Genomic DNA, 70,098 nt, shown 5'->3' with positions numbered 1-70,098 from the left:
ATAAATCTACACTGAGTGTGTATGCAACAAGTGTCAATATTAAGCGTATGCTGTACGTCACCTTCACACGTGTGGTAGAGCAAACCCACAGAGCAAGAGCTTCTAGCCTGGGATTAGATTCTCGGAGCTCACCACAGCCCGTGAACTCCACTCTTGCACATGGAATATGGGAGTGTGCACCCTGGGAAGAACTCCATCTTTTGTCAAATCCTCAAAGATACTCATGACCCCAAATGAGAAGATTCACAAGTGAATATCAGAAGACAGCATTTATTGACTGCCTGCTGTATACCAGTACCGAGGATTGAGCTGGAACCAGACAGAATTGCCTCTGTCTACCTTGGGGGAGAGGGTAGAACACCTCCAGGCACCAGAGAGTTCTGGAAAGAGGATTCAGGGAGCTGTGGGCATTGGGTGTTTGGAGGCTGTGAACCAGGATAGGAAAGTTCCAGAAGCTGGAGTCATAGATTGATGGTGGAGATAGAGCTGTGATACCTAAGGAGGGCCACAGCTCCTTCTGGAGAAATCCCAGCAGGCTTCACAGAGGAGGTGGCATCTGATGTGGTCTTAAAGAGGAAGTGGAAATGCCCTGAGGGGTAAGGACATGACCTCAGAAGCAAGAAGGGATGAGATGTGTCTGGAGCCCCTAGGAAGGGACTCTTGTTAACTAGTGTTATCAGTCTAACTGTTTGCTGCTATCACAAAACACCCAAGGCTGCATCATGTGTAAAGAAAGGTTAGCCATTTCTCAGTCAACTGTTCTGCTGAAGGCCCTGTTGTAGAGGGTTCCATGGCAGGAGTGCATGTGACAGGGAAAGACAGGAAGGAGGACTGCGCTTGTTCTTGTCTAATCTCTCAGGAAAACTAACTAGTTTCCAGGGATAAGCCATATCTTCCTCCCTCCAAGTCAGGAGACAGGAGAGGCCATTTTGGCTCATCCACCAGGTCAGGGAAACCTGTGCCAGGGCCAGCAGGAGTGAGATTCTCGACCAAGAGAACCATCCCTGAGACTGGAGAGCATGCTTTCCCGTACCCGTGTGTGAGGGAGGGTAGTGATTAAGAGCAGTGGCTGCTTTTACCAACAGTTCAGGTTCTGCAGTGCTCACAAAGCAGCTCAAATTCTAACTCCTGTTCTGGGGATCCAGCGCCCTCTTCTGGCTTCCACTGGTACTACATGCAAGTGGTGCACAAACGTACACGCAGGCAAAAATAAACAAAAACAAACAAACAAACAAACAAAAAACACTCATACCTATAAAACAATAGCCATCCTTGAGGTCTGGGGATCTGTGGCTCCATTGTAGAGCATTTGCCTAGCATGTACAAGGCCCTGGGTTCAATCCTCAGCCCCGTAAATATAACAGAATCAGCTTTGGGATTGGAGAGATCCCAAGGATTGGCCTGCCTTTTTATCTATGTCTGTATGTCTATGTGTCTTTTAAGATTCATTTTTAGGTGCGTGCATGCATGCGTGCATGGGTATGTGCACATGGGTGCAGGTGCCCAAGGAGGCCAGAAGAGAGCATCAGTTCCCTGATGCAGGAGTTATAGTTAAGAGCGGTTTAGAGCACTTTGCTGCTTTTCCAAGCATTCAGGGGTTTGGTTCCCAGCATCCACATCAGGTGGCTTGACCATCTGTCCATCCAGCTCCAGGGAATGTGATGCCCTCTTCTGGCCTCCACGGGCACCTGTAGTCATGTGCACTTATCATATGCAGATATGTTCACCATATTCAGATACACATGATTAAAAATAATAAATATCTTCTGAAGAAGGAGAGAGAAGAAGGGGCTTTATAGAGTTCCAGTTCTGTCTCACAGCTCCTGAGAGGACGAGGGAGAAGTAAAAAAATAAATAAATACATGCCAAGAGTCTGGCACAGTGTCAGGCTCAGATAAAGGCTCGGCGAGTAACAGCTGCTGTTGCTATAATTCATCTTTGTCGCCCAGATCCTCAGCTCCCAAACATGGAGCGTCTATTGTGGGCAGAGCTCTGAGACGCTTGCCTGCCGGAGGAGCAGTGAGAGGAGAACCTGTGCCCAGCTCCCTCTCGGGCACTCCATTGTCATTGGTGGTTCTTGTTGGTTTTGTGGAGCCTCGGACTCCTATATGACTCCACTGATAGTTTGTATCATATAGCCAGCACAACGTGTGCGTGTACGTGTGCATGTGTGCATGCATATTGTGTGTGTGTGTGTTGGAGTATGTGGACACGAGTGCAGATGCCCATGGAGACCAGGAGAGGGCATCAGATTCCCTGGAGCTGGCATTACAGACGGTTGTGAGCCACCCAAAATGGCTGCTAGAAGCCAAACTCAGGTCCCCTGAAAGAGCTGTGTGCGCTCTTAACTGCCCCGTCGTCTCCCCAGCCCCATAAAGTTCTATTTTAAGGAGTATGTGTGTACATAAGGTATATGTATGTGTGTGTATATGAATTCAAGCATATATAGGCCATAGTGTATCGACAGAGGACAGTGAACAACCTTAGGTACTGGGCCTTGTTTTCTACACTGAGACAGTCTCTTGCTTTTCCTCTCTGCATGCTCCAAGCTAGCTGGCCCACAAGCTTCTGGGGAATTTCCTCTCTCTTCCTCCTGTCACCTCATAAGAGCTCTGGGGTTATAGGTGCTCATGTTGCTGGGCCCAACATAGGAATTAAACTCAGAACCTCACCCTTACACAGCAAGTGCTGTACCCTCTGAGTACCTCCTCGGCCCAGGTATAACGTTCTGAGACATCTACGCTCCGGGTGGATTTTTCAGGATACTCTCTTCATGTCATATTTGTTGCCGTAGTTTTAGACTTCGTAAAGAGCATGCATTCCTTTTTTAAAATAATGTGGCCCAGTTCTATCCTTAGTTTTTATTATTATGGTGCGCATATGGATGGCCGTGTTTTGAGTGTTGGCGTGCACGTGCACACGTGGGGAACTCAAAGGGCAAGCTTTGGGAGTCGGCTCTTTCCTTCCACCTCACTGAAGCAGGGTCTCTCATATTGTTTCTGCCATACTTTGTGCTTCAAGCTAGTGACCCACAAACTTCCGGGCTGTTCCCCTTTCTCTGCCTCCCGTCTCTCTGTAGGGAGAGTGCTGGGATTACAGATGTATGCCAACACATCTGGCTCTTTTTTTTTTACCTTTTAAAACAAGGTTTCCAAGCCCAAACTCTGGGTGCTAGGTTCAATGCAGCAAGCGCTTTTACCCACTGAGTCGTCTCCCCGACTTATGAAGTACTATCTTAATTTAAAGGAGCCAAGAACAGCGGTGGAGCACGCCTTTAATTACAGCGCTCAGGAGGCAGAGGCAGGCAGGTCTCTGGGTTCAAGGCCAGCCTGGTCTACAGAGAGAGTTCCAAGACTGCAGGGGTATATTGTCTTGAAAAAAAAAAGCTAATAATAATTATTATTATTATAATTATAATAATAATTATAATAATAATAATAATATCTTATTACTGAGGGTCTTCGGGCCTCTCTAAACCTATCCAAGGGATGCCAAAAGGCTCATAGACTTAGATTTACAATCCCTGACTGAAAGGGCTAGCTTAGCACATGTACACACAGACACACACACACACACACACACACACACACACACACACGCACAGCAGACCAACACAGCAGAACACAGCTAGTATAGTAGAGCCAGTTATGGCTACATGCTGAGCTATTTACTTTTTGTGGCTCTCTTCTAGTGCTCCACTCTGGATCCCTGGTATAAAAATCTGTGAACATGGATGCCCAATAAAGCTTTCTTTGTTGCACAAGCAGAAGGTCCTATACTGTGGGCTCCAAGTCCCAGATTCTTGGGATGTCTGAAGGAGAAGCTGAAAATAGTCAACAACTGGTTCTAGGCTCACACAGATGAGCTGGGTTAGTGGCCTAGGGGGCCTCAGGGACTCCTACTGCTCTGTCCTAAAACTACTGCTTCCTGTAGCACAGATTCCACAGCTGAATGAAAGTGGGGAGCTGAGGAGCCCAGAGGAAGGCCTGGGTGTGCCTTCACAGAAGTTCACTGGCTCATCATGGGTCAGAACAGGGACTTTGATGTCCAAACTGTCTTCTTCTCTCTCTGCATCCATACGCAGACATTGACAGCAGCTCAGGAATGAAGAGTGTCCTGGGTCTGGCTTCAGGCTGGTCACCCAGAATTCCAGGGATCCAGAAAGCCTTGAGGCTTGCCCTGTGAGGGATCCATCAGGGGTATAGGGTACTCAGAGGTAGTGAGTGAGGCACCCCTCTGGTCTCATGGACCTAGCTGCAGGGGCTCAGCCACTGAGAGGACTCTGGGCTGGCAGAAGAGTCTTGGGCTAGAGACAGAGAGGAGATGGGTCACTTCTGTAAGACTCTGAGACCATACTCTAAGGCCATCTCTCTCTCTCTCTCTCTCTCTCTCTCTCTCTCTCTCTCTCTCTCTCTCTCTCTCTCCCATTCTCATTTTTAAATCTATGTGTGTGGGGGCATGTGTGTGAGTGTGTGTTACCCTTGTTAATATGAGTATGCACCTATTCATGTAGATACATGTGTGCTTGTGATTGCTGTCAGGTTTCCTACCTTTACTTGGGGGAACAGGGTATCACTGAGCCCAAAGTCCATCAATTTGCCATTTAGCTGGCCATTCAGTTTGAGGGATGACCCACGTCCACCCACTTCCCCCAGACCCCAATGTTGGGATTACAGGATCATACTGTAATGAGCACCTGGCTTTAATGTGATAACCAGAGATTTGAACTCAGGTCCCTGTGCTTGAGTGAGAAGCTCTTCACTGACTAAGCCATCTTCCAAGTCCTTTTCTTTATGACTTCCTCTTTCTCGTCCTTGCACCTGGACTCTGTATCACAAGGCAGCAAACCTATCCAGCCTTTTATTCTGTGCCCATACCAAGAACAAACATCACTAATCAATCACAAGTCTTTTGCTGCTCTAGAAAGCTACTAGTGATCTCTGAGAGTTGGAACAATAGCTAGAACCTATTTGTCACTTTTTTGATCTCTGTTCCCCTTGCCTTTCTATTTGCTGCCTGTCAACTCTGTGAGACCTAGATGGGTCAGGTGACCTGAAGGGGGTTTCTTAGTTCCTATGGCAGCCATATAAGACCACCCTTCCCCATGGGGGGACTGCCCTGTTTTCATTTGTACACCTCTCGAGCCTGTCTTTGTAACCCAGGCTGGTCTTGTCCACCCCCCAGTGACCCCAGGCATGAAGATCTATATTGACCCTTTCACCTATGAAGATCCTAATGAGGCAGTGCGGGAGTTTGCCAAGGAAATCGACATCTCCTGTGTCAAGATTGAGCAGGTGATTGGAGCAGGTAGGTAGCAAACGCCTCAAGGTACCATGGCTTTGGTCCACACCCTAACCCTGGAGTTGAGGGTAAGTAGAAGATCAAGGGCTATAAAGGACCCTTCAAAAGGATCAAAATAACCAAGTAAAAAGGGCTCTACTAAAACCATCACATGTACAGAAGGGGAAACTGAGGCTGGAGTGAGGCACAACAAGATGGAGATTGAACTAAATCTGTCCTTTCCACTGTCCACCACAGTCCCATTCCCATCTCCCTAAATCTCCCATGTCCTCATCCCCAGATACCCCAGGGCAGCCATGAAGGACCCACTCTCCCAAAGATGGCTGGGCCTGCTCTGGGCTTCACATTCACAAAGGGATCCTGTGTCTGATAGAATGAGGTCATAAAGCACCCACAGTGGGAATGACGGGACAGGGAGGTAACACTTCCCATCTGACACATGACAAGATGTCTGTCTCAATGTGTCCATCCCAGGGGAATTTGGTGAGGTCTGCAGTGGCCACTTGAAGCTGCCAGGGAAGAGAGAGATCTTTGTAGCCATCAAGACCCTCAAGTCAGGATACACAGAGAAACAGCGCCGGGACTTCCTGAGTGAGGCATCCATCATGGGCCAGTTCGACCACCCCAATGTCATCCACCTGGAAGGGGTTGTCACCAAGAGCACACCTGTCATGATCATCACTGAATTCATGGAGAACGGTTCCCTGGACTCCTTCCTCCGGGTAGGAAGAGCTCCGGGGATATAAGCAGGGCAAGAGAAGGGCTGCTGGGCATAACTCCATTGGATCTTGAGAAAGCTCTAGGTCAAGAATGCCTTACTGGCCACCAACTTCCATTGTGTTACCTTGACAGGCATTGTTAATCAATCCCAGAGCTGCCTCCCACTCAGTTCAGAAGCAGTCTAAGAGTCCTTCTCATTGTGGTTCCCGGGGAAACCCAAGCATTTCCTCAGGGTTATGGCCACCTGAGGTGCACACCCATCATTGCTCAAAAGCATTCTCATTACACACAGAAGAACAGAGCTCAGAGGAAGCATTTGCCTAGAATCAGAGGGCCAGAGGGAGAACCCAGACCACAGCCAGAGTGTTGACACCACATCCAGGGTTTTTCTCCAGACTCTGTAGTTCTCCAAAGTTACACACAGGAGGAAAATCAAAGCACAAGGCCAACAGGTAAATCCCCTCAGCACAGCACAGTCAGCCATCAGGACAGAGACCACTGACCTAGGTGTGCCCCCGGGCCAGGTGTCTTTCAACAAATATCTATGATGTTGGTGCCATCACCTTACATGCTCCTTCCTGCTTGAGTCAGAGCATCCCTAAGAGACCCATGTAATTCTCCCCCATTTAACACTTGGGAGAGAGCAGCCAGGCTCAGAGAGATAGGGTCGGGTTGTATGTCCAAGCCTGCCCCTGCAGAGCTGGTATTCTCTCTACCATCTTCAAGTTGGCCGCTCCGAGGTTCCCAGATGTCCGAGCCCTTCTTACGGGGTGTACAAAGGTGACAGAGACCCGCCATTGAGAGCAGGTCCAGAGTTCTGACACTCACTCTCCCGCTGACTCTATTCTCCATCTTCCCCAAAGCAAAACGATGGGCAGTTCACGGTCATCCAACTGGTGGGCATGCTGAGGGGCATCGCAGCTGGCATGAAGTACCTGGCGGACATGAACTATGTGCACCGGGACCTTGCTGCACGCAACATCCTTGTCAATAGCAACCTGGTGTGCAAGGTGTCTGACTTCGGGCTCTCACGCTTCCTGGAGGACGACACATCTGACCCCACCTACACCAGCGCTCTGGTAAGGGGACAGCAAGGGTTCCTGGGCATAGTCATCTCTCCACCATGGGTATCTACTGACCCTGCCCAGGTGAAGCCTTCACTGAGCCCTGAAGACAGGAAGGGAAGCATAGAGAGCCTCCTGAACCGCTGGGGTGGGGAGATGACTGGCCGAAGGGAGTGAGGGCTGGGGGCCAGAGCTTGGCTTTGGAAGGCTGGAGAGACATGAGCATGCCATGCAATCTGAGACACCAGTAACTCTCTGGGAACCAGGGAAAGGCTTTTGGGGGACACAAGGATGAAAAAGTGGAATCCAGGTGGCAGTGCGGGGGAGACTTGGGGGAGGCACTTCCAGCAAAGGGAACAGCATATGCACATGGCTTGCGGTTGAAGCAACTGAGGAGTCTGGAAAACCATGAGGTTCTTCTGGGATCTGACGACAGAGCAGTCTAGGGAGTATCAGACATCCTGCCCATCAGCCTCTTCTCTCTGCCCGTCCCCCTCCAGGGTGGGAAGATCCCCATCCGTTGGACAGCACCGGAAGCCATCCAGTACCGGAAATTCACCTCAGCCAGTGATGTGTGGAGCTATGGCATTGTCATGTGGGAGGTGATGTCCTACGGGGAGCGACCCTACTGGGACATGACCAACCAAGACGTAAGTCTCCAGGATGTGGGCAGGTCCTTGCTGGCCAGCCAAGGTGTAAGGGGGTGAGATCAGAGATCCTGGCCTTCCCTATGGTTGAAGACCTAGTTCCCAAACTGATGAACCTTGGCCTCTCAAAGGGGAGGGAGTAGGGAGGTCCACCAATCAGCAAATCCTCAGCATGTGGGAGTGGCCAGGCTGGAAAAAGCCTTGATGTATGTATGTATGTATGTATGTATGTATGTATGTATGTATGTACATATGTATGTAAGTATGTATGTATGTATGTATGTATGTATGTATCTCTCTTCTCCTCTCTTCCTTCTTCCTTTCTTTGTGTGTGTGTGTGTGTGTGTGTGTGTGTGTGTGTGTGTATGTGTGTACACATGCCAAAGCATCATGGTACGTGTGTGAAAGAGAAAAACCTGTGGCAATCACTTCTCTCCTTCCCTAGAAGAACCATGTGGGTTCCGGGAAATCAAACTCAAGTCATGAACCTCGGTATCAAGTTTGTTTACCTGCTGAGCCATCACTTTGGCCCCGAGATGATTTTTCAGAGAACCAGATGCAAGCATCAGGAACTGTTATGGTCAGGCACTAAGTTAGTAGCAAGCCCTGTAGGTGTGGAGGCCAGAACAGTCAGGACAAGATCAACCAAGACCGATGCACAGAACCAGCTGCATCAGAAAGTGAGCGTGTGGTGTGTGCTTGTGCAAAGGTGCAGAGGTGAGACTGAGAGGCAGGGTTGGGAGCCGCACCACGAGTGGAAACTTGATCAGAACGTGTTGTAAGGCTCTCTGTTAGCTTTCTGTCATTATAACAGGATGCCTGTGTTAATCAACTTAAAAGGAGGAAAGGTTTGCTTGGGCTCAGTTTTGGCCCATTTCCTTGGGGACAGTTGATGACAGTGTAAAAGAAATTGTTCACTTCATAGCAGCCAGGAAGCAAGGAGAAGAGAGGAAAAGGGACCAGCATCCCAGTATCCCCTCCCAGGACGTACCTCAGTGGGCACCTTCTTCCCGATACGCCCTACCTCCTAAAGGGACTACCACCTTCCAATACTGCCCCAGGCTGGGCACCAAGCCTTCAGCCCATTGGTCTTCCAGTGACTTTTGAGATCCACACTGTAGCAGGCTTCCACTGAGGAGTTTGAAATCACCCCAGGGATTTTCATTCACACAAAAAACATGGGAAACATGAAGCCTCTTAAAGGGGAAGTCCGTTTAAGCTGTGGTCAAATGCCAGAAGGTGAATCTTATCTTCAAGGCGACAGAACAGACGGAAACCACGTTTGGCCTCCTTTTTCTGATGGAGGGACAGGTATTGGCTGTAAAGTCACCAAGGCAGCTCTGAGCCTTGGCCCAGCTGAGTAAACATGCCCTCTACCCAGATTTCTTCTTCTTCTTCTTCTTCTTTTTTTTTTTTTTTTTCGGAGCTGGGGACCAAACCCAGGGCCTTGTGCTTGCTAGGCAAGCGCTCTACCACTGAGCTAAATCCCCAACCCCTACCCAGATTTCTATAAGCACTCCAGTTGAGACTATGACTAACCTAGAATCAAACAGGGGCCAGCAGGGATGTCCACAGCCGTCAGAGCTAAGAGGAAGCTCACAGATCGGGAGAACTTTATGCTGGAGCAGCCCCACCCTGATAGGTCTTGGGGACAGACTACCCGAGGTTACTGGGTTTCCGAGGTTGGCAGAGAGAGGGGCCAGGATTTAGCATGAGACACAGCTAGGTGATGTCTACTTGTGGCAGCCACGGGAGGTAGAGGAGTCTCCGTGGGTCATGCCTGCCGTGCTCCAGGAATGAATGTGCTCGGCAGGGGCTTAAAGCCCTCACCCCAGCCACCCAGCCCCATGCTACCTCTGTGATGCCGCAGGTAATCAATGCCATCGAGCAGGACTACCGGCTACCTCCGCCCATGGACTGCCCCAGCGCGCTGCACCAGCTCATGCTGGATTGCTGGCAGAAGGACCGCAACCACCGGCCCAAGTTCGGCCAGATCGTCAACACGCTGGACAAGATGATCCGAAACCCCAACAGCCTCAAAGCTATGGCGCCCCTGTCCTCTGGGTATGGCCACCCTGGCCCCACCCCTGTCTCCAAGCACTCTCTCCTGGGTGTGAGTCACTCGAGCCCCCACCATCTCTTCTCTCTGAGTGCCGTCCTGGCCCCGCCCAATGGCAGTCTGGGGTGGTGGAGGAAGAGCCTTGTAAAACCTGGGCAGAGAGGACAGCATTTGAGAAGTGCTACCTTCGGGGGCTGGGGATTTAGCTCAGTGGTAGAGCGCTTGCCTAGCAAACGCAAGGCCCTGGGTTCGGTCCCCAGCTCCGAAAAAAAAAAAAATAAAAAAAAAATAAAAGGAGAAGCGCTACCTACACTCCAGAGTCTCTGACTGGAGGTCACGGCTCTGCTCAGCACAGTTCCCTCCCACCGTTCTTCCTCTCTCTCTTCACATTCCAACTGGGCCTCTTGGTGTCCATTTGTGTCCTCACTCACATGCACACTCATGTACACACACACACACACAAACTACACAGTCACAAATGTACACACTCCCCTATCAGAAAGACTACTCACCATAGCTATGTTGGAGAGGCCAGCTCAGTCCCAGAACAGGGCTCAGGGATCCTGGGGCTTCCTTTCTGAGATCCCAGGGCCTGCTCTATCAGGCTTGGCTCATTATTGCCTTCCAGAGGTGGCTGTCACCTGTTAGCTGCTGACCCTGTTCATTCTTACCAGTGACAGCTGTAACACAGGTTACATGGCTGTCACGGGTTACATAGGTTCTAACCCCCGTGTCTGTGCTCACCCAGAAGCACCTACACACACTTAACCTGTGTTCACACGGGGATAGCCACATAGGGAGCACACATTTCTATGCTCCGTCTGGCTATAGGTATATGCCCTGACCATCCCTGTCACCTGCCCCTCCTCCAGTATCAACCTGCCATGCCCTGACCATCCCTGTCACCTGCCCCTCCTCCAGTATCAACCTGCCACTACTGGACCGCACGATACCCGACTACACCAGCTTTAACACAGTGGATGAGTGGCTGGAGGCCATCAAGATGGGCCAGTACAAGGAGAGCTTTACCAACGCCGGCTTCACCTCTTTTGACGTCGTATCTCAGATGATGATGGAGTAAGTACTTAGTGGCCTCTACCCATCCCCACTGTCACCTGCTGACACCCACTGACACCCCACAGCCACGGCACCAACCAAACGGGGAGCTCTGAGGAGTCAGGTGAACGCAGTGACCCAGCAGGGATATCGGGGACCAAGGAGGAAGACACATCCAGATCTGTAGCCGGATCCACCTGGTGCCTCCTGGGAAGATTTTTTTTCATCTGTAAAGCAGGATTTAGTAAAGGAGAATCAAAAAAGCTGTTACATGATCAATATAAACCTCCCCCTGCTTCCTGATGGCAGAAATAAAAATGGCCTCCTGCATCCCCATTGGCTGTTGGCCCCCCAGAATCTCTCACTCTAGCTTTGACACCCTTTGAGCAATGTCCATCCCCACACCCCCTCCCCATCCCTCACTCAGGGTGTGGGGAAGTTCAGGCCGCTAGCCCACAGCCCACAACCCCCCTCAGCACATACGTTTTCCTAATTATGTCTGTCTCTTCCAAAGGGACATTCTCCGGGTTGGGGTCACTCTAGCTGGCCACCAGAAAAAAATCCTGAACAGTATCCAGGTGATGCGGGCCCAGATGAACCAGATCCAGTCGGTAGAGGTTTGATGGTCGCCTGCCTCGGCTCTCCTCGTCCTCCATGCGCCCCTAAGCCCCTTACGTCGGTCCCCCTGCTGCTCTGTCCACTGCAAGGTCAGCCACCTGCCAGCAGGCCACAGGCAACAGGAAGAACCAAGCAGCACTCCAGTCAAGCCGTCACCAAGAACCCATGCAAGTCAAAGGAAGGAAAAGGGAATGGGGGGGACACGCACCTAGATCTGGGAGGGGGCGGGACAGGCAAGAAACGTTTGTTCAAAGAGGATTCTCATAAGAAGAGTGATGGTTCTTAGGGGAGAAAAGCAAAAAGGCTTGGGAGACCCACATGGCCTGTCCCGGTGGAGGCCAAAAGCATTTTCTCTCCAACTCCTTCTGGGAAGGTTGAGCTGGTCAGAGCCAAGGGGGAAAAAAAAATGCTTCCAGGAACATTAACATGGAGGGAAGAGGTGGGCCACCCTCCTTGCCTGGCCTTGGCTGTTTCTTGGAGCATCACTAATGGCCCAGTCCCAGGCACAAGGGGCAGAGAGACAGGCAGTCGCCCCAAATAAGCTCTGGGGAAGTCCATTCCAGTCGCCACCGGCAGACAGAACAGTTCTGTCTTGGGAGCCGGTTTCAAAAACTCCGAGGGACTTTTCTTCTGCTAATGGTTCAGGAGGCGACACACAGAGGAGCTCCTGGCCTTCCGGATCACACTGAACAGGCCAGATCTTCCTGAGGACAGCCACCCAGGTCTGCAGCCCCACAAGGCCCTGCCCTGCACGGGTGCCCGCTCCTGCCCTGCTGCAGGTGACTGTCTTGAGCCTCGACTGCCACTGAGAAGCATTCTCTTGCATCTGGGTTTGTTTACAGCAATTCGTGGACTTGGGGGTATTTTGATCAGGGGTGGTTTTGGTCTGGGAGGGTTTGTTTGTTGGGTTTTTTTAAATGACAATGAAGAGACACTTTGACATTTCCTACCTTTTGAGGACTTGATCCTTCTCCAGGAAGAAGGTGCTTTCTGCTTACTGACTTAGGCAATACACCAAGGGCAAGATTTTATATGCACATTTCTGGATTTTTATACGCTTTTCATTGACACCCTTCCCTCCCCGCACCTGCTGCCAGGCCTCACCAAAGCCAACTGTCACAGGGCCACCTGGGCCATTCAGAGACCTCAGTGGGTCTGGGGGAATGGAGGGAGCCGCACCAACACCCCCCCCCCCCCGCATTGGACCCCAGACTGAGTGAGGCAGATGAGGGCTTCCTCTGCAGGAAGTCCTCTCTTCCTCCCTGCACATTCCCATGCTCTCTGCCCTGTTCTATCTGGTACTTCCCAGGCACAGAGGCCCCTTCAGGTTCCTGGGTGCTCTCCGATGGCCAAAACCCAATTTCACCTCTGGGAGCCTGGACCAGGCTACCCAGGAAGTCAGGACCCTGATCATTCACTGTGACACCCTAGCCCTCCAAGGGTACCCCGGGAGACCATGTGACTCTCTCTCCCACTCCTTCTCCCTACCCCCCACCCCCGCCTTTGCCCAGGTCTGAAGGTCTTGGCCAGAGGAATATCATCAGTCAGGGGTCTGGCCTCAGACTCTCCTGTGAGCAAAAGCAGGAGACCCGAGCAGAACAATCGGTTAGTGAATTGAACGGAAATAAATGCTTTAGTTATAAAATGACCCCTGTACTCTGTAAGTTCCAAGAAAAGATCCTGGCACCTTTGGGACCTGCCAAATGACTTTAATGCTCTTGCAAGGGACTCTTCCCCACCCCTGCCCCTCAGGATCCAGAAGGCCCAGGCTGAGAAAACTCATGGAGGCAAAAAAGCAAACAAACAAAGAAGCTGTGTAGCCTTCTTAGCCTAGGGTCACCTGAATGAGTGAATCACACAAGCAGCCACATTAGAAGCAGGGGTGGATGTGGGACTCTCAGCCTGCCCTCGCCAGAGGACAGGGACTGCAGGCACTCGATGAGGTGTGGCCAGGTGGTGGTGAAGTGGGGCCCGTGGACCCCCGCTCGTCCACAGATGCAATCCCCTCCCCTACACAATGCTGTGTCCTGTGCTAAGGGCTCGGACTTTGTCAGTAGTTCTTTGGTGTGGAGGAGGAAGAGGCAGGAAGTGTGTGCTGCAGATAAGTCTGTCAGGAGAGGAAAGGGGATCCCAGGGACATCCCATCGCAGGACCATTCCCGTTGTCTGCTGAGCATCTTTGAGAAGCCTGTCCAGTGGGGGAGATTGAGGCCACAGGCCACCAGGAAAAGACCCTGTAGTGGGCAAAACCATCATGGCCCAGCCTGTCATCTGTCGTTCACCTGTTCTCAGAGCCTGGGCACAGAGGGAAGGAAGGGATTAGAGAGGAAACTTGTCCCTGGGGTAGGGACAGCGGCCCTGGTCACAGGGAAAGTATTGGCAAGTTTCCCACATAGCGGCCAACATTGGCCCATTGGCCATCCCTTAATGGCCCAAAGACGCCCAGCACGGATGGCAGCTGTCCCAGCACACAAGGTCACCTTCTGGTGGGAGTTTCTCTGATGCTCTGCAGATTAACTGTCTCCCCAGCCCACCTCCCACCACTCCAGAGCCCCATGAGGCCTGGCAGTCAGTGTTTCCGTCAGATGGCTTCCTGCCTTAAGCCACTAGGCTGGTGTCTTCTAGCCAGCCTGTCTGCCCATCCACCCTCTAGAGCCCAAAGTATTTGTGTAGAGCCGCAGGCCTCTAATATCTACTTTCAGAATATGGGTGCTATCCAGACCCTCTGTCTCCTCTTCAGGGTATCAAACAGACATCACTGTGGCTGTCCTGAGCGTAGGCACTGCTCACTTCTCGACCATGAGACACTGCCCTCCCCCACTGCTCAGTGTCTGCTCAGCAGGGAGTGGTAGGCCCTGCTGCCAGGCGCCTTCCACTCAGGCTGCCCGCTCACATGGGTACACAGCTTGGAGCTAGCTGCTGCCTAGTTACTAATCCCTTCCTGGCTCCGCCTCCCCAAGCACCAGCTCCCACCTGCCCAGCATCAGGAGAAGCTTCCGGCTGTTAGGCACAGGGCTTGTTCTTGAGGAAAGAAAGCTGTCTTGTGAACCTGGGCCAGGGCACCATGGAAGTGGGGCCAGCTGCTCTGGGAGAGTGTGCCTGGCAGAGCCACGCAAGGCCAAGTTAAGTAAGACGGAGCTGTGCCACCCACCCCAGAAGCCTCACAACTAACTATCGGTGGTGATCAACAGGCTTGTTCCTGAGCCGGTATCGAAGGCGTCTTGCTGGTAGGTTGGTAGCGAGCTTGCCTGGCATGCACAAAGCACTAGGTTCTAGCCCCAGCACTGCGCAAACCAGATGTGGTACTATATCACTGTAAACTCAGTACTCAAGAAATGGAGGCAGGAGGGTCAGAAGTTCAATGGCATCCTCAGCTACTTAGTGAGTTCAAAGCCAGCCTAGGCCACATGAGACCTTATCTCTAGGAGAGAAGTTATGAATAATAGTGACACCCTTAATGCTGGAACAGCTTCTGAGCAGACACAGAGTAGCGGAGGACACTTAGACAATCTACTTAGCAGCTGCGCTCAAGCCCACCCTTTCCAGGACCCAGAGCACCCACCTTCTCTATGACTAAGAGTTTTAGGCTGCCCCCTTGTGGGCACTCAATAACATTGCATCCCACATAGATCAGGGGTTTATCCCCCCAAAACTGGGAGCTCCCACCTCTTGCTGAAGTACAGGAGGGACTCCCACCCTAGACCACCACCCACCCCAGGGCCACTCTCCAGATGCCTGTCATTTCCAGGGACGGTTCCCAAAGGAAGACCTTTGGCAGGGAGAGGTGCAAATGCACTCAAAAGACAGAATGTAACCTACTTCTGTCATGAACTAGGACCATGAGCCCCAGGGGAGACTGTTCCTCACTGGGCCATAGCTTCTCATCTATAAAACAGGAGCATCAGGCTGGCCACTCCAGACCTTTGTTCACCTCAGGCCTGTAAGGAGGACCTAAGTAAAACACTGAGGTTCAGAGCCATGGCTCCGGAAAGGGCCACAAGCCTTGGTTTCCCCACTCCAGGATCCACCTGAACATGGTCACTTAGGCACAGAGAGCAAAGGAACCCAGCTTTGGCAAGAGGAAACCAGATGGGATGGGCTATCAGGGTGGGCTTCCAGGGGAAGGCTATCTTGAAAATGACAGGCTGAGAGAAAGGTCACCCCAAAACGCAGCAACTTCAAGAGTGCAGCGCAAAAGCATCATGTGGTGTTGGGGTGGGGCATGAGTTGGCGTGAACGTAGGGCGTGGCATTGCAGTCCGGCCATAGAGGCTACCAAGCAGAGAGCACTGGGATAAGTATTAGATTACAGATTACAGAGCAGTGGTTCTCAACCTTCCTAACCCTGCAACCCTTTAACACAGTTCCACATGTTGTGGTGACTGGCAACCATTTGTTGTTTGGTTTGGTTTTTAAGACAGGGTCTCTCTGTGTAGCCCTGGCTGATCTGGAACTCACTCTGTAGACCAGGCTGGCCTCAAGCTCACAGATATGCCTCCCTCTGCCTTCTAGGCGCCGGGGTTAAAGGCATGCACCACCACCACCCAGCTCATAAAATTATAACTGTAATTTTGCTATTGTTATGAATCATAATGTAAATATCTGTGCTTTCCCGTGGACTTAGGGAACCCCTGAGAACAGGGTCATTCAACTCCCAAAGTAGTCACGACCCACACAGGTTGAGAACCAGTGTTCTAGAAGTGTCAGTTCGGCCATCAGATCGAAAGAGGAGCTCCCAGCCAACCCTGCTCTGAGAGAACGAGCCCCTGGAACAGCCCTCAGGACTCCAAGAGAGTTCAGACTCTGCCAATTACGTTCTGACACAGACGAACCAGACTCCCTCCAGCCGCCTGGAACAGTGGAGGTTGGGCTTTTGTGTTCTCTGATTCATCTTTTTATTTTGGAAGAGTCTCATGTATCCCAGACTGACCCCAAACCCACTGTGCAGTCGGGGATGACCGGGCTTAAACTTCTGATCCACCTTTCTCTACCTGCCAAGGGCTGGGATTACAGGTGTGCACCACCAGGTCTGGTTCTGCAGTGCTAGGGATGGAAGCTTTTGTGCTTGCAAGGCAAGCGCCCTACAACTGAGCTACACCGACAGCCCATCTGCTTCTGATTGTCGCTGTGTATGTCCACACATGGGCATACTCCACCAGCCAGCCTTGACTCAGATTCCCAGCCAGTGACTGCTATCACAAAACAGGCTGAAGAACGATCTGGAGAAACCAGTGTTGGGGTGTCGGTCACAGGAAAGGACTTTGGCTGAAGTGGGTTCAGGGCGTCCCACCCTGCAAGCTGGTCTCAGGAGGTTGAAGACTCAAGGACTAATATATGAACGTATTACCCTATGCCAAGTGCCAAAATATTCCTGCCCTCTCTTTGCTAGTGAGGAACGTGGCTCTCAAGGCGGGGGCTCCCTGGGGACCCCAACCAGTCCTTCTGCCCACTGACTGAATGTTCTCCTTTAGAATAAGCACCTTATCCACGACTGCATGTTGAACTTGAGGATATCAGGGCTCCACCATGGCCCCCTGAGTCAGAATTCCCCATCTGAACAGTGTGAGATTCCTGCGCGCCCCCCCCCCCGAGCTCCCCGCCCCCGCATCCCCCATCCCCGCCTCCCACCCACAACCCTGTAACAAACTGCACCAAGTGTACTGAGCAGCGCTAAGGGTGGAGCCTCCCATCAGATAAGATACCCAAAGCCCAGACACAAACTAAGACCCTGGCAGTGGAGAAGGCAGGACGAACCCTCAGGAATGTGCCCAGACTGGGCTAAGGTTTCAGAAAAATCAAAAAGACCCCCAAAGCCCCAGAGTCCAGCTGAGTCAAGTTCACAGCAGGACGACTGCCTCGGGAAAGCTGATCCGGGAAGAATCGGGAACCTAATACTTCAGAGGGGCCCTGCATCCCAGCCGGGACCACCCTGCGGAGACCCCAACGCCCCAACACCACAGTGCAGAGCTGCTCATTCAATACCTGGCCTAGTGGGCCCAACTAAAGCTGGGTGGGCCTTCTAGGTAAACCTGACCCTCAAGTCTCCTGAGCCTACCATCCCACCGTGACCCAGACTGAGGTGGGAGCGGGTGAGCAAAGGCACCTGGGGCTCCCTGTTCTTCGATGGCCTGGCTCCCCCTGCTGGAGAAACGGGGTATGGCATAGATAGGGAAAAGCGAGCAAGGAGGAAAAGGCCAGAAACCATCTTAAAGCTATATACACTCTGGGTAAAAGACGGCAAGATTCTATGGCCGGCCAAACTCAGTCTCCTAAGATGGCCCCAGAAAGGATTTGTGTTCATGAGACTCCATCACTAGGCGAATCTGTGCGAATTCTTGATGTCGCAAACCCCGTGGTTCAAGGCTACACAAACCCAGGAGCCCTAGCAGGGGGAAAAAAAAAGAAAGAAAGAAAAAGAAAAAAGCACAAAGAGAGAGGGAGAGAGCAAAGAGAGAGAGACAGTAACATACACTGAGGGAATCTGGTTACAGATGGACGCTGGGGAATACAGAGCTTCCCTTGGAGTGTGAAGCAGCATGGCCTCTGGGTAGAGAGAATGAGTGACCCTCACCAGGTCACCCAGCTGCCTCTTCAAAACCCTCTCACAGACTGCAGTACCCACTTACTGGGGTGGGGGGGCGTTGACAGTCCATTGCGGGGTGGGGGTGGGGATGGGGCTCCGCCTGGACAGAGAGGGCTGAAGGGAGATCATCCCATACCAGAGAGAAAGCAAGCAGATGGAGTGGTGCTACGCTGCCTTTCCTGTGAAGGTCCAGGAACACTTGGATGCAGTTTTCCTCACTGTCAACACGTGCTCCCTCCACAGAGCCATCTTGTTCCTTCCAGTTCTAGCCACTGCCTCCCAAAATGAGACCCTCCCCCAAGGAGGGCTGTGAATGACCCAGAGCTCTGTGATGGTCTCTCTGCCCTCCTTTCTATAGACAGAGACTCTGATGCCTCAGCCACTGACCCCACGGGGACTTGACAGGGACCCTCACCACAAGCAGTCTCTTTGGACTCCAGGGAAGAACGATGGCTGCTTGGTTTTAATCACAGCTGCTATTTCTTCAGTGCCAACCATGTACAGGGTTCCTCGTCTCTCCTAGACATGGCCCTGCAATTCCACGAGACCCGTGCAATAACGACAACCACACTGTGGGCTGGGAAGCCCAGAGACAGCATGCTGACTCCCCCAGGTCACACAGCCAGCAAGTGGTCTTGGACCCCAGCACAACACACTTTTCTTACCATACTCTGCTACCACTGATCCTCACACAGCTCACCATGGTCACATCCCAGGTCCCCAGGGTCACTGCTCTCTATGCATGGCCCCAGCCTAGCTGCTATCAGAGCCAGAGGGAGTGCCTGCCTAGACCCCACTCTAACAATCTCCTGCCCCCACCTCCACCGGCCTGAGCTGTCCGTGGCCATAGCTCTCAACCGGGGGTATCTGGCTGATTTCACCGGACTGCGCTTTCCTCTGGTCAATGTTGGGGGTCAGAAATGTTGGGGGTCAGAAAGGGATGGGGCCAGGGCCCCGCTAGCCCCCAGTGTTGTGACCAAGAAAATCTCACCAGCTGCATCCAGTGGCAACCTTGACCCTGTGGGTTACTCCGATGTCTTTGTAGGAGTATTTTTAGCTGAATCTTTTTTTTTTTCAAAATAAATGTGAATTGTAAAAATAAATTCGTGGACTCAATATCTTCTTTCCTCTAAAATTACCCAGGAAAGCAAATAAGAGTTCCCAGAAGCCCTGAGTGGGGTTCTGAAGTATGAGTAGGAGTTTGCCAGGGCTATGGATGGAGTCAGAGGTTGGGACTGGGGTAAGAATTTGGCTTGGGCTAAGGCAGTGTATTTCCCTGGCACAGTAACTTCCACCAACATTCATTCGAGTTGCAAGACTTGAACACTCCTACCAGGCAGTCCAGCTGTGTGTACAAACTCTCTCGCCTATGCACCTTGTGTCCTCGGAGAGGTGACATATGAGGTAAGCCTTGTGTCGGGTGCCTGTCTTATCCCAGTAGGCAGGGATACCTTTGAGGAAGAAGGATTTATTTTAGCTCATGGTTTCAGAGGGTTCAATTTATAGCCACTTGTCCCCCTTTGCTTGGGCAGAACAGAGCGTCATAGCAGTGGAAATGTGTGTCAGAGGTGCTTTCCAGCCTGGTTGCAGACAAGAGAGAATGCAGCCACACATGGTCGAACACCCGCAGGGTGCGGATCCTACTCCTCCCAGTTCCACCACCTCAGATAATCACGTTTTATTATATTTGCATACTTTTGTTGGAAGTGAAGTCAGAGGACAACATGCAAGAGTCAGTTCTCTCCCTCCGTTGTATGGTCCCAGGGATTGATCTTAGGTCATCCGGCTTGGTGGCAAGAACTTTACTCACAGAGATGGCTCCCTGGCCTTCTAGTCACATGCTAAATCTATCGATGGTTTAAATCATTCACTGGTCAGAGCCCTGTGATCTATCATATCTGGAAATACCCTTGAACACGTCATGAGCGCCTAGGCATGCTCAAAGCCATCAAGCTGAGGGTGGATGTTAGCCATCTTGGCCTCATTTCCATGTCTGTAAAATGGGCTGATAACTTCCAAGTCCTAGAGCATGGGTGGCAGTGAAGGAAATGTGCAGGATGAGGGCTTAGTGGGGAGGAGTGAGCTCTGTCGCATCACCTTCTGTGCTCAGCGCAGCTCAGGCTGACATCAGGCTAGTGTCCCTCACGTCAGGAAGGACCAGAGGAGGGATCCGTGTCCAAACTCGTCTGGCAGATTCAAGGCTAAGATGGTCAGGATAATGCAATACAACGAAGTCACACTGATGACTCTCGCTCACTCTCCCTGCCTGTTCTTATGGGTAGCTTCCCACTCCGCAGGGAGCATCTCCCGAGACCCCTGCAGAACCAACCAACACTTGGCTTCTGCTCTGGGGACTGAAGGAAGCTCTGGGGTGCTGTCCCAGCTAGTTTTGTGCCAGCTTGACACAAGGTATAGTTATCAGAGAGGTTGGAAAATGCCTTCTCCATACAGCCAGGCCTTACGCAAGTCTGCAGGCATTTTTTTAAGTTAGTGGTTGATGGGGGAGAGTCCAGCCCACTGTGGTGATGCTATCCCTGGGTTGATGGTTCTAGGTTCTATAAGAAAGCAGGTTGAGCAAGCCAGAGGGAGCAAGGCAGTAAGCAGCATCCCTCCATGGCCTCTGTGTTACCTCCTGCCTCCAAGTTCCTGTCCTGACTTCTTCCTTCAGGGATGGATTGTGATGTGGAAGGATGAGGCAAACTAACCCTTTTCTCCACAACGTGCTTTTGGTCACGGGGTTTCATTACACCAACAGTAACTCAGCCTAACCAAGACAAGTTGGTTCCAGGATAGTGGGGTATGGCTGTGTGTTTTTAGGGAGGATTGTGGAAGGACTTTGGAACTTTGGGCTAGAAAAGCCATTGAGGATGCATTAAGGGCGTAGAAAGCTGTTCTGTAGGAACTTGGAAGTGAAAAATGCAGAGTGTAGTGCGGACAATAGAGACCTGGCTTGTGACAGTTCAGGGGAAAACAGACTCTTACTGGGCCGTTTGTGTGAAGACGAGGTGGTGTCTGGTCGGCTGGAGCTTCAGCTGTGGTTAACAAGAGACCAGAATCTCTGTAGTAAAGCCTTTGTTTTGCTGGGACAATTGATTCTGCTCAGCTGGGAGGAAAGAACAGGCTGTGATTAAGAAGAGATTAGTGTCGCTGGGGTAAGATCTGGCAAGGGTTTCATCAGGGTCAGCACCCAGAAGCTGTGCTCCAGGCTGTAACTTTAGTTGGCAGCTGAACTCCGTGGTGTAAGAGTCACCAGGCGGTACTGGGTTTGAAGGCATAAAGGGGTCATGGAGAGCAGCCGAGGCTTAGCACCATGAAGAGAGCCCAGGAAAGGTTATTTGTAAAGTACCGTCCAGTTGCAGCAGAAAACCCCGGCATTTTGGAGATGCCAGTCCCATGGGATGACCAAGAACAGCATCGGCAGTGGAGTGGAGCCATTGGGAGCCTAGAAGCCAAGCCGCATGTCCTGCAGAAGGCAGAGCAGGAGAAGTGACCCCAAGCCCCTTGGAGGAGGCCAGAGTTTATGGACAAATCCCAGAAAATTGGATGTTGAGATATTTGAGGTTTGATTTTGTTTGATTGTGAGGATGCCCTGGTTTTTCCCTCTTGAAGTAAGAAAGTTGGGGTTTTTTGGGGTTTTTTTGTTTTTTTTTTTTTTGTGGTTTTTTTTTTTGGTTCTTTTTTTCGGAGCTGGGAACCGAACCCAGGGCCTTGCGCTTCCTAGGCAAGCGCTCTACCACTGAGCTAAACCCCCAACCCCATTTAAATAGGCTGAATTTTGTAAAGATTGTGGGGCTTTTTGTAAATTTACAAAAAAAATTTTTGTTTTGAAGTGTGATGCACACATTGATGTGTGGTTTGGGGGATGAACAAGAAAGGAGAGGTTTTGGTTTAATAGTGATGTATTTGTGTGTCAAGGTGACAAGGGTTCAGTTGTCCTGGCCAGTCTTTGAGGGGTTTGTTTGTTTTTGTTTTTATCAACTTTATACAAGATATAGTCACCAAAGATGAGGGAGTCTTACTTGAGAAAGCCCGCTTCTGTAAGATCAGGCTGTATACATGCCTGTAGGGCACTTTCTCAAGTAATGAATGATGAGGAGCAGAGACAGCCCATTGTGGGTGGGGCCACCCCTGGCCTTGGTGGCCCTGGGTTCTATAAGAAAGCTGGCTGAGCAAGCCATTGAGAACCAGCCAGTAAGCAGCACCCCTCCACGGCCTCTGCACCAGCTCCTGCCTCCAGATTCCTGCCTTGTCTGGGGTCCTGTCCTGACTTCCTTCATTGATGACTACCATGTGGAAGTGTAGAGCAAACAACCCTGCCCCTCAACTTGCTTGTGGTTATGGTGTTTCATCAGAGCAATAGGAACCCTGACTAAGACAGGGAGGGGTTGAAGCCAGGCCTGAAAAGCACAGTTTGATCTCTAGCTCTACACAGGAGCACACCCCCCCCACACACACACACATACACACACTCACATGCACATGGGCATGGACATACAAGTAGTTTTAAGGCAGAACAACCATACAAGAACCTGGGTTTTGTTCCCATTACTAAAAGGCAGGGATGAGGGAGAGGCTGATCAGAAAGATCTAGGCAGACGCACAGTAGGAGCAAAGGTCCTGAGGCTAAAAGACACCTGCATATTGAAGGGACATCAAAGAGTTCAGAGAGATGGAGGAGGGGGAGGGAGGGAGGAGAGGGAGGAGGGGGAGGAGGGTGAGGAGGAGAAGACCATGGGAGAGACTGGTTCAAAAAGCTGTGGTCCTTTGCCGGGACTCAAACTTTCTTCCACATGAGCCAGCCCCTAAAGTGTTTGAGAATGCAGGAACTGTGATCAAAACCCTTCTCAAAGGGCCCCTCCTTCTGACCTTGTCTCAGAATATCAGTGGGATGTATCGGCCAGGGCCTTCCAGCGAAAGGAACTGGCAAGGTATACATTGAGAGATTTAGTCTATTTCAAGAAACTGATTTAGCGTTTCCCCAGCACATCCCTAATCTGTAGGACAGACCAGCAGGCTGGAAGGGAGAGGTGTACGAGCAGGGGGGAAATGCCACTGACTGTGCTCTTGAGGCCCCCAACTTCATTTTCCTCTTCTAGCTATTCACTAGCTGAATGAGGTCCACCCAGATTACAGAGTCTACACTCCTTAATGTAAGTCAATGGACGAAACTATCGATCACAATCTGCAAAATACCCAGATTAATGTTGGGTAGCCAGAAACAGCAGCCTGCCTGCCGGGTAGACGCAGGAGATACACAATCCTATAGGAAAGGGAAACAGCAGGAAAACAGCAGCTCTGGAGAGGAAGATGGCGGTGGGGAGGGTAAGAATGCTGAGAGGCAGTCGGAGACAGTGGACAGGAGAGCCGTTGTGATCTGCTGACAGACCAGATGTGGAGACGAGAGATAGCCAGTGTGGAGGAGCGTCCGAGGGTTCCACCTAAGCCCCGAGCTTGGGCAAACTGCAGAAGTTCGCTCAGGGACTTGGGAGCAGGATGCGGGTCTGACGGGTTAGCCAAGTATTCCTTGCTTTTCTGTGGCTGTGAGAAAATGCCATGACCAACGGTGTCTCAAGGAAGGGAGGAAGGAAGGGCTTGTTTATTTAGGCTTATGAGTCCAGAGGGAGAGTCCATAAGGGCGAGTAAGTCAAAGCAGAAAGCTAGAGATGACATCTTCAACTACAACACAAAGCAGAGAGCGAGAACGGGATGCGGGGGTGAAGGGAGACTATAAACTCCACTGGCTTCTGCCAACAAGCCTCCATCTCCTAAAGGTTCCACAACCTCTCACACAGCAATAGCACCAACCAGAGACCACGTGTCCAAATACGTGAGCCCAGGAGGGACGTTTCTCATTCAAACCAGGACTCCAAGGGACACAAGAAGTCAAGACATTGGGATCTTTAAAAGGAGGACGACTGAGAGGTTGACCTTCTCAAGGCCAAAGCAATGACCAAGAGAAGGAAGATAGCCAAAGAGAGAGGAGGCCTTTTGTGGTTAACGATGTTCTTTACACAAATTTGTTTTCTCATCATTGGAGAGGCCATTCAACACAGCGTGCGTGTAGGGGTCAGAGATCAGAGAACAGTCAGTTCTCTCCTTCAGTCCTATGGATTCTGTGGTCAAACTCGGCCCATCAGCCTTGGCTGCAGGGGCCTTTTACCTACTGAGCAATTATCTCCTGGGTCCACTTGCTTGTTAATTTGTTGTTTGTTTGAGACAGGGTCTCATGCATTCCAGGCTGACCTCATATCTGGTGAATAACCGAGGACAACACTGAACTTTTAACAATTTTTTGTTGTTGTTATTTTTGTTGGTTTTGTTTTTGGTTTTTTGGGGGGTTTTTTTGTTTTGTTTTGTGGTTTGTTTGGTTTTTTTTTTTGTTTTTTTGTTTTGCTTTTTGTTTTGTTGTTGTTTTGGGTTTTTTTGTTTTGTTTTGTTTTGTTTTTAACATTTGATTCCCAGCACCCACATGGCAATTCACAGCCATCTGTAACTCCAGTTCCAGGGGACCTGTCCATTGCCGCCTTGTGGTTTCTTTGGGTACCAGAAATGCATGTTGGGCACATACATACATGCAGGCAAGGCATAAAATAAAAAAATGAAAGCAAAGGAATGAAGTAATAACAGCAGAGACATAAACACAAGCGGGGCTGAGGAGGTGGCTACAGTGCTCTCCCTGCGAGCATCAGGACCTACCTACCCTCTCACACCCAACACCATGGGATAGCAGGTGAGGCAGAGGAGGATCTTGGGAGTTGCAGGCCAGCCAATCTAGTTGCTCAGTGAGCTTCAGGCTCAGCTAGAGACTCTGTCTCAAAAGTAAGACAAAGGGTGGTAAATAAACACACACACACACAGAGCTCTTTAGTGTAGTCCCATATAAAGTCCCTTTCTGCCATGTAGCAACACACACTGGCTTTAGAATGTGTCTATTGGGATGGCCAGGTGCTGAGGTGGGTGGCGTTATTCCAGTGAATATTTTTATTTTGTTTTTGTTTTTGTTTCGATTTTTCAAGACAAGTTTTCTTTGTGTAGCCCTGGCTGTCCTGGAACTCACTCTGTACACGGAGTTGGTGTTGAACTCGGAGATCTGACTGCCCTTGCCTACCAAGTGCTGGGACTAAAGGCTTGTATGTGCCACCACCACCCAGCTTAACATCCGGTCTTGCAAAGGATCCTACCAGGATGGAAGGATGAGTTACAGACCAGAAGGCTCCTGAAACCATGTATCCAACAAAGGGTTAGCAATCCAAGTATAGCAAAAGCGAAAAAGATACACCTACAATGGGGAGGGGGAGAATGATACATGAACATTTCAGCATGGTTAGCTTTTAGGAAACTGTAAACTAAGCCGGGGGATGGTGCTGCACGCCTTTGATCCCAGCACACAGGAGGCAGAGGCAGGCAGATCTCTTGAGTTTGAGGCCAGCCTGGTCTACTGAGTAGGTTCCAGGACAGCCAGGACTACACAGAGAAACCCTGTCTCGAAAACAAACAACAACAGAAGGAAATTATAAAGTAAAACCACAGTGACAGCTACTAAAATGATTAAAGTGAGCAGGGCAGGTTAGCTCGTGCTTGGAATCCCAGCTCTTTCAAGAACTACAAGTTCAAGACCAGCCGGGGCCACAGTGAGACCTTGGGTTGTTTTTTTGTTTGTTTTTGTTTCGTTTTGTTTTTTTTTTCAAACGCTAGCCCACACAGTAGGAGACTCCTATCTCACTAGGCAAAGCCTGAAATGGTCCAGCCAGAAGCTTGGCAGTTGCCTCAAAACCTCAGAGTGTACTTCCATTAGCCCTTATTGGCCCCCAATCCTTTGAGCTTCTGGGCCATTTATCCCAGAGAAATAAAATCAAGTTCACACAAATGTGGGTAAACAGATGCTTGTAGCAACTTTATTCATAGGAACAGCAAGTTGGAGACAACCCAGACATCCTCCAATCAGCAAACGGCAGGACAAATGTTGTTCCATCCATCCATCCATCGAGTCACTACTGTGAGGCCAGAAGGAACAAGCTATACACACTTGCAGTCTCGTGGAATGACTGAGGGGAAAATTGCACTAAGTGCTGAGGGAGGATCCTCAAAGCTTACCTACTTTCCAACTCCGTTTAATACCTGAGATTCCCTTTTTTGAGAATTTATTTTATTTGAGCTGGGATGTGGTGGTGCACACTTGGGAGGCAGAGGCAGGTTATAGGCCAGCCTGGTCCCAGAGTGAATTCCAGGGCTACATAGAGAAACCTTGTCTCAAAACACACACACACACACACACACACACACACACAGAGAGAGAGAGAGAGAGAGAGAGAGAGAGAGAGAGAGAGAGAAATTTTTTAAAGATTTACTTTATTACTTTTATTTTATGTATGTGAGTTCACTGTCACTTTCTTCATGCACACCAGAAGAGGGCATCGGATCGGATCCCATTACAGATGGTTGTGAGCCACCGTGTGGTTGCTGGGAATTGAACTCAGGACCTCTGGAAGAGCAGTCAGTGCTCTTAACCACTGAGCCATCTCTTCAGGCCAAGTATTTCTTTTTATGTGTATGTGTGCCATGGGTGTGTGCACCCACAGAAGCTAAAAGCACACATCAGATCCTAGAACTGGAGTTGTAGACAGTCGTGAGCTGCTCAAGGTGGGTTCTGGGAGCCAAACTTCAGTAAGTGCTCTTGAGGGTAGAGCCATCTCTCCATCCCCCTCCCTTTTAAAATACTCCATTTATTTATGTGGTATGCTATGCACACATATGTATGCTTATGTATGTGTCCACACACAGGTGTCAGCTACACATGTGAAGGCCAGAGATCAGCTTTCCATCCCCTAGCATGTAATAGTGTTAAATGACAGACTTCTGGCATTACAGAGCCGACTGTGATTGCTGGGGCTTAAGGGAAGGGTAAGGCTTGGGGAGCAGGAATAGGTAACTATGAATCAGGAAGGTAGGCCTGCTGTGCTCAGAAGAACCTTTTGGTCCTGGCTGCATTAGATCAACCTCTTTACAACATTCTGCAAGAGGTTGCCGAGAGAAGAAACTGGGTAAAGGCCACACTAGTTATTTCTGATACGTGTGTGGGAGATTTACAGTTATCTCGAATGTAAAAGTCAAAACTTTTAGGAGACGCATGGGAGCTGAGCTTATTGCCGACTGGTAGAGCATCTGCCTAGAGCACATGAGGCCCTGGGTTCAATCTCAGGCACGTGTGCGCATGTGTGTAATACAAAAACGCAACCCCTAGCTTTACATTAGATTCAACGGGCATAAACTCATCAACATGTGAAAAGTCTGCTCTGCAAAGGACACCCTTAAGAAGATGGGCCAGTCAGAGTGGCCTATGACTGTGATCACAGCATCCCGGGAGGCCATGACAAGAAGATTTCAAATTCAAAGAGAATCTGCCCAACATAGTGAGATCCTATCTTTAAAGCTTTAATGCCCAGGGTTGGGGGAGCCAGAGAGGTGACTCAGTAGTGGAGAGTTCTTACTGCAGAGGACCTGAATGCAGTCCCTGGCAGCCACACCCACAGGCCCACAGCAGCAGAAACTGCAGCTCTGACACCTGCTTCTGGCCTCCTAGGGACCCTGTGCTCATGAGAACAAACCCAGCTACCACATACACATATAAGGCTTTTCTTTACTTAGGAAGAACAGGGGGTGGGGGGTATGGCTTCCATAGAATGGTTTGCCTAGCACACATGAAACCTTGACGGGTTGGGCCCAGTACTATGTAAACAAGGTATGGTGGTGCATGTCTGTAATCTCAACCCTCAGAGGTGAAGGTAGGAGGATCAGAAGTTCAAGGTCAACCCTGGGGTATATCAGTATATATACTGATATATACGAGGCGTGCACCTCAGAGTTGCAGGGCAGCTGGACCACAGGAGATTGTGTCTCAAAATACATACATAAATACTGACTTCCATAAAAAAAGGAAAGTGCAAAATCAATCCAAAGACTGGGGGGAACTGAATCCAGAGAGATGGTATGTGTGTGTGTGTGTGTGTGTATATATATATATATATGTATGTATGTATATATAATATATATAACATATATATCATATATATATATATCTTTTACAATTCAATAAATAGAATACAGTTAAAACCATAGTGCGATATGATTTCAGAACTACCCAGCATAGCTAAAATTAAAAAGACCGACAGTGCCAAGTGTCTCCCGATATATGGGCAACAGAACTGTCACCTATTTCCGTGTAGGGAAGGAACGTGGCACAAGGCTTTTGGAAAAGTGCCTGGCAGTCACATCTAGAAACTTACCCCCAAAGCAATGAAAGCCTGGGCACACAGGAGCCCGTGCACACAAGCCTCTTTCCTACAGCCCGTTCTGGCAACGACCCAAACGTCCATCAGCGGGTGAAAAGGCAAACTGTCCCGGCCATACCGTGGAATAAAATCAGTGATGAACTATGGACACACACAGACTCAGACCTCAAAACCAGCTCGCTGAGTCCGAGGGGATCGCCTCCCCTGTGTGATCCCATTCGCACCAACCCTGGAGGCGGTGAAACTAATCTAAACTGACAAGAGGCAGATCCGTGGTTGCCTGGGGCTTGGGGGAGGAGCAGAGGGAGGGGCGGGGCCACAAAGAAAGAGTACCGGGTGGATTAGGAGGGGAATCTCCTGTATCTTGATTGCGGGGATGGGTATAAATATTTGTCTAAATCGTCCAGCTCAGTCGGTAGAGCACTTAACCTAGCACATGGTGCTTTGAGTTCTATCTGCAGGCCTGCTAGATAAACACATAAACAAACCTGATGGTTCCTTTAATTTTAGGCAAATTAAAAACAAAAACAAGGGGTTGGGGGTTTAGCTAAGTAGTAGAGCATTTGCTAGCGCAAGGCCCTGGCAAGATCCTGGCATTTTGTCCTTGTTTCAATGGACACAAGCACTGCTCTGTATTATTGGGCCTGGACGCCTAAATGATTGCATGCTTACTGTAAATTCCTGTATAACTCTTCCTCTCAGGAGAAGAAGAGGAGTTTGAAACTAGCTGTGGTCCAAGAAGACCCCACTTTGCCAACTACTGAGTCCTCTGGTTGGCCTGCCTGCCAACCACGGGTAGGAAACTGGAGGAAAGGAAAGGCTGGAGCAGGATAGACACCCTGCAGGGGAGGCTGCAGGTATGAAGAGGCTGAAGTGGGGGTGAGGCTAAAGGCAGAAGAGGTTGCAGCGGGGGTGGGGGGGTGGGGGTGTGTGCGGGGACGGGGGGGCGGGGGAGGAGAGCAAGCAAGAGTCAGGCAGTGTAGGGGAGAGAGGTTGCAAGCATGAGGAGGGGGATTGAGGGAGAGATTGGAGGAGACAGGGAGGCTACAGATAAGAGGAAAGCTGTAGGTGGGCGTGGGCAGGCTGGAAGGTATGCAGAGGGTTGCAAGCATAGACAATGCAAAGGCATGTGTGGACGCACGCGCGTGGGGTTTGCCCAGCTCACTGGGAGCCGAACACCGGCCGGCGTGGCAGGCGCAACACTCCGTAGGTGTTGAGGCCTGGCACGTCGAAGCCTGGCGCCAGCCCGTGGCGATCCAGGGGGTAGAACCGCACCAGCTGCCCGTGCTGGGCCTCCAGAGACAGCCAGGCGTCTGCGAGCGGCAGCGCGCACGGGAACTCGCGCGCCACGTGCAACTGGAAGACGCGGCCGCGCACGTGGCGCAGAGCGAGCGATCGGAAGGCGGCGGGCACGAGCGCCTCCAAGCGCGGCCCAAACTGGCGTAAGCGCAGCTCGCCGCGAGGCCCGGAGGCGCGCACCTCGTAGAAGGTGCGGTTGGCGAAGGTGAAGAAGCCGGCGAACGGGCGCGCGCGGGGCGGGGGCGCGGGGACAAGCTCAGCGTCGCGCAGTGCGCGCTCCAGGGCAGGCAGCAGCGTGTCCAGGGCGTCAGCCACCAGGTCATGCGTGGGTGGGCGAGGTCCGGCCAGTAATAGCACAAATCCCAAGCGTAGGGGTGGCACGAGCGCCAGGCTGGCGGCATAGCCGTCCAAGTCGCCATCCTTGCGCGCCACGCGATATCCGAGCCTCTCGTGGAACTCCCAGGGTGTACCGGTTTCACTAGCAAAGTAGCCGTGGGTACAGGTGCGTAGTGGTGCCAGTAGTGTGGCTAGGCTGTCAGGTCGTAGCAGCCGTCGGGGTCCTGCACCCATGAGTGCAGCCGCAAGCCTGGCCAGGTCGGCAGCTGTCGAGTACATTTGGCCCGATGGCCGGTACCAGCCCAGGTCGTACAACGGCGCGGACCTGCCACTACCATAGAAGCCGGCAGCCAGGCGTGCGCGCACTGCTCCCGTCAAGGCAAAGCCGGTGTCACTCATCCCCAGCGGTTCCAGCACCTGCTCAGACACCCAGCGCTCATAGTCTCCCTGTGCCCTGTGCGCAGCCAGCACATGGGCTAGGAGAGAGAAGGCCAGCGTGCTGTAGTGGCATCTGTAGTAAGAAAAGGGGCAAGGATGGGGTGCTCCATGTGATCCCCAGGACAGTGAGGTGGCAGCTGGATGGAAAGGAGGGAGCAACGTGATGGGATATGATCCCGAGGACAGTGTGGTGGCACCAGGAGGAAAAGGAAGCAAGGCCTTTAGTCTATATTTGGAGAAGCAGAGAGAAATCTGGCCCAGGGAGGCAAGAGTCAACTGCCTCACCCCCTACCCCAAGCGCTCAAAGCTAGACTTCTTGTTCAGTAGTCAGACCTTTAAGTATATACTATTCATATCCATTATGCAAAACACTGTTTGTTTCGTTTATTTCTTCACTGTGTCTCCCTCACCAGTGCAAACTGTAAAAGGGGGCTTTGGGCTATATGGTGATTTGAATATGCTTGGCCCATGGGAAGTGGAACTATTAGGAGGTGTGGCCTTGTTGGAAGAAGTGTGTTACTATGTAGGTGGGCTTTGAGGCCTCCTATGCATAAGCTCCGCCCAGTATGAAATTACAGTCTCCTTCTGCTATTTTCAACTCAACATGTGGAATTCTCAGCTCCTCCAGCACCCAATCTGCCTGCACACTGCCTTGCTTCCCACTCTGATGATAATGGACTGAACCTCTGAAGCTGTAAGCCAGCCCCAGTTAAGTGTTTTCCTTTATAAAAGTTGCTTTGGTCATGGTGTCTCTTCACAGCAATAAAAACCTAACGCAGTCAGATTTGTTTGCTGGTATATCCGGTGCTTAGCAGATGCTGGGTTAGGGTAGTTGCCTTGATTGCCTCTTGTGTCTTGTTTTTGTTTGTTTTAGAAAATCTCATTGTGTAGCCCAAACTGGCCTCCATCTCTCTATTCTCCTGCCTCAGCCTCCCAAGTGTTGGGATTAAAGTAGATTCTTTTTTGTTTTAAGGTTTATTTCTTTTATGTCTAAGAATGCTCTATCTGCATGTACACTTGTGTGCCAGAGGAGGGCACCAGATCCCATTACAGATGTTTGTGAGCCACCATGTAGGTGCTGGGAATTGAACTCAGTGCCTCTGGAAGAGCATCCAGTTCTTTACCGCTGAGCCATCTCTCCAGCCCCAAGTGGATTCTTTTTTTTTTAAGATTTATTTTATTTATTTATTTTTACTTTATAAGTACGCTGTAGCTGTACACCAGAAAAGGGCATCAGACCCCATTACAGATGGTTGTGAGCCACCATGTGGTTGCTGGGATTTGAACTCAGGACCTCTGGAAGAGCAGTCAGAGCTCTTAACCACTGAGCCATCTTTCCAGCCCCCCAAGTGGATTCTTAATAAACAATCCAGTTAATGAGGGACAGGGAGACTGGAACAGACCTGGGCTCTGAGCCCAACTCTCCCAGACCTTGCTAGGCTTGCCCCTACGGACCTTGTTTCAGGGCACACTCCTCACCTGGTTCCTGGGTCAGCCACCAGGACATCATCCTTGAGCAGGCTCAGAGCCTCCTGGGTACTGCCCTTCCACAGCAGCGAAGTGCCCCTGAGCCTTCGAGGAAGTCCTGGGAAAGAGCAGAGGTCAGACCTGTAGGACTGGTGCATTGCTGAGGAAGTCCTTTCCCTAGAACACCACCGAGTCACATTTCTCCCATGCCTCCCCACTCCAGCCGGCCACCGGTTCCCCTTCCAGAAGCAAACATTCTTGTCTCTTTCTTCTCTCCACCCTCCCTCCCAAGTGTTGGGATTGCAGGCAAGTACCACCAAGCCTGGTCCTCCCAAAAGCATTTACTACTTACACCCTGAAATATTTAATATTTAGGGATGGCAAGATGTCTTATCTGGTAAAGGTGCTTGCCAACAATCCTTGAGTTCAATCCAAGAAACCCCCATGGTGGAAAGAAAGAACTCCCACAAGTTATCCTCTGACAACCATACAAGTACCATAGCATGCACAGTGCCCCCCCCCCAAAATGAATTAAAGATGTAAAAAAGAACAATATGTATATAACACACAGCATGTTATATAGTGAATATACATTACACCTACCTCACCATAAACACGTTTTTATAGTTCGTGTATTTATATAATTTTGCACAATTTTATGTTTATTTCTGTAGTACATATAATATATGCACTTTTCTTCTACTTAACACTTTATTTCAGGTCAGTAAACAAAGGACGCTATCATTTAGAGCTATACAGTATTTTATTGCATAGCCATTCCCCTAGCAAAGAACATGTAGGTTGTTGCTTCTAGTTTTAGTTTTGGTGTTTTGGGAGGGTCTCATGGGAGCCCAGGCTGGTTTTGAACTCACTGTGTAGCCCAGGCTGGCTTTGAACTCCTGATCCTCTTGCCTCCTCTTGGGAGTGCTGGGCCTCAGCTATGTACCCCCACACTGGCTCCTCTCTTGTTACTGTGAACCCTGTGTAGTGAACAATTGTGAGCATGCTCTACGCTACACAGGGTGAGGTCACCTTTGGTAGAATTTTCTAGAAATAAAATTCTCACTCACGGGGAATATATGCCCTTTCTTCTCTATGACTGGAGCTCAGTTCCGAGCTTGCCACATGCCACGAGACACTGTACTGCTGATCTCCAGCCACAGTAAACGGGGACAGACAGCCTGGTGTGGAGACAGCACTCAGGAGGTGGAGGTGGGAGGAACAGGATTTCAAAGTCCTCTTCAGCTACACAGAGAGTGTGAGGAAAGCCTGGGCTATGAGAGACCCTATCTCAGAAAAAGATAAGGCGAGAAAACAATGGTGATAAATAATTTGAATTTGCCTTCATACAGGTTTTATCTGTTTGTTTGTTTTTTGGGGGAGTGCCTTAGGCTCCTATTGCTGAGATGATAACCAAAGCAACTTGGGGAGGAGAGGGTGGTTTATTTGGCTTACACTAACACTTGCTGTTCATCACTGAAGGAAGTCAGGACAGGCACTCAAACAGGGCAGGAAGCAGGAGCTGATGCAGAGGCCATGGAAGGGTGCTTGCTCCTCATGGCTTACTCAGTCTGCTTTCTTAAAGAACCCAGAATCAGTCCAGGGACGGCCCCACCCACAGTGGGCTGGGCCCTCCCACATCAATCACTAATTAAGAAAGCACCCTACAGGCTTGTGTACACATCTTATGGAGGCCTTTTCCTAATTTACTAGATTCCCTTCTCACGGATGACTTTAACTTCTGTCATGCTGACATAAAACTATCCAGCACAAAGGGTCATCAATTTAAATCCCCCCCCCCCCGTGTAGATGAGGACATTGTCTCCGTGGTTTCTCCATTCAGTGTACCTACGATTTTGATCTTTGTTGGTCTGACAGGGAAAGTGTGTCTCTGTGTAGTTTAAGTTTGTATGTATATTATGGTGAACAAAGACTGTCATCTTTAACTATTTCTTCAGAGCCTTTTCTGCATGATGTCGGCTCTGCCTTTCACCCATGTCCCGTGGGCTATGGCTTTCCATGTGATCTTTATGTGTGTTCAGGGAATCTAGGGGCTTCACCGTAGAGTTCCCTACTGGTTTTAACTTGTTGCCTTGCCACTGTCATTGAACATGGATCCTGGCTCCTTGGTCTGTGAACTTGTTTTCCCGCCTGATCCGTACTCCCAGGTTCAAGGGCAGGGGCAGAGCTCACCATCGCGTGCGTGAAGCCCTCAGTTCCCTCCCCAACAATGAACATATTAGATATAGTGACACATACATGTAATCTTAGCACTCCGAATGAAGGTAGAGTAAGGATCAAAAGTCCAGGGTCATCCTGAGCTACAGAATGAATTTGAAACCAGCCTGGGCTACAAGAGAACCTGTCTCAGTAAAATAAAATAAAATAAAATAGAATTCCCAGTGCTGGAGTGATAAAGCTGCTTTTCCAAAAGACCCAAGTCCAGTTCCTAGCACTCGCCTATAACTCTAGCCCTGGAGGATCTGAGTAACACCTCTGTGGGCAGTCATGTGCATACAGCACATACCCATGCACGCATGTGCACACACATACATTTTACAAATAAGTTTAACAACAACGATAAAAAAAACCATCTCAGGCTCACCTCAGCTCTTTCTACCCTGCCACCTCCAATGGCCCACAGTTTAGAAACATGGGAACTCAGGAACCAGAGCAGGGTCCTAATGTTTGGGAATCTGTGTCAGGTGCCTGCCCCAAGCTCCTCTGGTGTGGATTGACTCAGCTGGACAAATCCAAGGCTCACCTGACAACTGACTGGCCATCCTCCGGAGAGTGACAGGGGATGGGCTTGGGAGGGAGCCCATCTCTTCAAATTCCCCCATTGGGTCCTGTGCTTCAGGGCCTTGGGCTGTGCCCAATGGGTTGTTGATGGAGAAGGTGCTGGCATATCGCTCCAGAGGGTCGTCCAGGGAGGCCACGATGCCCTCCTCCCACAGACGGTACAGCATGAGGACAGGGAAGATCTTGGAGATGCTAGCAATTCTGTTGGGATATAGGAGTGCAGAGGGCAACTTGTCAGCCCCACATCCACTCCCCACGGTGTGCCCAGCCTTCAGCCTCTCACATGCTAGGTTCTACACTAAGACCCTGGCCAGTTCAAGTGTGGCGAGCATGGTTCTGGCAGGCCTTGCCCTTCTCCCCGATCTCTCTCTCTCTCTGCTTTGCTAAAAACCATTAGATTACATTCCTAAAGTTGGTCGCCAAAGTCTGTTCCCTTATTTGGCCATTTCCTCCTGAGGCTGATTACCAAGGTCCAGCTATCAAAGTATTCAAGTCTAGCAGTCAAAAACCCCCTTTGGCTCACCTAATTAACACACCCAATTAAAATTAAACACCTCATTCTAAAAATGGGATTTCCTCTTCTACCTTTATAAACCATCATTTTGCTGTGTGCTGCATCCGTCTCCTCTAGCCAGAGCCAGTCCTTTGTCCTGCACAGCAAACGCCACTTGCTCCTCTCCCATGTTCCCCTCCCCTTCTCTTTCTCTATCTCCTGTCTTTGTCTCTTGTCCCTGTTCTCTGTTGCTCTGGGACAAATAAATCTTTGTACTAAGAACTTGGCCTCGGGGGTCCTGAGCTGATCAGGTTTCCTTCGTGCTGAGAACTTGGTCTTGGGCATCCCGAGCCGATTGATACTTTTCCTTTCAGTCTGCATCTTGGGCTGAATCCCCAGGCTCAGTAGAGCTGCCGTGGATGCTTAGAATGATGTTCTAGAAATCTAGGAGAGGACGGACAGCTCAGCACCCTTTCCCACTAACCCTCTTACCACACCAGTACGGGAGCAGAGCTGGGGTTTGGTCAGTCCTATCTCTCACTGGCTGTGTGGCTTTGGGCAAGTTACTAGACCTTTCTAAGAGTTTAATTGTTGGTTTCATGGAGTATAATAGAGATAGAGTGGTGTGTGTGTGTGTGTGTGTGTGTGTGTGTGTGTGTGTGCGCGTGTGCGCGCGCATGTGTGTCTGCGTCTATGTCTGTGTGTACCTGTGTGTGTGTCTTTGTGTGTATGTGTGTGTGTGCGCGCGTGTGTGTCTGCATCTATGTCTGTGTGTACCTGTGTGTGTGTCTTTGTGTGTGTGTGTCTGTGTGTGCCTGTGTGTGTGTCTGTGTGTGCCTGTGTGTGTGTCTGTGTGTGCCTGTGTAGGTGTGTCTGTGTCTGTGTATGCCTGTGTATATGTGTGTGTCTGTATCTGTGTGTGCCTATGTGTGCCTATGTGTGTCTGTGTGTGCCTGTGTGTGTGTGTGTGTGTGTGCCTGTGTGTATGTCCATGTATGCATGTGCACATGCACGTGCACACACATGGGGAGCACTCAGCATGCCAGGTAGTACATACACAGTAAGCAAGGCAACTGGAACTCTGGGCCCTGTGCTTGGTACCACGAAAGTACAGTATGAAGGTTAAATCCTGCAAAACCCCTGAGGTCCCCACAGTATCCCTGGGATCAAGTGTGTCCCTTGTTGCAGCTTTGAGAACTCTGCAGACAGCACCTAAGGAAAACGCTCTAGACATGCAGCCATGTGTCCCCAGCTGCCTCCAACAGGGTCAATGCCACTCACTCACAGGGATGTAGAAGAGGGCTAGGAGCTGGTGATCATCCCTAGGTGGCACATGGAGGGGAGACAGGATCCTTTTCTCATTTGACCTGTGGTCCCTGTGGTGTGACATTGGGCATTCATACTTCCTGGTCTTTTCTGAGCCTCTATTTCCTACAGAACTATCAGACCCTGGCAACTGGGACCCCACCCCTCTTGAATGTCCTGCCTCCTATACCTGCTTGGCTTGCCATCCTGACTGTCCCTTCTGAGACCCTGGAGGGCACCCCACTGACCGGTACATGGTATGCTCATTAGGGGTTCCAGAATTTGGATCTGAGCCATTTTTCCTCCCGAAGTTCCCAGTCCAGAGCACAGTGTCATTATGGATAACAAGGGCAGACATGGCAGCCAGGCCCGGGGCCAACATCGCCTTGCGCAGAATCCCATCCACCTTGAGAGAGAGTAGGGACAGAATGTAAGTTCAGTAACAGCCTCTGCCTCAGTATACCCACCCTGTACCCTAGGAGCCTACAGACCCTGAGATCTCATACTCTGTGAGGGCCTGATTCACCTGTTTTAGACATAGGGCTCCCTAAAGAATGTGTGTGTGTGTATGTGTGTGTGTGTGTGTGTGTGTGTGTGTGTGTGTGTGTGTGTGTGTGTGTGAGTCCTTGGAACGGGGCAAGTCATGCCCGACTCCTAATCTTGAGTCAAAAATATGTTATCTTTTTGTTGTTTTGTTTTGTTTTTTCAAGTCAGGGTTTCTCTGTGTATCCTTGGCTGTCCTGGAACTCACTCTGTAGACCAGATTGGTCTTGAACTCAGAAATCCAACTGCCTCTGCCTCCCAGTGCTGGGATTAAAGGTGTGTGCCCCACCACCAAGTGAAGTATGTTGCAATGAACTGAATGTGCTCAACCCATAGAGGGTGGTACTATTAGGAGCTGTGGCCTTGTTGGAGGAAGTGTGTCACTGTTGGGGGTGGGCTTTGGAGTATCCTCCTATGCTCAGGCTCCACCCATTGTAGAAGAGAGCTCCCTCTTCACTGCCTGAGAATGCCAGTCTTCTCCCGACTACCTTTGGGTCAAGATGTAGAACTCTTGGCTCCTTCTCCAGCACTGTGTCTGCCTGGATGCTGCCACGCTCCCCCCTTGATGATAATGAACTGAACCTCTAAACCTGTAAGGCAGTCCCAATTAAATGTTGTCCTTTCTAGTGTTTGCCTTGGTCATGGTGTCTCTTTACAGCAATGGAAACCCTAACTAAGACATGTGTGCTCCCTCAGCTGCTTCCTTCACCTACAGTCAATCTGTCCCTACCACCTCTGGCCTAGATCTTACTATGTAGACCAGGCTAGCCTCAAACTTGCATTGATCCTCTAGCCTCTGCCTCCCGGGCACTAGGATTCTAGTCACAGAACAGGCACTCAAGAAATACACATTGAAAGCTAAGCGTAGGGCTGGAGAGATGGCTCAGTGGTTAAGAGCACTGACTGCTCTTCCAGAGGTCCTGAGTTCAAATCCCAGCAACCACATGGTGGCTCATAACCATCTGTAATGAGATCTGATGCCCTCTTCTGGTGTGTCTGAAGACAGCTACAGTGTACTTCTATATAATAAATATAATAAATAAATCTTAAAAAAAAAAAAAAAGAAAGCTAAGCGTAGTGGCTCACGCCTGTAATCCGTGCACTCAGGAAGCAAAGGTAGGGCCATCTTATCTTTGAGGCCAGCCTTATCTACAAATCAAATTCCAGCACAGCCAGGGCTGTTATACAGGCGAGCCCTTTTGGAAACCAAAACCAAAACCAAACAAATGAGCATGTTGAGCGAAGGAATGACCGCCATAGCACAGAGAGTAATAATCTTCCTCTACCAAGTGTTACCAATCTCCCAGGAAGAAGCCTCCTCCTAGGCCATCACTAACCTTCTCCAAGGCCTCCTTCAGCACTGGCAGCGGGTGAGCAAGAGGCACAAGCTCAGGGAGCCGGGGACACATCCTCACCTGGGCTGGGGGCACCTCTGACTTCGAGGAACCTAAAGGGTACATCAGGAGGTAAATACAGAAGAAGTCAGATTAAAGGCAAAGGGGCATCTTAGAGGACAGGGAGGCTATAGCAAAGACCAGAGCCATGTCTTGGGGACATCCTCTCACCAACAGGCATCCATCTACCATCCATCTATCCATTCATCAATCCACCCATCCATCCATCCACCCATCTACCCATCCACCCATTCATCCATCCATCTGCCCATCCACCCATCCATCCATCTATCCATTTACCCATCCATCCATCCATCCATTCATCCATCCATCTGCCCATCCATCCATCCATCCACCATTCATTTACCATCCATCCACCATTCATTTACCATCCATCCACCCATCCATCTATCCACCCATTCATCCATCCATTTACAATCCATCCATCCATCCACCATCCATCTACCCATCCATCCATCCACCCATCCTCTCATCCATCCATCCATCCATCCACCACCCATCCATACCTCAAGCTAGTTTTGTATGTTTGGGTGATGTGAGCTTGAAACCCCAGTGGGGCTTCAGACCTGAAGCAACAGGGACAACTCATTGTGTCCCCAGAACTGAATATGGGTGGCAGGTCATGAAGTGAGTCTTATCTGCCCTTGTCCAAGGAGTGGCTGTCATCACATCAAGAAGCCTGGGAAATTATCCCTGAGAGCACAAGGCCCTAGGGAGGCTCCAATCCCAAGTGACTTGCATACTTCCTTGAAGAGAGTAGGTTAGACCAGCAATAGGACTGTCAGCCGGCGAGTTTGCTGTGTTTGGTTTTTTTCCCTTATGGTTCTGGGGATAGAACCCAGGGCCTTGAATGCTGTAGGCAAGTACAAGCACTAAGCTGTACCTCTACTCCCTGGAGTGGTTTATTTCTAGACAGGTTTAGAGTAGACGTCTTGGATAGAACCTTAGTTTAGGACCTGGGTGGGTCTAACACAGGCACACAGAGGCACCTGGACAGTCTCAAAATGTGTTATGGAATCAGCAAGTCTGGGTAGGGCCTGAAAGTGCCCACACGGGGGTAGGAGGCCAGGGAGGGGGATTTGCCACAGTGTGAGTGTTGAGATCAGAAGACAACCTGTAGGAATTTTTTTCTTTGTCCACCATGTGGGTTCCTAGGATGAAGTTCAGGTTATCAGGCTTGGTGGCAAGTATCTATGTGCCCAGACCCGGGGAAGCTTGTTAGGGGTCAATGCTGACTCCCATCCACGGATCCGCTCACACAGCTCAGCTTGCATTTCAAATGTTTCTCTTAAGGTGTCCTGCTAAGAATTCATTCTTCGAACTTACAGTACCATCTGTCCATCACAGCCTGGTAGTTAGAGCAACGCGGGCTGCCTAGCTGGAGTCTGTTTTCTTGAGCAACAAAGAAGTCTCTTGAAAAGGAATTTGCCCCGGAAAGGACCGGGGTGGGAGACAGTAAGAGGAGCTGTATCTGCAGTATCTCCAGAGTTCTGGGAGGCCCAACCCCTTGCTGAGCACCTGCCTTTGGCCATATGAGTGACAGGGTCGGGAGAGGCTGCTCCCCAGTGCAGTGGAGACTGGGGATACCGGATGCCATAGCAACAGAGGACTATGTCCTTCTGTGACTTGCCCCCCTGGAGTCCTAGGTGGAATGAAGGGGTCTTAGGGAGGGGTAAGGTCTAGGCCAGCCCACAAAGCAAGGGAAACGCTGTTGAAACTTAATTTTTTTTCTTTGAGACAGGGTTTGTCAGTGTAGCTCTGACTCTCCTGGAACTCACTCTGTAGACCAGGCTAGCCTCGAACTCAGAGATCCATCTGCCTCTGCCTCTGCCTCTGCCTCTGCCTCTGCCTCTGCCTCTCTGCCTCTGCCTCTGCCTCTGCCTCTGCCTCTGCCTCTGCCTCTGCCTCTGCCTCTGCCTCTGCCTCTGCCTCTGCCTCTGCCTCTGCCTCTGCCTCTGCCTCTGCCTCTGCCTCTGCCTCTGCCTCCCAAGTGCTGGGATTAAAGGTATGCACTCTTACCACCTGCCCAGCTAAATTTTTAACACTAAAATTTTAAATTCTGTGTTCATGTGCTTCCTCTCGTGCATGCACATGTGCACATGTGCACACACATGTCGTGTCATGCATGCTGAGGTCAAAGCCCAAGTCTGTGGAGTCAGGTCTCTCCTTCAGCCTTCACATGCGTCCTGGGGGTGGAACCCAAGTCATTGGTTTTGTCTGGCACCCGCCGCCTTTACTGGCTGAGCTGTCTCACCTGCCCCAGACTGAGGCGGGTTCTGAGGAACGCTGAATTGACCCCCAGGCTGGATGTCTTCAGAGATTCTGATGGCAATAGGATTCTCTTGGGCACGACCAAGCCCAGAGAGGTCCTGTGAGCCACCCAGAGATGAACAGCGTGACTTGAACTGAGAACAGAGGCCTGTGCTCTTGACTCCGAAGCTTACCTGTCCTCCTCCACCCTCAGGTCCTTGATGCTCCAGGGGGACCCACGTCAGCGGGGTAGGAGGAAGTGAGCAGCTTCTTCACTCACCGTTCTGCAACTTGGGGAGGTAGTACTGCCACAGGAAGCAGCCAGTCATGGTCACTGAGAACAGGAAGAGGAAGCCGCTGAGGGCCCACAAAAGCCATTTCTTCTTCCCTTTCAGAAGATGGGGCTGCTGGCGGGCCTGAAGAAACAAAGATACAGGCTATGGCTTCTAGGGTCAGCAGGGAAAGGAAGTGACCCTCAGAGAAATGCTAGCTGTGAAGCTGGGGGCCTCACCACAGTAAGGACCTCATCAGCTCTGCACTCCTGGAATGCTCTCACCTCATCTCACCTCACCTCACCTCACCTCACCTCATCTCACCTCACCTCACCTCATCTCACCTCACCTCACCTCTTCACCTCACCTCACCTCACCTCCTCACCTCACCTCACCTCACCTCCTCACCTCATCTCACCTCACCTCACCTCCTCACCTCACCTCACCTCACCTCCTCACCTCACCTCACCTCACCTCCTCACCTCACCTCACCTCCTCACCTCACCTCACCTCACCTCCTCACCTCACCTCACCTCCTCACCTCACCTCACCTCACCTCCTCACCTCACCTCACCTCACCTCCTCACCTCAGCTCCTCACCTCACCACCTCCTCACCTCACCTCACCTCAGCTCCTCACCTCACCACCTCCTCACCTCACCTCACCTCAACTCCTCACCTCACCTCACCTCAGCTCCTCACCTCACCTCACCTCAGCTCCTCACCTCACCACACCTCAACTCAGCTCCTCACCTCACCTCACCTCAGCTCCTCACCTCACTTCACCTCACCTCCTCACCTCACCTCACCTCACCTCACCTCACCACCTCACCTCACCTCACCTCACCTCCTCACCTCACCTCACCTCTGTGCTTATCAAGACGCTGAGTCCCACTGAAAGGCTGCCTCCTCCAGGAAGCCTTTCCCAACTCTCTACACCTGTTTCCCTCCCAATGCCACATCTGTAAGGGAGTGCAAGTCCAAGTTCCTTAGTGTAGAACAATTCTGTACCATCCCACTCCTCCCACTGTCAGCTGGCCCTCCAGGCCAGGGGCATCTGTCTATTTATCCTCTTCTGTAGCCTTTGGTGTGCTGGTTATTCAGTAGGCATCTGAGGTGTGCACAGTGGGTCTCGACACAACCACTTCCAGGGCACCTGCCTCTCTTGCACCTCCAGGTTCCTCACTTAAACCTAGGAAGTGGAAACTTAAGGGTTCTTTGGAAAGTCAGTTGTGTCAGATGGTGTTTTGCTGCCCCAAACATGAGAAGGAGTGTTTTCCTGAAGTGGACACAAGTGAAAGGCTAAGGCAGACTCATGAAGGAATGTTTGGCTGAAGCAGACACAAGGATGTTCTGTTCAAGCAAGCATGCGAAAGGACATGTGATGAAGGGTTCTTCTCTAATGACACGCATGTATTGGTCTGCCTTACATTGCTTAGTTGAGCTCCGTTTGTCAGGACTCCATAGAGAGGAAACCGCACCAAAATACTTCTGGTGGTGCTTACCACTTCCTTAGACTTGGGCTGATTGGCAGAGTGATGTCAGCTGATACAGAGTCACCTGGAGTTCTGCTAAGACAGACTCACATGCCGAGGCAAGACCCATGTGATGTGTGGAGGGTATAAATAGGACTTACAGTGATGGGAGCTGAGCCTGGCTTGCTTATAGAACTAACTGTGCGATACTTGTAAGTTTGAGTGTTCACTGATTTTTCTCTTCGCTGAGAGAGACACATCGAGAACTTCCCCTGGCATCCCTCCTGGTCTCTCCTGCTGACCAGGGCCGAGGCTGAAGCCTGGCTGTCCCTGCTAGGCATTGCTGCTGGTTTGTGTTTGCTATCCTGGCTCTACCGAACTGGACCGCTGCTGTGTCCTTGAAGTGTTTGCAAGCGAATGGAGCTGCCACTGCCTGCTGACCTGTGAACCGAGCTGCTGATTTCCAGACCACACAGACGGGAGTTGCTCCAAAGAACCTTTTTAAACAGGTCTACTCCCCACCCCCTATCCTTTCTCTTTCACTACCTCTGGTGGGTGGTGGGCTACAAGGGTGGTTAAACCATTTAAGAACCATCATTAAGGGTTGGTGATTTAGCTCAGTGGTAGAGCGCTTGCTTAGCAAGCGCAAGGCCCTGGGTTCGGTCCCCAGCTCCGAAAAAAAGAAAAAAAAAGAACCATCATTAAATAGGTTTAAAAAAATTAAAGTTGGGGCTGGGGATTTAGCTCAGTGGTAGAGCGCTTACCTAGGAAGCGCAAGGCCCTGGGTTCGATCCCCAGCTCCGAAAAAAAGAACCAAAAAAAAAAAAATTAAAGTTACAGATAGAGCACCCAGTGGGCATGCCTGAAGCTCCCAGCCTGTGGGTACTGCTCACTGTGATGGATGTTTCCCCATGCCACCCTTCCAAAACAGATAGAGAAGGCTCTGTGATGGACAGGAATGAAACCAGTACACCCCTAGTCCTGTGTGAGGCCCCATGCGCTCGTTAGCTCACTAAACTACACTAGGGTGCGGTCATTTCTGTGATCTGTCACAAAAATGTCTGTGATGCTTTTTCTGGGATGAATAGATGTTTGCTCACATCTCCCCAGGAAATTTTACATAAATCCATCCTGCCCAGCTCTCAACTGTATCTGACAAGGTGACTATATCTGAAAGCTCCCTTCCTCATCCCTGTCTTTTCTCCTGAGCAGCCACTAGGCACCAGGAGCAGTACCAGGTTCCTGGGGTGAGGCAGTGAGCCAGCCTGAGGACTCTCCCCCTTCTTGGAGCTGGTACCCAAATAGCGCCTACTGTCTGTGGGAACCGAGCGTCTGACTCGGCCATTCTTATGCGGCAGGAAGAGCTAACATACACAGAGGCAGGCCCCATTCTATAGGCAGCCGTGTAAATTATCCTTGCCCCTAGACACAAGTAGCTATTATTATTTTCCACCCTCTCAGAAAATGCTTTGAAGTGAAAGCAGTCAACCCTGTCCTGTAAGTCAAAAGACAGGCCTAGATTTAGCCCCACCTCCTGGTGCATTGAAAACCTAGACATCCCCCACCCCGGGGGAGGCTCTTCAGTGTGAAGGAATTCTCTGTTGAATCCTTATTTTTAAACCTGGAAATCCTACTGGGCTTCACAGTTATTTTTCACTTCTAGAACTTGAGGTCCATACAGAAGCCGTTCTTTATTCTTACGTTTTTTTTCTTTGTGTGTATATGTGCATGTGTGTATGTGTGCATATATGTATGTGTGCATGTGTGTATGAGTGTATGTGTGTATGAGTGCATGTGTGTATGTGTGCATATGCACATGTGTGTATGAGTGCATGTGTGTATGCATGCATGTGTGTATGTCTATATGTATGTAAATGTGTATTAATATATGTATGTGTGCATGTGTATGAATATATGTGTGTCTGTGTGTATAAGTGTATGTATGTATGTGTACATGTGTGCATGTGCGTATGTGTATGTATGTGTGTGTTTATGTGTATGTGTATATGTCCATGCGCATGTGCATTTGCGTGCGCGTGCATTGAGAGATCAGAAGTCAACATCAGGTTCCTTTCTTCATTGCTACCCACCTTGTTTTTTGAGGCAGGACCTCCAGCTAGAACACTGTGATTAAGGGAAGCCAGCTGGCTAGAAAACTCGAAGAGTTGCCTATCCCTGCCTCCCTGGCACTGGCACTGAAGGTACACACCACTGCACCCCACCTTCGTTATAGTACTGAGGATTGAACTTGGGTCCTCAAGCACTTTACCAAGTGAGCCATCTCCCTAGCTACTTATAAGTTTTCAAAGTCCTGAATCAACCAAATGTCCTTCAATGCTGAATGGAAAAATAAGGTTCAGACATCCATGCAATGGAATGTTGGATAGCAACATAAAGAATAGAGTATTGATAGGTACGATAATATGGATGAATCTTAAATGCACTGCGCTAAGTGAAATAAGCCATTCTCAAACACTGACGGATTGTGACATCACTTGTAGAACACTCTGGGAAGGGCAACAAACAGAACCTGACTTCAGCTCCGCACCTTCCAGCTCTGGACAAATGACTTCACCTCTTGGACCTGACAACTGCCCCTCCCTTGGGGAGAGCTCAGGTGAGCCCCTATGGAGCTGTGTAGGGAGCATGGATCAGGAATGATAAGTGTTGTTAGCACAACTGTCATAATTGCTGTACTTGTTACAGAGAGAAACAGGAAGGACAGAGGCTCCAGTGAAGGTGTGGGTGAAGCAGCCAGGGTGGGAAGGAGGGCAGAGTCACTGAGGAGCTATGAATAGTAACCCAAGACAACTTCCTGTTTGAGACTCACCCGAGTCTTCATCTTCCCCAAGGCATGGACAATCCAGCTCCTTGAGGATTCCAGCCTGCAGCCCAGGAGACCCTGAGGACAGGAAACTGAGAGGAGCAAATGCAAGAAGAAGTGGGAACAGTGGGGAGACAGGAACCAGAGAGATGGCTTAGAGGTTAAGAGCACTGGCTTCTATTTCAGAGGATGTGGGTTCAAATCCCAGCATCTCCATGGTGGCTCACAACTGTCTGTAACCACAGTCCCTGGGGACCTGACACACTCCAGGGATACCAGAAATACACATGATACAAACATGAATGTGGGAAACACACATACACATAAAATTAATAATAAAGACACATCCTGGGAAAGGAGGGGACAGAGAAGAGCTAGAAAAGGGGGTACGATGAGGATGGTGGGGAAGGGGACCCCATTTCCCAAGCTCAGAAGCCTGACTGACACAGTGCCCAACTGGCCAGAACTGGCCTGCTTCTTGCACTAGGAGACCCAGAAACTCTTCTATCTCAGGCAAACCAGGAGGTGGGCACCGACCTGCCCCAAATCTACCAATAGACCCAAGCATGTAATTCCCGCTCCCTCCCCCAGCCTTCCCTCCAACCATCTGCCAGGCCCTAGACTCATGCATCTTACCCACTTCCAGAAGGATCTACTAGGATCCAGCTCTTTCCCCTGGCTTCCCCGTGTTCCCAGGGTCCTCCTGAAGCCTCAGCACGGGCTTTGCCCAAACTCCCAGCAGTGACAGATGTGGCCCTCGTTTCTCCAGCTCTAATCCCTCGCTGCCCTCTGTCTAGAGGATTAGCTTCCCAGAAGCCCCAGCAGCAGGGAAGCTGGGCAGATGCTGGACACCCATGTCATGTGACCACAGAAGCTAGAGACAGGAGGAAGGGGTACACAAAGAAACCCGACAAAAGACAGCCACCAGGATCCGACCCTCAGGCCTTTAGAATCCTTCTGAGTTCACACCAGTTCACCAGTCGCCTCTGAGAACAGAGTGTGAGCCTTTCTATTAAATGCTCAGGAGATCCACTGTTACCTGGAAGTGAACGCTCTTGGTGTCATTGTAAGTGGGGACAATTGTAACGACAGTTAGTTAAGGAGGAGAGTGCTTCCAAAGCAGAAGCCTGGGACCTGCCCCCAGGGCTCTGCCAAGACTGGTACTCATGACTTGGCTCTGGTATCAAACGCCCAATCTGGTCCTAAGGCTGACTTTAGATTTTTCTTAGTGAACTTTCTGGAATATCAGAAGACAGCTCACAAGAGGTGGTTTTTTTCTTTCTGCTGGGTGGGTCCCAGCACCTTTACCTTCTGAGCCATCTGTGTCTTTGATCTGCACAGGAATTGCACAAAGAAGAAAGAGTCTAGTTTGTCTTGTCACACTTTCCATCCATCCAAAAAAATTCCCAGGAAATTCCCAGGCTTTGATTGGAACACAGGACTCCCACCCCCACCCCCAATGCCTTCCTCTGCCTCCATCTGACTGTGAGGTCCTCCAGGGCAAGGATAGCATGTCAAAGCTAGGGCTGATAATCTGAGTCAGTAGTTTACTGCAAGGGACATACCTGTGTCCCAAAGACACCACTGTCTTCTGTGGCACGCCTCCTGGATACTCAAGTTAACCCAGCTCTGGAAGCAGGTGTTTCTCCCTTGTAAATCGGGGTTATTTCCATTTCAGTCCAAAGAGAATCCTCACCATGTCATATAGCAAATCACCACTAGATGGCAGCATGTGTACATGGAATTGTCCCAGCTTGCTCTTCCTTTAAAGGTATTTTACTGGAGAATTGCTCTTCAGGTTCTGTACTCATTAAACAAGAAAGATCAAACATACACACTCACACATATGCACACTCATACACTTAAACACACACATTCACATATTCACATATATACAGAGATACACACCAGCACACACACACACATACACACGTACCAGTACACAGACATATACACACCAGCACACACATACGCACACTAGCACATAAACACACATACACACACATGTACACATTAGCACATAAACACACATACACACACTAGCACATAAACACACATACACACACATATACACATTAGCACATAAACACACACATACTTACATTCACAGCCACACATGCACACACGCATACAGAGTCTCAAGCTCACACTAACACTCATATACAGAGATACATATAAACATACACATACACACAAGCACTAGCACACACATACACACATGCCAGCACACACACACCAGCATACACACATGCACATATATATAAACATAACACATACTCATACATACACATACATACAGACAGACAGACACATATGCATACATATACACACTCACACACAGGTACATACACACACAGAGAGATACATATAAACATACACATACATACATGCACCACCAACACACATACACATACCAGCACACATTCTCACAGACACATATGCACACATACGCGTGCACATGGTTACATACACACTCATACACACACAGATACACATAAAACACACATATACACACATACCAGCCCACACATACATACACACAATAGCACCCACACATATACACACAGACACACACACACACACACACACACACACACACACACACATATATATATATATATATATATATATACACACACACATGCACTGCACCCATGTGTGTGTCTGTGTGCACGCATACGCGTACACACACACATCAGGGAGGAAGAATTGGCCATCATCTTTTTATACAAGTTATCTCATATCTCCCTTAAAATATGGTATTTTAATTATGTGTGCCCTGTGGAGGTCAGAAGAGGGTATTACATTCCCCAGAGATGGAGAGATGGAGTTACAGGTAGTTACATGTCTGCAAGGGTGCTGGGAACCAAACTCATGTTCTCTACAAACAGAGAAAGTGTTCTCAACCACTGAGCCATCTCTGTCCCCAAGCTGTCTCTTGCTCTTTGGGGAATTCTGAGTCCCGTTGACCGCTCAGTTTAGGCCTCACCTACGGCAGGGATGTTGGGTCAGACTGCAGGTCAGTAAGCCCTGATCCTTACTGCATGTGACTTTGATCAGGTATTCTGTATTTCTCAGTCCTCATGTGTGTGTGGGTGACAGAAGACATGACCCTAGTGGCGTGGGAGTGAAGGCCGAGTAGGAGCGTGATCACAGGTCAAGCACGTGGCCCACGGCAGGCCAGCACTGCCCAGCAAACTGAGCCACTGTAATCATTTCCTTTCAGAGGCCCCTTCTCAGGAAGCAGATATCTGCCCTGCCCTTAGCCTCAGGACTGCCTTTTAGTTTCAGGAATTTTCTATAAAACTTGCCATGTTTGTCTGTTTGTCTGGTTGGTTGGTTGGTTGGTTGGTTGGTTGGTTGGTTGGTTTTCTGAGTCAGGGTTTCTCTATGTAGCCCTGGCTGTCCTGGAACTCACTCTGTAGACCAGGCTGGCCTTGAACTCAGAGATCTGCCTGCCTCTGCTGATGAAAAGTGAGAGCCACCACAGCCTGGCCTGTCTTTGTTTTGTGGTGTTAAAATCTTGACATCTTTTTCCCCCGGTGGGGTGCCAGTAGGCGTGCACATTGAGGTCAGAGGACTTGTTGGAGTTGATTACCTCCTTTTACCATACGGATTCTAGTGATCAAACTCAGGTCCTGAGGCTTGGTGGCAAATGACCTTACCCACTGAGCCACCTCACAAGCCCAGGGATTTCTTTGTAAACGTGATTGAAAACAGGTGACATGTTGAATTAAGCCAGGCTTACTGAAGCAGGTTTGTAGCCTAGTTACCCAGGAGGGTAAAACAGGAGGACCAAAAGCTTATAACCACCAAAGATCAAAGGTTATCCAACAAATTCCAGGTCAGCCTGGGCAACTTGGTGAGATTGTCTCAAGAAGTAGCAGAGATGAGCCGGCCTGGTGGGTAAGGGGCTTGTGGGTGAGCATGAACGCTTGAATTTGGTTCTGTAGCCCATAGGCAAGAGGAAGAAGAGGAGGAGGAGAGAGGAGGGGGAGGGGGAGGAAGAGGGGGGGAAGAGGAGGAGGAGGAGGAGAAGAATTAGAAGAAGAAGAATTAGAAGAAGAAGAATTAGAAGAAGAATTAGAAGAAGAAGAAGAAGAAGAAGAAGAAAAGAAGAAGAAGAAGAAAAGAAGAAGAAGAAAAAGAAGAAGAAGAAGAAGAAAAGAAAGAAAGAAAGAAAGAAAGAAAGAAAGAAAGAAAGAAAGAAAGAAAGAAAGAAATGCTGGATATGACAGCGCAGGTATATAATCCCACACTGGGTGGGGACCTGCGGGGCCTGGGTACTCACTGGCCAGGGAATCTCACTAATTAGTGAGCTCCAGGGTCAGTAAGAGACTCCATCCTAAAGAGAATGGGATGGAAAGTGACTGAGAAAGATGGCTGACACACAGGCATGCGTGCATAAGCACATATGCACGCACTCTTCATGCATACACCATGTGTGTGTGTGTGTGTGTGTGTGTGCGCGCACACACAAATAAATAAACAAGCAAACAGATAAAAGTGTTATGCCCAAGTCACAGGGACCCCAAAGACCACTGAGGAGCTAATTCCAATGCAAACACACAAGGGTCTTTATTATGAGTTTCAAGCAAGGGCGATCACCATCACTGTAGCAGGGAGTGAGAAGTGGGAGCCTCAAGTCTAGGGGTGCAGGGTATTGATTGTGGTTACAACAAACTTGGGGAATTTCCATACGGGACAGCAAGTTAATATTTTAATAATTGCATTTCTGGTGTAATCTGCAAGAACCAAACACGGGGGCAAAGCCACCTGACAAACAGGACGGCTAGTCTATCTATTCTCTGCAGGATGTCTTAGGTTGTCTATATGAACCTTGACCCTGCTCTTGTGGCCTGATTGACTGTCGCTAAGGGGCAGGGTTGGAGGGGTTGCCATAGGATGTTTGCTCAAGTGGACTTCGTGGTTTCCTCCTGGAATTAGAGTTTAGCCCCTGGAGCTTCTTCTCAAAAACGAAGTTGGTTGGGCTTTACAAAAGTTATAACAGCTTTGTTTAAGAGGAGAGGAGAGTCTGGCAATGGTGGCGCAAGCCTTTAGTCCCAGCACTTGGGAGGCAGAGACTGGGCATCTCTGAGTTCAAGTCCAGCTCTGGTCTACAGAACAAGTCCCAGGAGAGGTAACAAGATAATGACTCTGAGGAGAGGGGTGCACTTAGCATCCACATCTCAAAGCCGACAACAGCTTGTAACCCCAGCTCCAGATGATCTGTGCCTCTGGCCTCTGAGATCCCTGCACTCACATGCACACACCCACAAAGACACATACACATGATTAGGAATATTTATTTTTCTAAAACAGGGTTTCTCTGTGTAGCCTAGAACACACTCTATAGACCAGGCTAGCCTCTAACTCAAGAGATCCACCTGCCTCTGCCTCCCAAAGTTGGAATTAAAGGCATGTGCCACCGTGCCCAGCTAAGAATAATATTTCAAAAACAATTTTAAGAAAAGGAAAAAGAAAATGGCACATGCTGTGTGGAGCATACAGGCTGGTGAGAGAGGCAGACTAGGAACGGGCTGAGGGATCAGTGAAGCAGGGTGCACAAGGCAGAGGAACCGTTCATTGTGGAGGAACTGTTGGTTCCTTTCTTATCAAATGCCTTATGATTTCAAGGAAAAGCAAGAAGTCCAGTGGCTGGAGCAGACCAAGCAAGGAGCCAGTTAGTAGATAAAGATCAAGGTGTGTACAGTCAGGAAAGTCATGTAGAACCTCCTAGGGAGAAGAAGAGCCCAGGGTGTCCCTCTGAGGGAGAGGGGAGTCTTTGAAGACTCTGGAGCACAAGATTAGTACACTCTGACTCACCTATTCAATGTGTCTGCCATCTTCTGTTGCTATAACAAAATACTGGAGACTGGATACTTCACAAAGAAAAGGTTTATGGAAATGACAACTTGGGACTCAAGTCCAAGTAGCATGGCTGTGGCTCTGAAGAGCCCTTCACCCATATCACATTGGTAGTAAATTAAATCATGGTGGGATTGTGTGCAAGAGGACAAGAACATGTCCTGAGACAGGAAGCCAAGAGAGGCAAGGGGCCAGACTAGGCCTTTTATAGGGACCATATGTAGACAACTGCCTTGCTTGGTTTGATCCTGCAAACCAGACTGAGGAGCTGAGGGAACATAGAAAAGTGCGGGTCAGGTGACCCTGTGCACTCTGATTGAAGCTGCACCTTCTACAAAACACCAGCCCTGAACCCCAGAGGGTGTAGCACAGGGGCAGGAGTTAGCTTGCCTCGGGAGGAGGTCTCTGTGAGCCTCTGTAAACAGCAAGAGGGATCTGCAGTGACTAGCTTTTGCACACGCTGTCAAGATTCACACTCAAACCAGGGGAAGGCTTTGCACCCCTCTGGCCTCTCTCTGAGACTGGGTTGGGGTCAGGAGAAGCTTTGACATTCCTGTGGATCTGAAGCATGGGAGTCCTTCACAGTGACTTGTCCTACAATACGCATTCACTCAGGGCTGTGCCCACTTTTGCATACTCGCTTAAAGCTTCCTGCGCTCACCAGGTCCCATAGAACTACCTACATTCCTTTAGAGGGTCTCTCTCCCTGGACTCCCAATCTTTTTTTTTTCCTTTTTTTCTCTGGAACCCTGGACTTCACACATGCCAGGCATATGTTCCAACCACTGAGCCACATCCCCAGACTCTATCACCAAACTTCCAAAGTGTGGCTCTGGGGGAAGTGTTATAGGCAGCTGTGACTTCTCTGTTGAGAACTGGCTGGAGTGAGGCTGCCCTGAACTGGTTGGTGGCTTTGGAAGAGAACTAGAACAGCAGACATCACGGAAGGTGAGGGATTTCAGGGGAGAAAGCACACAGGCCAACACGGGCTCTGTTGGGGACTGGCTGGCAACCTAAGCACACTTCAGACTGTCTCGAGAGATGCGTTTTGGTGGGATGGCAGCATGGCGTGGAGTCACAATAAGTCACAGCCTCTTCTTTGTTTGGTTCTCCTTAAAAGAAGTTGCATTTGGAATTGCTACCAGTCGGTCTGTCACTCAACATTTCCTTACCTCTTTTATCTCTGAGTGTGCCAAGTCTGTGTGTGTGTGTGTGTGTGTGTGTGTGTGTGTGTGTGTGTGTGAGAGAGAGAGAGAGAGACAGAGAGAGAGAGAGACAGAGAGAGAGAGACAGAGAGAGAGAGACAGAGAGAGACAGAGACAGAGACAGAGAGACAGACAGAGACAGAGAGACAGACAGAGACAGACAGAGAGAGAGAGAGGCTCGTGTAGCCCAGGTTAGCTTCAAACTTACTAAGTAGCTCAAGCCAGCCTGGAACTCCTGACCTTCCTGGTGTTACCTGCCCAGTGCCAGGACTGTAGGCATGTGCCACACCACATACTTCTTTTTTCTTTTTTTAAGAATTATTTATTTTATGTATTTGAGTACTCTGTTGCTGTCTTCAGACACACCAGAAGAGGGCATCAGATTCCATTACAGATGGTTGTGAGCCACCAGGTGGTTGCTGGGAATTGAACTCAGGACCTCTGGAAGAGCAGTCAGTGCTCTTAACCACTGAGCCATCTCTCCAACCCAGCTTTCTCACTTTTTTTTGGGGGGGGGGGTTCTTTTTTTTGGAGCTGGGGACCGAACCCAGGGCCTTGTGCTTCCTAGGTAAGCGCTCTACCACTGAGCTAAATCCCCAGCCCCGCTTTCTCACTTTTTTACCCCAGCCTTCACAGGCCCTTAGTAGGCAGATAAGCTTCTATTGGAACACAACACAGGTCTGATTTATTCTCTTTAAGACAATAATTTTTTTCTTTCTTTTTTTTTTTTTTTCTCGGAGCTGGGGACCGAACCCAGGGCCTTGCGCTTGCTAGGCAAGCGCTCTACCACTGAGCTAAACCCCCAACCCCGATATTTTTTTTTAAGAAGAATATAGAACACGAAATAGAAGAAGTGTGATGAACTGAGATGAGGGCTCTAGCTGAGATTCTTAGCCAAAGACACCAGGGAAGGCTACAGTCCCTTGGGGCTGTATTGTTTGTTAATCCATTCACTCTAACCAGGCACTCACTGGAGCAAGAGTGCGGCATCTTCCCCTGCCAGGAAAATCTGATGACAAACCAGTTAAGAAACCTGACTAAGGAACCACCATACACAAAGCTTAAAAGTGCCTGGGCTTTTTAAGACCAGAGAGATGGCTCAGCGGTTAAGAGCACCGACTGCTCTTCCAGAGGTCCTGAGTTCAATTCCCAGCAACCACATGGTGGCTCACAACCATCTGTAATGAGATCTGATGCCCTCTTCTGGTGTCTGAAGATAGCGACAGTGTACACACATACATAAAATAAATAAAGTCTTTAAAAAGAGGGAAAAAAAGATGCCATTCAGGGCCAGCAAGATGGGTCCTCGGGTCCAGGCAGACGCCGAGTTTGACCCTCAGTAAGTGTGTACACACATAAATAACCGTAATGAGATTTTAATAGTTCTCCTTTAAATTTATGTTTATGCCTGAGTGAGTATGTGTGCCCCGCTGTATGCAGGTTTCCATGGAGACCAGAAAAGGGTTCCCTGGAGCCGGGGTTGCAGACGGTTGTGAGATGTTTGGTATGTGTGCTGGGAGCAGGACCCAGGCCATTAGCAAGAGCAGTGTCTAATCTTGGTTGTCATTATCACACCTGGGGAGAGAGAACCTCAGGTAAAGAATTGCCTCTACCAGATTGGTCCATGGGTGTTTTCCTTGATTGCTAACTGACTCAGGAGGGCCATGGTTACTCTGGGTGGTAGCGTCTCTGGGCATGGGGGCCCGAGCTTCATAAAATGGTAGCTGAGGGCTGGATGTGGGGGCACACCCTTTAATCCCAGCACTCAGGAGGCAGAGAGTTTGGAACCTACCTGGTCTACAGATTGAGTTTCAGGACAGTTGCGTCTGTATAGTGAGACTCAAAAGAAAAAAAAAAAAAAAGATGGCTGACCACGAGCCAGTCAGCCGTGTTCCTCCATGGTCTCTGCTTCAGCTCTTGAGCAGATTCCTGCCTAGAGTCCCTGCTCTGGCTTCCCTTGATGATGTGACTTGTAAATCAAATAAAGCTTTTCCTCCCCAAGTTGTTTTTAATCATGGTGTTTTTATCACTACGGCAACAATTTGGGACCTCAAGAAAAGGGTATATACTGTTTTCATTTCATTTATGAGTTCGTGTGTGTGTGTGTGTGTGTGTGTGTGTGTGTATGTGTGTGTGTGTGTGTGTGTGCGCGTGTGTGTCCATGAGAAGTGTGGAGGTTAGAAGACAATTTACAGGAGTCCGATCTCTCCCCCAACCATGTGGCTTCTAGGAATTGAACCCAGGTTGTCCGGGGAATTTGGTGAGAAGTACCTTAACCTGGTGAGCCAGAGAATGTCGTTTTGATTTCTTTGGTTTTTGAAATAGTGAAGATCGTACTCGAGACTTTGTACATCCTAGGCAAGTGTTCTGCCGCTGAGCTACGTCTCTCTCTCATGCAGGAGAGGTTGTTACAAAGCAGCACGGGCTTTTCACGCTCTTTTCCTTCCTTTCTCACCAAGTGATGTCTGTCTATCTGCCTCTCTCTCTCTCTCTCTCTCTCTCTCTCTCTCTCTCTCTCTCTCTCTCACACACACACACACACACACACACACACACACTCACAATATAGTACTCTCCTCTTTGAAGTCCTCACAAAGTGTCACTGCCAGCATCACACGCTCTAAGACCTGCAGTGCTGCGAACTAAACAAAGCTCTTGTTCTTTATAAAGTCCCCAGCAGCAACAACAAAACCAAACTCATACACTGGGTCAAGATCGAATCAGCAGAGGCTAGCCCATCTCAGTTACATTCGGTGGGGGTAATGGTAGTACATTTAGATACGGTGGAAAACGCCGAGTCGTTCCTTCTTGACCGGCGCCGCCTCCTGGAGAAGTTCCGCTGTCCGCTGTTCCACCGGCGTCGATTTAACTTATTCCATATGATGAACATCTGGTTTTCCAAGGCCTTCAGCTTCATCTCACTGAGCAACAGCCGTTCAAGGACCTTATTCTGGAGGGCCAAGCAAGCATTCATTTTCTCCAGTGCTTCCTTGTTGGGATGGACCTCTGGAGCCATGGTTGTTTCTGCCTCCTCCTAGGATCCCCATTAGAAGAGAAGAGTCATTCGTCATGGTAATCCCTTCCAACACAGGATAACTGCTCTGGGCCAGATACATTTTTAATTAAAAAATCTTTGAGACATTATCTCCTGTAGCTCAGGCTAGCCTGTAACTCACTATGTAGCCAAAATGACCTGAACTCCTGATCCTCCTGCCTCTACCTCTCCAGTGCTGGAATTACCCGTGCACACTACGTCTAGTTTACCTGGTGTTGGGAATCAGACTCCCAGGGCTTGTATGTGCTAGGCTTTACCAATTAAGCTGCACTCCCAGCCCTCCGGGCCATCCTTTCAATCCTCCTCAGGCCCTCCGGCAAGGGGAGAGCATCTTTGGCATAGTTCATGGTTGGGAGAGTTGGTGTCCGGTGAGGGACAGTCACTCTCTCACCACCACCCCCAGCCAATACCCCTTCCCCAAACTTCTAAGACCCACCAGTGTCTTTGTTTCATAGGCATGATCTGCTGGCTGCAGCAGGCATACAGCCCTGTCGGTTGGTAAGATGGTTCAGTGGGTAAAGATTCTTGCCACCAAGTCAGACATGAGTCTCAACCCCAGGGCCCACATGGTGGAAGGAGATAATTGTTATAATCGATATTCACTCTGAGCATTTTGTCAGGATCGGCAAAACCTCAAAATGCAGCACGTCAGTGCTCTCTAGACAGACTCAGAATTTGATCTTCACAGTTCCTCCTGTGCCCCCACCCCTGCTTATCGTAACACTTTCCCCTTTAGATTCAGCTACAAACTGCTGGTCTTAAAAACTACACATTTTCATATCTATCTATCTATCAACTATCTGTCTATCTGTCTGTCTGTCTATCTATCTATCTATCTATCTATCTATCTATCTATCTATCTAGTATATGTCTGTTTAAGTCAGTTCTAACTTAGGCTATCAGTCTTGGTGGCAAGTGCCGTTACCCACTGGGCCATCTTACCAGCCCAAACTGGTGGTCTTAAGAAATCATTTCAGAGGGGCTGGGGATTTAGCTCAGTGGTAGAGCGCTTACCTAGGAAGCGCAAGGCCCTGGGTTCGGTCCCCAGCTCCGAAAAAAAGAACCAAAAAAAAAAAAAAAAAAAGAAATCATTTCAGGCTGGGTTCTAGCTCAGTTGTTGAACCATTTTCTTGGCGTGGCTGAAGTCCTGGATTTGAACTTCAGCCGAGCATGAATTTGGTTGTGGTGCACACACCTGCAATCCCAGAACTCAGGAAATGGAAACTTGCTTGAGTACACAGTGAGTTGAGGGTCAGCCTGGGCTACACGAGACCCTTCCTCAATAAACCACGGAAAAAGTTGTGGGGGAAAAATGGTGAATGCCCTGCCAAATTCCTATGTTTCCCATCTCAATTTAGCAAAGTAGATGAAGTTCTTGGAACACAACTCTATGGCTGAGAGGGAGGGAGGGAGAAGAAAAGGAGGGGGAAGAGGGAAAGGGGAGGGCAGAGGGAGGAAGGAAATTTCACGAATATAATCGACATTTCTGTGCACATCTCTTCTTCCCCGGGGTTCCCTTCCCCCAAATATCACTTCCTCTGTTATAGTCCTGACCTAGGTATTTAGTGCGTTAATGCTTTTTTCTTTGCAAACGTCTGTGTGTATGGTGTATGTGAGTGTTTTCCTGCTAGAATGTGTGTGAGCATTGAGCACGTGTGTATTCGTGTGTGGAGAGGCTCTGGGCTAGGGTTCTCCCTGAACCCAGAGCTCACCACTTTGACTAGCCTGGTTAGCCAGCCTATTCTGCAGATCCTGTCTCCACCTCTTACAGTCTAGGATTACAGGCGGATCACTAGGCCAACCCTGCTTTTAATGGGGGTACTGGATATCCAATTCCAGTCCCCTCATCTGCCCAGCAAGTGCTTTGCCTAGTGGGGCATATCCCTAGCCTTCGGTTGCTTTTTTTAATTTTTAAAAAGTATTTCTATTTTTAGATTTAGACTTATTTACTTTATGATTATGACTGTTTTTCCCTGTATGTATGTGTGCCTCTGCATGCGATGCCCAAAGGAGATTGGGAGAGAGCATTGGATCCTCCGGAACTGGAAAGACAGATGGTGAGTTGTGTCTGTGGAACTAGAAATTACAGATGGCTGAGCCATCATATGGGTGTCTGTGGAAACCAGAAGAGGGCATTAGACCCCTGCAACTGGAGTTACAAGCAATTGTGAGCTACTATGTAGGTGCTGGGAACTGAACTCAGGTCCCCTGCAAGAGCGGCAAGTGCTTTTTTTTTTTTTTTTTTGGTTCTTTTTTTCGGAGCTGGGGACCGAACGGCAAGTGCTCTTAATTACTGAGATGTCACTCCAGTCCCAAATTATCTTTATTTTCTGTGTACGGGTGGTTTGGCCTGCGTGTGTGTCTGTGTAACGTGTGGAGGCAGTGCAGGCAGAGGCTGGAAGAGGTCATCAGATCTCCTTACAGACAGTCGCGAGCCACCGTGTGGGTGCTGGGAACTGAACCTAGGTCCTCTGCAAGAACAACCAGGGCTCTTTTTTTTTTTTTTTTTTTTTTTTGGTTCTTTTTTTTCGGAGCTGGGGACCGAACCCAGGGCCTTGCGCTTCCTAGGTAAGCGCTCTACCACTGAGCTAAATCCCCAGCCCCACAACCAGGGCTCTTAAAGGGTGGACCATTTCTCCAATTTTTTTTGTTTCTTTTTAATAGGAAGCTATTTTGCTCTCTCCAGGTAACATCTGGCAACATCTGGAAGTAGTCTAGATTATGGCAAATGGGGTAGAAAGTGATAACTAGCATTTCCTATGTAAAAGTGAGAGAAACTGCTTATCAATGCCCCCCCCACACACTCATGGGCACACATACTTATGCACGCACCACCAAGATCCATCCCATCCTGAGGTGTCCTTGTTTTCCAAGACTTCCCAGGATAAGATATCTGCCACACCAGCTCCGAAAAAAAGAACCAAAAAAAAAAAAAAAAAAAAAAGATATCTGCCACAGTGAGGGTGCCGAATGTCCCCCAAAGGCCCATAAATTAAATCAAAGGCTCAGGCCTGGTGTACTCCAGAACTGGTAGAGAGGGGATCTTGCTGGCGTGCCTTCAAAGGGGCTCATGGAACCCTGTCCTGGTTTGTTTTCCAAAGCTCCTTTTCACGTCCTGGCCATGTGTGCTCAGTTTTACCCTCTCTACCCCACAACCCACTTGCCAGAGTGTCAGAAGCGATGGATCCATGAAGTGGAAATTTCTACTTCAGGTTCACCCAGTCCTGAGCCAGAACATCTAAAACCATGAGCCAAAAAAAACCCTTATACATACATCTATACACTTATGCGTGCACACACACACACACACACACACACACACACACATGTTCACACACATACATATACATATACAGAGGTTATAGTAAAAAAAAAAACTGGCTGACAGAATGTCTCCATTTCTGATGTCTACATTATTCTATTTCGTGTGTGTGTGTGTGTGTGTGTGTGTGTGTGTGTGTGTGTGTGTGCCCATGTATATCAATTTAAAGGTTTTTTTTTTCATTTGAAATAGTTGACTGTGTTGCTGAAACACGAAGGACCACAGTGTGGGAGAGTCTAGTATGGTTCCCATTTCACAGCTCCGTCAGTTAGTGAAGGAATTTGTCCACCACCACCCAAGAGGAGACCACAGAGAAAGGCCTTAGCTCAGAGTCTTAAAATTCTTCAGCCTGACCCCTCATCCTTAGGCCCCACTAACCTTCTCTGAGCCACCCTGTCAGTGCAGCCTTGAGAGTCCCATAACCCTTAGTTCGAGCTAAGTGACCTCTTGCTCACCTGGGGTGGGGAGAGAGCCCAGCTGTTCTCCTGTTTGACCAGCCAGTTGCTGAGCAGCAGGAGGAGGAGGAGGAAGGCAAACAAGACGGGCTTAAAGCTTATCAACCAAGCCAAGATGGCCCCTATGGTGCCAGAAGAAGCCAGGAACCCGTGGAAACTCCTCAGAAGAAAAATTAGTTCCCCCAACATTATGGCACAGAGGGGCAAGGCCCCAGGCCCCTGCCTCAGTCCCCTCCATAACAGGAGGCATGGCCACCCACTCCTCTGATTCATAACCAGCTCCCCACCCCCGCCCTGCTATCGCATAACAATAACTTCTCCTATGTCTTAAGGGCCCACTGTGTGTCAGGCTCTCTGGCCTGCAGCCTTGCAAGTACCATCTCCTGACACCCTCATGGCAGCCGAGTGATGTAGGGCCTCAGCAGTACCTCGCCCATCGAACACTTCTGGGTGCCCCCTGAAAGAAAACAGCCAATGCTGTAGGCTACCTGCTCTCATCATGGGGGAGACTGCAAAAAAAAAAAAAATTATCTATAACGTGGAGACAAGGCAAACAGATTACTGTGCACTTTCCTAGTCACTCCAGGGGACTGTCAGTACGTCTGCAGAGGCTGCCCACATATTCGATTTACTTTAAAAATTATATTTTAGTCAGGTGGTGGTGGCTTATGCTTTTAATTCCAGCACTCAGGGGCAGAGGCAGGTGGATCTCTGAGTTTGAGGCCAGCCTGGCCTACAGAAGCTGGATATAGGACAGCCAGGGCTACATAGAGAAACCCTGTCTGAAAAAAAACAAACACAAGAACAACAGCAAAAAAAAAATAACTCAGAATATACTTGCTTATTTATTATTAGTGTAAGTATGAAGGAATGAGAACCTTCTGCCACAGTGGTCTTAGGGATCCAACCCAGGTCACCAGGCTTGTCAGGAAGTGCATTTGACCACGGGGTGGGACTTTCTGCTTATTTTTGTGCTTTGATTATTTGTGTGTGGGTGGGGGGGCCAGAGAACATTCCTATCATTCCTCAGGAGCCATCAACTTTATTTATTTTTTTTTAAAGATTTATTTATTTATATCATGTATGAGTAGCTGTCTTCAGATACTGTAGCTGTCTTCAGACACACCAGAAGAGGGCATCAGATTCCATTACAGATGGTTGTGAGCCACCATGTGGTTGCTGAGAATTGAACTCAGGACCTTGGGAAGAGCAGTCAGTGCTCTTAACCACTAGGCCATCTCTCCATCCCAAAGATTTATTTATTTTATGTATATGAGTACACTGTAGCTATCTTCAGACACACCAGATCCCATTACAGATGGTTGTGAACCACCATGTGGTTGCTGGCATTTGATCTCATGACCTTGGGAAGGGCAGTCAGTGCTCCTAACTGCTGAGCCATCACTGCATCCCCCACTTTTTTTTTGAGACAGAATCTCTCAGTGGGACTTGGGTGCTCACCGATTTGTTTTGAATGGCTGACCAGCAAACCCCAGGGTTTCTCCTGTCTCCACCTCCCCAGTGCTGGGATTACAAGAGGACACCACCACATCTAGCTTTTTACAAGAATCAATCTCACGTTCTTGTGCTTGCATGGTGAGTACTTTACAAACAGAACAATCTCCCCAGCTCTTGATGGACTTCTTAATGTTGGTTAAGTGGCCCTAATCTGTAAAGTTAGATACTAGCTTGCTAAATATGCTGGATAACTTAATGTCAACTTGACACTAGCTAAAATCACCTGAGAGGAAGGGACCTCAATTAAGAAAATGCTTCTACAGGTGGATATCTGAATTTGAGGCCAGCCTGGTCTACAGAGTGTTCCAGGATAGCCAAGACTACACAGAGAAATCCTGTTTCAAAAAGAAAAACAAACAAAAAACAAATAAAAAAGGAAAGAAAGAAAATACCTCCACAAAACTGAGATGTAAGAAAGAAAAGCCTGGGGTTGGAGACTTGGCTCAGTGGTTAAGAGCACTGACTGCTCTTCCAGAGGTCCTGAGTTCAAATCCCAGCAACCACATGGTGGCTCACAACCATCTGTAATGGGGTCCGATGCCCTCTTCTGGTGTGTCTGAAGACAGCTACAGTGTACTTATAAGCAATCAATCAATCTTTAAAAAAAAAAGAAAAGAAAAGAAAGGAAAGCCTGTATGATATTTGCTTGCTTGTTTTCAATATTGTTAAAGAAACTATTTTATTTATTTATTTATTTATTTATATGAGTACACTGTAGCTGTCTTCAGACACACCGGAAGAGGGCATCAGATCCCATTACAGATGGTTGTGAGACACCATGTGGTTGCTGGGAATTGAACTCAGGACCTCTGGAAGAGCAGTCAGTGCTCTCAACCACTGAGCTATCTCTCCAGCCCCCCCCCCAACAAAATATTTTTTTTGTTCTTTTTTTCGGAGCTGGGGACCGAACCCAGGGCCTTGTGCTTCCTAGGTAAGCGCTCTACCACTGAGCTAAATCCCCAGCCCCCCAACAAAATATTTTTATTGATTACTTGGGAATTTCAAAAAATGACCCCTGACCACACTCACTTCCCATTCCTCCCAGTTCTACCCTCCCTCTCTCTCCCCACTCTCAATACACCAAGTACAATTTGTGTTGCCCATAGATTCATTGGAACATGGTCAAACTCCAGTGGCCAGCACCTTATAGATAAGTGAGTCCTTGCCCATCACCCCACCAGAAGCCGTCAAAAACAAAGAGCTACGCTTCAGCAATATCTTTATCACGATTTTAAAGGACTCTCTTTAGTAGCCTTCTGTCTAGACTGTTTCTTTTTTTGGGGAGAGAGGAAGAATGGATGTTGCAGAAGCCTTCAATTGTCTCTCATTTTCAACGATGGGTCCGGTAGCATTGATACCTCTGCAGAAGAAGCTCCCTTGTCCATAAGAGTCAGCAGCAGCACAGATCATGGACTTCCGCATGGTTCCTCCAGCGACTGCATGGACGATGGTCCCCGCATGGATCGTGACCCCAGCATGGATCATGGAGATCAACATGGTCCTTGGTGTCATTAAGGACCACAGACATTAACATGGCCCTTGGTGGCAGCACAGACCATGGACATCCACATCCACTCCAGCTGCAGCACAGAAAATGGACTGCAACATGGTCCTGGGTGGCAACAAGGACCACGGACATCTACACAGTCCCTGGTGGCGACACAGATCACCGATGCCAACATGGCCTCTGGTAGCAACACAGTCTATGAGCATCAGCGTGGCCTGCAGGGGCAGCACAGGACCACAGACACCAGCACAGCCCCTAGCTGTAGCATGGGCCATATATAGCAACATGGCTCCTAGCGGCGGTGGCAGCATGGACCATGGAGGTTTTTCAAGGAAGTCCAATCTAGACTAGGAACCATTCTTTATCTCAGACAGAGCATTTGGGGCAGAGCTTCCACAAGCTCCAGACTGCTGGAGTAGGGTACTTTCTTAATTAGTGATTGATGGGGAATTGATGGGGAAAGGGACCAGCCAATTGTGGGTAGCACCATCCCTGGGCTGGTGGTCCTGGGTTCTATAGGCAAGCAGGATGAGCAAGCCAGAGAAAGCAAGCCAGTAAGCAGCACCCTTTCATGGCCTCTGCATCAGCTCCTGCCTCCAGGTTCCTGCCCTGTGTGAGTTCCTGTCCTGACTTCCTTTGATGATGAACAGGGGCCACATCAATTCCACAAGTGGAGCCAAATAAACCCTTTCCTGCCCAAGTTGCTTTTGGTTGTGGTGTTTCATCACAGCAACAGTAACCCTGAGGTGCTTTTTGCTTTGTATTATTTATTTTTTTCGGAGCTGGGGCCCGAACCTAGGGCCTTGCGCTTGCTAGGCAAGTGCTCTACCACTGAGCTAAATCCCCAACCCTGTTTTATTTTTTTGAGACAGGTATTTCCATGCAGCTAGGCTGGTCTAGAATGTGTGGCCCTCGCGCCTCTGGCTCCTGGATGCTGGGATTACAGGCGTGCGCTACCTTACCTGGCAGAGGTTAACTTTTTTTTTTTTTTTTGGTTCTTTTTTTCGGAGCTGGGGACCGAACCCAGGGCCTTGCGCTTCCTAAGCAATCGCTCTACCACTGAGCTAAATCCCCAACCCCAGAGGTTAACTTTTGAAAAGTGGATAAGTTAGTTGCCTCACTTGAGAATGCCCTCAGAGAATTGGAAGAGTCACCCTTTAAACATTTTTAAACAACCATGCACCATTCATTCTTTGTTTACTTACGTATTGCATACTGAGGATTGGATCTTGGGCCTCATGCATGCTAGACCAGTGTGTGTGTGTGTGTGTGTGTGTGTGTGTGTGTGTGTGGTGTTAATGAGGTGGCCCAATCAGTAAACTTGATGAACTGAGTTTGGTCTTTGGGATCCCTTTTGGAAAGGGAGAACTGAACTCTGTGAATTGCCTTTGACTTCCATACCTATGCTGTAGCACCTCCCACATATACTAAAATTAAAAAAAAAATCCTTTGTTTATCCTTTATTTATTTTGAGACAGGATCTTCTGTTAATAGCTCTGGATGTCCTGGAACTTACTCTGTAGACCAGGCTGGCCTCAAATTCACAGAGATCCGCCTGCCTCTGTCCCCCCCCCCCCCAAGCGATTGGATTAAAGGCACCAGGCTTTAAAAGCTTTTAAAAATAAGGAAAAATATTGAAAGTCCAGAAAGTCTGAAGCAATCAACTATGCGTTGATAAATGAATGGATAAATAAACTATGGGGAGTTGGAGATGTAGGCCAGGTGGTACGGTGCTTGCCTAGAGTGATGGTTCATTTTAGTGACAGGACCTCCTGGGAATTGGGCCTGGGACATGCCTGGGGGGGAGTGTCTTCACTGAAGTGGGAAAACTGGCCAGGTCTCCCAGGATTCCAGCTCTCCCAGGATTCCTTTCCTGTTTAAGACAGAGAAAGGAAGCTGAGTAGCACATGCCTCCATCACTCCATGCTTCCTGATTGTGGATATGATGCGACCAGCTCGCCCTAGCTACTGCTGCCTTGGCTCCTCTACTGTGACGGTGTACCTTGAAGTATAAGCTAGTTCAGATTCATAAAGACAGGGGCAGAACAGTGACAACCAGGCATTAGGGGGAAGGGAGAGTAACAGGCTTACATCTTTTTTTTTTTTTTTTGGTTCTTTTTTTTTGGAGCTGGGGACGGAACCCAGGGCCTTGTGCTTCCTAGGCAAGCACTCTACCACTGAGCTAAATCCAACTCCCAGGCTTACATCTTTTTACACGATATATTGCCTATTTATTGTCGCGCCCACCTCGGCCGGCAAGGAAGACGCAACACGGTTGGATTCTTCTCAACAGCCTTTACTGCAGGACACCTTCATTCTTGATACAGGGAGGCTGCAGCGGCAGCAGCCAGCCCTAAGTGTTACAGCTCCAAGAGTGTTACAGCTTCAAATGTTACCACACTGAGCAGCAAAGCCGCTCACCTTATATACACAACAGTATGCTAATATTCTTTCAGGGATTGGTGGGGCACGAGTCACCCCACTGTCATCCCAGCTACTTGTCCTCCAGAGATTGGCGCAGCATGAACTTCCATTAGCATAGTACCGCCCCAGCCAGACTGACGTCAGGTACAAAACCCCACGCATGCACAGTACTGTTGTTCACCACAGGAGGGCGCCAGATTCACCTCATTATCATACAGCTGCCCTGACAGGGGACAAGCCTGCACATGCGCGGTAAGTTATTCCCATTCAGACGGGGCTGGCTGTCGGTGCCATCTTTACTTCGCCGCGCCGCTCCCTACATTTCCCCCTTTTTTGTTTAATAAAATGACTGGTCTAGATCTGGGTGTCACGTCAACCTTGTCATTGCTCCTGTCTTAGGTCGTTCCTTACGATGACTCGGCCTTACCTGTCGCTGGGTCACCCTATCGCCACCGGGCCCCGTGTCTTAGGTTGGTCCGAGCTCGAGGAAAGTTGCCCGTCCCTGGATACAATGACCCCACATGACTGTGACAAAAATGATCTAGGGCGAACTCTTCAAAGAGGCCAGCCATATATTGGGAGAAGCACCATTGTCAATGGTGGTCATAGCCTGGTAAACAACCGCTTTGTGTCTGGCATGTTCCCTTTTTAAATGGCCAATAAGCCAGAGACATACTCCGCATCCCAGGAGGACAATAGCTCCCCAGGCAAACATGCCCGCCCACTCCTTAAAAAAGGAGAAAGCATTGGTAACCCATGAGGTAAAGTCTTCAATTGTGATGGGGTCCAGCCTAGTGCTGTTGAGAACAGCAATCTGCATCAGCATTACCATTCCCAGTAGTAATAGTAGGGTTTGTAGTCTCATCTTCAGGAAGAGCAGAAGGTAATTTTCGACTCAAGCGCTCAGGTACCCAAATTGGATTTTCTTGATTCTGTGGAAAAACACAAATCGCTCCCCTAGATCTCGAAATCACGGGATCTGGGCCACACCATTCATCAGTTAAGACATCCTTCTGCTTTACTTCTGCATTAATTATAGGTGTAGTAGCAGCATGGCGATCTGCGGCAGAGCAGCCATGCGCATCCAAAATTAAGAAATTTAGAGTAAAAAGAGCTAAAGAAAGTTGTTCTTTTGGTGTTCGGCTGCTGGCGATTCCCTCGTTTTGTTTTTGTATAAGCTCTTTTAAGGTACGATGTGCTCTTTCCACAATTCCTTGACCCTGGGGATTGTATGGTAATCCTGTAGTATGAACGACCTGCATTGTCTGGCAAAATGTCTGAAAGGACTTGGCTGTGTAGGCAGGCCAGTTGTCTGTCTTGAGACTATCAGGCTTTCCCCAGGCCGCCCATGCCTCTAAGCAGTGACTAATGGCATTATGAGCCTTTTCACCAGTCATCAGAGTAGCGTGTATAATACTGGAACAGGTATCAACAGAAACATGAGCATATTTTAAATTTCCAAATTGAGATATGTGTGTGACATCCATCTGCCAAAGTTTTAGCGGGATCAGACCACGAGGGTTAATCCCCACATGAGGAGGGTGGTGAAATTGAATACAATTCTGGCAACGTAACACCACATCATGGGCTGTAGCTCTAGAGATTTTAAAGTTTTGTTGAAGAGTAAAGGCAGGAACATGAAACTTTTGATGAAATTCTCTAGCGAGATCAACCAGAGCAGCATGAAAAGTAAACTCTCTACGAGTACTAGCATCCACCAGGGCGTTATTACTGGTCATGGGACCAGGCAAATTAGTATGGGCTTGAATATGTTGTATGAAAAATTTATTTTTTCTGGCCCAAATCAATTTTTGTAATTCTAAAAGAATTTGACATACGGTACTAGTCGACCGAATTGGCCCTGCAATTTCAAGTGAGCGCACAGCATTAACTACATAAGCAGAGTCAGAAATTAAATTAAAAGAATCATGAAATCTTTTAAAAACTTCCAATACAATTTTACATTCTGTAATTTGGGGGGTGCCTGGACTGTATTGAATTAAGACTGGTTCTTGAGAATCAACCATATAGGCACCTACACCTGTTTTGGAGCCATCTGTATAAATATCTAACGCTCCAGACAAAGGCTCTGAGGCAGTGACCTTAGGAAAGATCACTGGATGTTCAATAAAAAATTGTAGCAAAGGATTCTTAGGATCGCCCTGCAGAGCCCCATATATTTGAGGGCCCTGGGGACGTGGGCCCCGTTGTCCGTTTTTTGGCCGTGCACCACCATATCCTGTCGATAGGGGTCGGCCATCCAAGTCCTTCACAGATCGACACTCATTTGCCCAGTGATTTCCCTTCTTACACCGTGGACATAGTCCAGGCTGCTTGGGTCTATCGCTAATTCTCCCCTTACTCCTTTCAGGACACTGTCTTCGATAATGCCCTTTACGGCCACATTTGAAACAGGTATCCGTGGTGGCGGTTTTCCCTAACTGTATCACAGCTGCCGCTAGGCCAGCATTAGTCAATGGTCCTCCCAGTTCCCTGCAGACTTTCATCCAAATTTCTAAACCTTTATGTTTGTATGGGGTTATAGCAGTCCTACATTCTTTTGTACATTGCTCATACACCAGCTGCTTAATGAGAGGCATGGCTGTATCAGGGTCTCCGAAGATCTTGGTAGCGGTCTCTACCATACGGGCTACAAAGTCTGAAAACAGCTCCGTGGGCCCTTGCAGAACCTTGGTAAGGTTCCTGGAGACTGCGCCCCTATTAGGCAGTGCTTTCCATGCCTTGATGGCTATTTCATTAATTTGGCTATAAACTTGTTCTGGATAATCAGTCTGGTCCAGAGCGAATCTCCCTAGACCCAATAGCATGTCAGTGTCCCAATGTCTCTGAGGGTCTACTCCTGAGGCCAGATTAATGGCGGCCTGAGTATTAGCGTATTCAAAAAGATAAGATTTCCAATCTAAGTATTGACCTGAGGAGAGGCAGGCTTTAGCCAGACTTCCCCAATCCCCAGGGGTGAGGCAATACCTAGCAACAGCCTCAACTTGAGCCATAACAAAAGCTGCACTGACCCCATAGGTTCTGACTGATTCTGCCAATTGCTTCATAGTCTTAAAGTCAATGGGTTCATGATATCTATGCCCGTTAGCATCCAGAAACACTGGAAAACTTAATTCCATCTCTTTCCACACCTCTGGGCAAAAGGAAGCAGCCCCTGCTGGCTTCACCATGCTTTTATATTGAAGGTTATACGGAGGTGCTGTTGGTATAACTGCTTTCTTGCCTAGTCTCTCCCTCTCACACTGAGCAGCCTCTTCCTCGAGATCAGCCTCATCATCCTCACATCGTTTATCCTCTAAGCAGGCAGGGACCGTTCGCCAAAGAGGTTTTGGTCCGGGCTTAAGCTTGCCCTCTGTGGCTTCTCTATCCCACACAAAGAAGAAAAGAAACAAAATTACAAGCCCTACCCACAAAGGATCAATTGGAAACAACATTGCCGTAGTTCCCAAACCTTTCCGCCTCTATACCAAGGCTTTTATTGTCTCTGCTTACCTCCAGAGAACTTTATTTATCTTACCTCCCTTATCCGGGAACTTTCCGACAATGCGGAGTTCTGAGATCCACGAGGATGTCCTCGGTTCACCTTACGGGCCACCACTTGTCGCGCCCACCTTGGCCGGCAAGGAAGATGCAACAGGGTTGGATTCTTCTCAACAGCCTTTACTGCAGGACACCTTCATTCTTGATATAGGGAGGCGGCGGCGGCAGCAGCCAGCCCTAAGTGTTACAGCTCCAAGAGTGTTACAGCTCCAAGTGTTACAGCTTCAAATGTTACGGCGCCCAGCCGCAAAGCCGCTCGCCTTATATACACAGCAGTATGCTAATATTCTTTCAGGGATTGGTGGGGCACGAGTCATCCAGCTACTTGTCCTCCAGAGATTGGCGCGGCATGAACTTCATTAGCATAGTACCGCCCCAGCCAGACTGACATCAGGTACAAAACCCCACGCATGCGCAGTACTGTTGTTCACAACAGGAGGGCGCCAGATTCACCTCATTATCATACAGCTGCCCTGACAGGGGACAAGCCTGCGCATGCGCGGTAAGTTATTCCCATTCAGACGGGGCTGGCTGTCGGTGCCATCTTTACTTCGCCGCCGCTCCTACAATTTATGGTGGAGGAGCAGGGCTTAGCACCAGCCTTCCTTCCATCACCAACTCTTCCCTATATTGCTCTCTACATTCCCCACAAAGCCTGCTCCAGTCCCTCGATAGACTTCTACCATAGTCGCTGACTTTGCTGATTGTGACCATGAGAACTTCACACAAGGGACATACATGGTACTGTGAATGCGGTTTTTTTCGTCCTGCATACCGTTTTTGTTTGTTGGCTTGTTTTTTTGAAATAGGGTTTCTCAGGGTAGCCCTGGCCATCCTGGAACTTGCTCTGTAGACCAGGGTGGCCTCAAACTCAGAGCCTGCCTCTGCCTCCCATGTGCTTGGGATTAAAGGCATGCACAATTACCTTCACGCTTTTTAAAGGTTTGTTTTGTTCACAGAGTTCAGTGAATTTTGGTGGATACTGGCAACCCTGTATCACCGCAATCACAGTATGGAATTTCCTCCGGCAACCTTCCTCCTGCTGTTTTTTGCAGTCAACTTCATCACCTTGGAAGAATTAAACAAGCAAAGAAGCAAACAAGCAAAACCCTGTAACAGGACCCCAGATCTTAGTAGGCTGAAAGACTAACTCAATGGTGGATGTACCATTCGAGCTGTAAAACTCAGCACATAGACAGCACCTGCCAAAACTAAAACAAAGACCTAATCCATCAAAGCCCACAGCTCTGGAAAATGTTCTAACCTTGCTTTTTGGCTTTTGTGGTTCTGCTTCTGGCTAACTGTTCTTGTTAACTCAAGTATGTCAACCCAGGACTTTTTTTTTTTTTTTTTTTTTTTTGTGCGTAAAATCTCGCCCTGAGAAAGGCTCCAGGCTGCATTGAAATCTTAAGCACCCAGTGTAGTTACCAGCCAGCTAATAAAGACTTTCTATTGGCCTAAACCCATGTCCGAGCATTCTTCTCTGGCGAATAACGCCCCTCCCCCAACATCCTATACATCTCAACATCTCATGAATAAACCCCCACATTCTCCAGCATTAGAAAGAACTGACCTACGTTGAAGAAGTGTTATGTGCCTGGAGAGATGGGGGATGGAGGAGGCATGGCAGTGGGCATGAATGTAGGCGGTGTGCCGCCCCAAGAAAGAAAATAAGCAAGGCTTGGCGACAGGAGCGAGTTCACTTTGACTCAAACTAGAATTTCCTCAATTCTCTCTATTTTATTACCGTGGAAAGTCGTGTACTCTTTATTTTCACACAGTCCAAGCAGGACAACTATGAAGTTAGTTTCCCTAACTCAACTCTGGGGATAACTCGGGGTCATACACATTCTGGGCAAGTTCTCTAAAGATTGAGGTACATAGCACAGGATAATTAAGTGATCATTAATTTAGTCGTACTTCAACCCTT

At 49.2% G+C, this 70,098-nt stretch overlaps 3 protein-coding genes and 1 long non-coding RNA gene across 15 annotated transcripts in view; 2 read left to right on the top strand and 2 right to left on the bottom strand.

The window, feature by feature from the left end:
* Positions 1 to 13,110, top strand: part of Ephb2 (Eph receptor B2) — a 181,395-nt gene extending 168,285 nt beyond the window's left edge. For 5 of the 6 annotated variants that reach the window (XM_039110058.2, XM_039110055.2, XM_039110057.2 and 2 more), the window contains 7 exon segments: positions 5,185 to 5,307; positions 5,776 to 6,023; positions 6,885 to 7,100; positions 7,586 to 7,735; positions 9,603 to 9,796; positions 10,713 to 10,868; positions 11,362 to 13,110. In XM_039110058.2, the coding sequence (XP_038965986.1) occupies positions 5,185 to 5,307; positions 5,776 to 6,023; positions 6,885 to 7,100; positions 7,586 to 7,735; positions 9,603 to 9,796; positions 10,713 to 10,868; positions 11,362 to 11,470 (1,196 nt within the window). In that variant the 3' untranslated portion in view covers positions 11,471 to 13,110. 6 annotated transcript variants of the gene reach the window in all.
* Positions 13,111 to 26,512: 13,402 nt separating this feature from the next.
* Positions 26,513 to 45,987, bottom strand: Lactbl1 (lactamase beta like 1). 2 transcript variants are annotated; one of them, NM_001401838.1, is made up of 8 exons: positions 45,894 to 45,987; positions 45,260 to 45,331; positions 40,964 to 41,099; positions 38,356 to 38,465; positions 36,724 to 36,881; positions 34,640 to 34,878; positions 31,888 to 31,993; positions 26,615 to 30,481 (listed from the first exon to the last, which is right to left on the bottom strand). In NM_001401838.1, exons 2-8 carry the CDS (start codon positions 45,269 to 45,271, stop codon positions 29,497 to 29,499), a joined length of 1,746 nt encoding a protein of 581 aa, NP_001388767.1. In that variant the 5' UTR covers positions 45,272 to 45,331; positions 45,894 to 45,987; the 3' UTR covers positions 26,615 to 29,496. The 2 variants fall into 2 exon arrangements, with proteins under 2 accessions (XP_063144140.1, NP_001388767.1); XM_063288070.1 differs by lacking the exon at positions 45,894 to 45,987 and having other exon boundaries at positions 26,513 to 30,481; positions 45,260 to 45,360.
* On the top strand, positions 29,904 to 64,421 carry LOC120103012 (uncharacterized). 6 transcript variants are annotated; one of them, XR_010066690.1, is made up of 6 exons: positions 29,904 to 30,136; positions 42,767 to 42,938; positions 44,931 to 45,046; positions 45,282 to 45,413; positions 60,592 to 60,754; positions 61,783 to 64,421. It is a non-coding gene; the product is annotated as an uncharacterized LOC120103012 (long non-coding RNA). The 6 variants fall into 6 exon arrangements; XR_010066689.1 differs by lacking the exons at positions 60,592 to 60,754; positions 61,783 to 64,421 and adding an exon at positions 45,950 to 46,291 and having other exon boundaries at positions 29,909 to 30,136; XR_010066688.1 differs by lacking the exons at positions 60,592 to 60,754; positions 61,783 to 64,421 and adding an exon at positions 45,950 to 46,291 and having other exon boundaries at positions 29,909 to 30,136; positions 45,282 to 45,444.
* Positions 54,979 to 59,412, bottom strand: Tex46 (testis expressed 46). The gene is made up of 2 exons (NM_001399372.1): positions 59,159 to 59,412; positions 54,979 to 55,360 (listed from the first exon to the last, which is right to left on the bottom strand). Exons 1-2 carry the CDS (start codon positions 59,345 to 59,347, stop codon positions 55,067 to 55,069), a joined length of 483 nt encoding a protein of 160 aa, NP_001386301.1. The 5' UTR covers positions 59,348 to 59,412; the 3' UTR covers positions 54,979 to 55,066.
* Positions 64,422 to 70,098: the final 5,677 nt, after the last annotated feature.

Source organism: Rattus norvegicus, chromosome 5 (genome assembly GCF_036323735.1).
Source record: "Rattus norvegicus strain BN/NHsdMcwi chromosome 5, GRCr8, whole genome shotgun sequence".
Classification (NCBI taxonomy): Eukaryota; Metazoa; Chordata; class Mammalia; order Rodentia; family Muridae; genus Rattus; species Rattus norvegicus.
The sequence above is the reverse complement of the archived record's forward strand: the minus strand, read 5'-3'. Positions and strand labels throughout refer to the sequence as shown.

Bases quoted from the DNA above. Each gene is read 5' to 3' on its own strand.
- Lactbl1 (NM_001401838.1), bottom strand. The intron at 31,994-34,639 runs GTGAGCCTTGGA...GCTCTTTCCCAG, and splicing joins GATGGCCAGTCAGTTGTCAG to GACTTCCTCGAAGGCTCAGG. The intron at 30,482-31,887 runs GTGAGGAGTGTG...TTCTTACTACAG, and splicing joins GTGGCTGACCCAGGAACCAG to ATGCCACTACAGCACGCTGG.
- Tex46 (NM_001399372.1), bottom strand. From the start codon at position 59,347: ATGTTGGGGGAACTAATTTTTCTTCTGAGGAGTTTCCACGGGTTCCTG. The intron at 55,361-59,158 runs GTGAGCAAGAGG...TGGGGATCCTAG, and splicing joins GGGCTCTCTCCCCACCCCAG to GAGGAGGCAGAAACAACCAT.